Source organism: Argentina silus, assembly GCF_951799395.1.
Source record: "Argentina silus genome assembly, chromosome: 14".
Classification (NCBI taxonomy): domain Eukaryota; kingdom Metazoa; phylum Chordata; class Actinopteri; order Argentiniformes; family Argentinidae; genus Argentina; species Argentina silus.
The window spans coordinates 1,487,744-1,559,832 of NC_139668.1; the positions used below are offsets into that span (position 1 = coordinate 1,487,744).

The 72,089-nt window shown below is 40.4% G+C and overlaps 3 protein-coding genes across 4 annotated transcripts in view; 2 read left to right on the forward strand and 1 right to left on the reverse strand.

The window, feature by feature from the left end:
• The first annotated feature begins 332 nt into the window (after window positions 1-332).
• Window positions 333-17,757, forward strand: LOC310814967 (contactin-associated protein-like 2). 2 transcript variants are annotated; one of them, XM_083684546.1, is made up of 5 exons: window positions 333-408; window positions 3,773-3,978; window positions 11,239-11,289; window positions 14,355-14,396; window positions 15,864-17,757. In XM_083684546.1, the coding sequence occupies exons 2-5, from the start codon at window positions 3,825-3,827 to the stop codon at window positions 16,040-16,042; spliced, it is 426 nt and encodes a 141-aa protein (XP_083540672.1). In that variant the 5' UTR covers window positions 333-408; window positions 3,773-3,824; the 3' UTR covers window positions 16,043-17,757. The 2 variants fall into 2 exon arrangements, with proteins under 2 accessions (XP_083540672.1, XP_083540673.1); XM_083684547.1 differs by having other exon boundaries at window positions 11,248-11,289.
• Window positions 17,758-33,324: 15,567 nt separating this feature from the next.
• Window positions 33,325-40,326, reverse strand: LOC310815259 (uncharacterized protein). The gene is made up of 7 exons (XM_083684996.1): window positions 40,320-40,326; window positions 39,942-39,973; window positions 37,254-37,350; window positions 35,709-36,665; window positions 35,285-35,452; window positions 35,015-35,110; window positions 33,325-34,742 (listed from the first exon to the last, which is right to left on the reverse strand). The coding sequence occupies exons 4-7, from the start codon at window positions 36,660-36,662 to the stop codon at window positions 34,416-34,418; spliced, it is 1,545 nt and encodes a 514-aa protein (XP_083541122.1). The 5' UTR covers window positions 36,663-36,665; window positions 37,254-37,350; window positions 39,942-39,973; window positions 40,320-40,326; the 3' UTR covers window positions 33,325-34,415.
• Window positions 40,327-64,445: 24,119 nt separating this feature from the next.
• Window positions 64,446-72,089, forward strand: part of ahr2 (aryl hydrocarbon receptor 2) — a 65,170-nt gene continuing 57,526 nt past the window's right edge. Inside the window, exon 1 of the mRNA XM_083685201.1 lies at window positions 64,446-64,815. Within this exon, the coding sequence (XP_083541327.1) occupies window positions 64,757-64,815 (59 nt within the window). The 5' untranslated portion in view covers window positions 64,446-64,756. The remainder of the gene's footprint in view (window positions 64,816-72,089) is intronic.

Here is a 72,089-nt window from a genome sequence, read left to right on the forward strand (position 1 = left end):
TTCTCGGCAGGAAGAACTGACAGTTATTATTCACCCTTTAGTAATGTGACATGCTATCTGTCTTAACAGTTCATATAACTGACCAGGACTCGTTCCCACCATACTGCATGTCCCACATATCCTGTGTGTGCTCTCCATATCCCTTAACCAGCTTTTACTCTGTCCCAGGACTCATGTTAGGCACAGCCACCCAGCAGCTGTGGCCTATTTGCATTAAAAGGGAGGGGTCTGCTTAACTATTGGCTGCACAAGTTAAAATGTTTACCAAGGGAATTAGCAGATCAGGTCACAGGCAGCAGATGTGGTCCACGCCCATTCAGGGATAAAAAGATAAACATAGAGCTCATGGTATCTTACACACAACACCCTCAACTTAAAAACACTGTCGCTTCTCAGGTCTGGATATTGGTGAGTTCAGAGTTTTCTTTTTGCTGTTGTTTTGACAAAGGAGTCTTTTTTTTTACTTGTGATACAGTTGTCCCTTTTCAGAAGGACAGAGAGAAACTGAACCAACTTCCAAATGTTACTGACCTCACTCTGTCATAGCAGACATTTTCAAATTGAAATATAAATACTCCCTTGGCTTGTAGTTGTCGATTGTGTTTTTTCTTAGAAAAGGTTTGAAATAATGAGCCAATTTGTTAATTAACGCATTATCATGTACAGTGACATGCTGTGACTCTATGGGAATGTTAATAAATATTTTTTATTGACATTAAGGTCTTCTTTGTAAAGGGTTTATACATGGTTTATAATGAGTTAATAAATCACTTATAAACAATTTACAAATAGTTATAGCTCATTAGTTTAGAGTTCGATTCGATGCATTTGGTACTTGCCTAATAAGGAGCTTGCAATCAGGAGCCAGTTATTAATGATTTATACATGCACTTATAAATGCTTAGAAAACTAACCCTCAGGTGAAATCATGCAACAGTACTTGTTAAGGTTGCACAGTTAGTATTTGCTAGTTTTTATACCAGATTTGTGTAATTATGACTGTAATTACTCTTAATTGCTGTACTCTATCTATCTATGCCTCTATCCGCCAATTACCATCATGGCAGAAACTGAGACCTACCACTTATTGATTAATTCCTGGTATGGCAAGACCTCATTGAACAACTGCAATAGGAGGCTCAATAGGAGCACCACAAAGTTTTCCTAAATATGACAATAGGACAGTGCGGGCTCTCCAAGCCAAGTACACTTTTATAATAATTGAAAACATTTTGAATATGGATTAACAACAACAATCGTATTTCATGATAATTGTCTAATACTGTAATCATTGAAAAATATGTATTTTTAGTCCAAAGAGTGCCTTATGTTGTCCAAATGGTACAATGGTCAAATGAAAGAGACATACAGCAATGCACAGGAAACTCTGTGATAAGGATCATAGTCTGAAGCAAAGATGGTCAAGATCTGTATGTTGGATTTAATGGCTGCTACTAGGACACAATGTACAGGTTATTTGGGTACAGCTCAGCATGACTATTATTTAAACATTTATAGGGCAGTACTCTTATTTTGAAGGACTTGGGTTTGACAAGGACCAGAAGTGGTTTTGACAACTGAACTGTAGGTGCCAGCTTTCTCATGTTGCTATCTTTACTCTATTTGGTAAAAACTCTAAAATAATATACAGTGCCTTGCATAAGTAATGGTACAGTGAAGGATTTTCTTCTTCTTTTGGCTCTATACCCTGAAAGTTTGGATTTGAAATCAAACAATTACTATGAGGTTAAAGAAGAGATTGTCAGCTTTTATTTAAAAATGTATTTTTTATTTTTGTACATGTTGATTTCATCATTCAGAAATTACAACATGTTTTATACATAGTCCCCCTATTTCAGGGCACCAAAAGTAATGGAACAGATTCATATGATATCAATTGGAAGGGGACAGTTGTGGACATGTCAGCGTTTTAGGATTAAATGTGGTTATAACCTTATCGTTAAATGAGGAAAGATTTAGACCTATTCGATTAATATAGCTACTGTACATCTCACCTCAATTGTGTGGTTTGTAACACCCGTTCCACACCAAGGGGGAAGGACTGAGGATAGAGGGTTCCATGCGACAGTAATAGAGAACATTACAAAATATTCTGTAATCCATAGAATCAAATCAAAGTTTATTTATATTTATTTATTTAGGTTGCATTATCAAAGCCCACTGGAGCTTATTCATGTCAAATTTCCCCTCGCTTCTCTGCACTGTCGTGTGCTATGAGAGTAGATAACAATATTAGAAAAGAAAGATAACAATTTCCACTCTTCATATCCCTGTAATTTATGACCTGATCTGCTAATCAACTCTGGCCAAATATAGGAGATATTCTGTCATTTGTGCAAGATTTGAATCTTTCTAGCCAGCTGATTAAGCAACAAAACCATTCTCTCTCTCATTTTTATTTGAGTTACTATTTGGAGGCAACACAAATAATGTCAGCACTGTCAGTAATTTATAACAACAGAAGGATGTATCTTTCAAACATCAAAGCTCTTGTCACCAAAAGTTGCCTACCGCAGCAGTTGATGTAGCCTGTGTTGCGATGGCAGAATTAAGCTTTTAAACACTGGCCTACTGTATCATAATGAACATTAGATGATTAATTAGTTATCAGGCAGGTTGAACATCTACATACATGTTTAATGACAGTGTTAAAACATTTGAACAGTACTTCACTTTACCTACACTGGTGACAATGAGGTTATACACATAAACCACTATAAATATGATATCAGCAGCTGCAAAGCAGTTTAATGACTGTGTGGTGACCTACAGTGGTGAACATGAGGTTATAGATCACTTACAGAGTATGTTATATCAACATAGCTGTTTTATGATTGCACTATAACATCCAAACAGTCAATGTGATATAAGGCCTAATGAATATTATGCAAAATCAAAATCTGTATACCTGTTTGATAAATACTACTGGACAATATTTTGCTGTATAAGAAGCATCATGATGGTTTGCTTGATGGTTTGCTTGAAATATATGTTAGAACAAAAATATAGGTTTTTTTCAGTGGAGACCTGCTTATAAAAGTTGTTATGGACACATTAAAATCCTTTATAAATGACTATATAAACCATTAGGCCATTATGACTCATGCACATAAATAATTAATTCATGAATGCTTTTTGAAGCATTGTCACCACTTTAAGTGGTGATAACTATTGTTAACAAGAGTTATCTTTCATCCCCGTTAACAGCTGTCCTTGTCTGAACATTTAGTTACATGAGTTTTATAGCTCAAAAATCACCCTGCACACATTCGGTATCACATTTTAGGCTTATTAAAAAAGAAAACATTATTGGCGCAATTGTTGATGCCATGCAGGTATAGGCTACTTCAAATCATTTAATTTGCAGTTTAGTTGTTGAGGATTCAGGAATATAGCTTCCTGTTATGAAGTGTAGCTGAAATTATTTTCAGATAGCTTCTCTTTATGAAATTGTCTTCAGGTCGACGTTTGTGGCAGTGCATCTTGTCTCCCTCTTGGTGCAGCACAATACAAACGGTGTTAATGGAAGTATGACAGTATGCTCTTGTTTCAGTGTTGGTGTAGTTTTGGCGTGAGACATAGTTAGTATTAAAGCAGTATCCAGCTGCACTATTACAGTACACACAATATGTGCTGAGTGAGTCAAGTGCACAGGATGTTGGGGTGATATGTTCCCATTTCTCTGTCTGTCTGTCTGTCTGTCTGTCTGTCTGTCTGTTTCATTGATTGTTTGTTTGTTTGTTTGTTTTAGGGTTTATGATAAGGCTTGTCTGGAAAAGGGACACAAATATTGATTATTTGTAATGACAGCAATTAACATTGCACCTGAGACCACAACTTCCTGGAACCAGTCACCATGGGTCATAAAGGAGACTACAAGTGAGGCTCTGAGTGAGGCTTCAACTAAGGCACTCCTTGAAGTCTTTACCCACCGTTTCACACCGCACGTCATAGATGGTAAGTGAGTCACTGTGATTTTTTCAATGGCCACACATAGTTATATTCTGTCACAGGAATACTGTTTAGTGTTTTTGTTTGGCGCTGAGAAAGTCTTTCCATGTGTTTAGACAAGTTGGCTTCAACCAGCTATGAATGCTGCCCCTTGTGAAACAGATGTCAAGTTGTTGCAAACAGTAGGCCCGCAATTCGACTCGCTCTAACCGAGCCTCAAAATTGCGACCTCTGGCTTGCCAACACATACGTCTCTTCAAATGCCAGATGTAAACTAGCTATGCTATTGGAAAACTAGCAGTTCAACAGCGCATGTGGGGGTATTTGAACTTGAGGAGTGAGTTTACCATCTCAACTTGGTTACACTTGCATCCTGTTGGACAAAACTCCTTAAATATTTTCAGAAGAGAATGAAACATTGATTGGGTCAAGCCCAAGACAATGTGTATGATAACCAGTATACAGTATGTTCCTAGTATATGATCCTCCATAATCACCATCCCCTCATACATACCCCTACATTTCCACATTGTGCTTCTTGTTATCATTACTTCTGTTTCTCTACATGAGTCTTTGTCATGTTCGTATTCAAGCTCAACACAGACCATTGAACAGAGTATTGGAGACGTCACTGACAAACACAGAGTAAATACAGCTCCTTTTGTGTGGGCAGTCATTATGTTTGGAAAGGAATTAGATGTTTCTTGACATGCCTGTACTTCTCCTTTGACAAATTGACATCTCTCACAATGTCATCAAATCAAATGATAAGGAGCAGTGTTCAGCAAGTCAGGTTAGAGTCTGCTGTAGCAACAGCATGAGGATCTCAGGTAGCTTGGAGAGCGTACGGTACTGTAGCATTGAATTGAACACTAAGGCTCCCGTTCAAGGGAGACCTAGTCTGTGTCATTGAACACGCTCACAGTGTTTTTATCCATTTCCGAGTAATATGCTGGAATAAATGCTAGAGACACAAGGTCACACAAGGTCAAGGTCTCTCCATTTATTTATATGGGGATACTTTGTATCAAGTGACAAGGGTATGCACTTTAGCTAAGCCATGGGGAGAGAACTCCTCAAAGTCATTTTCTCTTCTTGTCACTTTGTCGTCTTTTTTTCACTAACAAAGACACATTCACAGATACTTAGAGTGGCCTGCAGTTCACTTGGCAGACAGCTATTATCTGAGTGTGTGAGCGGTAAAGTAAGTTAATGTAGAGAAACAGGGGGGTGAGAGCTCCAAGAGATTGGACAGGCGATGACTTAGTCACTAACTCACAGATCGATTTTCTCCTTGGGAAGGGAAAACTGTTTAGCTTGGGAATTAAGTAGTAAAGCCAAAGAGAAAGACAAAGAGAGCGAGAAAGAGACAGTGAAAGAGAGAGAGAGAGAGAGAGAGAGAGAGAGAGGCTGTGGCACAGGAGATGAGCAGGCTATCACACTGTGGAACTGCAGAGTTATGGACCTGTTTATCAGGCAGGCTCAGATAGGAGCACCACAGGGCCTTCTCCAATGATAAGGACAGGCTCATAGCTGCTGAATTTCACCCTCTCACTTTGCAGGGAGCACTCACACTCTCAAAATAAAACCATAATTTGAATATCACAGTCAGTTAAAACTTGACAATAACACTGGGAAGTTAGAGTATTGTTTGGGATGAGTTTGGGGTGTTCACTCTTTTATCTGTTTGAGAGTTTGTGTCTTTCAACCCAGCTGATCAACTGTGCAGTATGGATGATGTCAAGTATGTAACGTTCTAGCCGAAGTTGACGGCTACAGGCTTTTGTGTGTCTGACACTTGTCACTGCCTGGACTGCAGTTCCTCTCCCACCCCTATTACGTTTATTTGTGTTACTTTAGCAATCACACAAGCAGCAAGCCTGCCAGGTAGTAATTAAAAAGCTCAGACAAGACTGTTCAGATAAAAAAGTTGTAAAGCTGCAGGAGGTCAGAGAGGTAGGGTGGTGCTAGGTTATGGAGAGCTGGTAGGTTGTACAGTGCCCTGCATAAGTAATGGGACAGTGAAGCATTTGTTCTTCTTTGGTTCTATACTCCAAAAGTTAGGATTTGAAATCAAACAATTATTATGAGGTTAAAATATAGATGCTCATCTAAAGTATAGATACTTTTATTTGATCTACATGTTGACAACACATGGAAATGACAACACGTTTTATACATAGTGCCCCTATGGGACCGATTCATATAATGTCCAAATGAAGCACTCATATTTTAGTATTTGGTGGACAATCCTTTGCATGCAATAAGACCCATTGACCCCACCAGATGCTGGGTATTTTCTCTGGTGATGCTCTGCCAGACCCGTACTGCAGCCATCTTCAGTTGTTGTTTGTTTTGAGGTATTTTTGCCTAAAATCTTATCATTAGGAAATGAAATGCATGTTCAATTGGAATTAAATGTGAAGATTGACTTGGCCAGTGAATAACTTTCCACTTTTTGGCCCTGAAAAACGTTCTAGTTGCTTTGGCAGTATGTTTTGGGTCATTGTCTTACTGCGCCATTAAAACTGTCCCACAATACTTTTTTCCAGACATTGCAGGTCTCTATGCCTGCACAAATTATGTGACAGAACACACCTGACTTGCCAGAAACACCTGTCAAGCCAATTGTCCCATTACTTTTGGTGCCCTGAAATAGGGGGTCTACGTATAAAGGGTGTTGTTATTTCTAAATGTTGAAACCAATATGTACACAAACACCCTCAAATAAAGGTAGAGAATCTCTACTTCAACCTCATAGTAATTGTTTTTGATTTCAAATCCAATCCTGAGTAAAGAGCCAAAAGATGGAAAAAATGCTTCACTGTCCCATTACTTACACAGGGTACTGTATGTGAGCAGGAGGATTTTGTCAATGCAGTATTTTAATGGGCAGCCAGAATTTTGAATGAGTTGGATTCTATTGAGGAGTTTGGTTGGTTCCAGAGAGTAAAGCACTGCAGTAGTCATTTAAATTTACAATAGTCCAGCAAGGAGGCGACAAAAGCATTGATGAGGTTTTGGTGTTGGAGTGGGACAGATAGGTGCAGAATCTTGAGATGTTGCAAAGGTGATAGAATGCAGTCAGGGTTATGTTTTTGATTCTGAAATGAATAGAACTGCATGCTTACTCTACTGCATCACCACCATTGTGTGCGTTCATCTGTATCTGGTTGTGTGAATTTGTTGATGGGCCGATATGACAGGGCCAACTGAAGCCGCCTGTGTCGGAGAATGTTAAGGGAGAGAACAGGGCTGGGCTGTCCAACCAGCCTGAGAAGACAAAGATAGCATTCTAAAAGATGCACTCCCTTGTGACTTGGGAATTATAAAGGTTTAGTTCTTAATCAGATAAACAATAACTTTGTCCAATTTATATTATCTATTGTACCTATCTTGGACAGCTGGCAGACAGATGTGCTGGCAGACAGATATGTTGTTCTATCAGACTTTAAGCAAGCTCTTCAGTTTAAAGGTTATTTAGTAGCAGTTCCTTGGAACTCCATGTTTCACATCTGCGACTGCAACCATGTCCAAAAATCTGAAAATATTTTCCTCTGCACTGTAGAACTCTCCTCTTAGTGTTCTCATTCTGTCACTTGAATTAAATAAGGTCCACTGCCTTAAATTAGACTTTCTCTCTCTCTCTCTCTCTCTCTCTCTCTCTCTCCCTCACACCTCGACAGTTAATGAGAGACAGCATCTGTGAGTCATGTCAAGTGGCCTGCCCCAGTAGGCCAGCCCCAGTAAGGTGGTCTGACTGGCTCAAAGCAGCATCGTAGCAGTTTCTGTGAGGGCTGTAGAGACACCTCAAACTTCCGCTCTGACAGATGGGAAATCAGCCTAGAAATACATTCATAAATCCTGGCTAGATGAGAGAGAATTCCATCTTAATCAGAACATATGCTACTGTAATAGTTGAGATAGACTTTTAGGCTTTATGCCCATCCCATTATGTCCATTCAGTGTAGTCAAACGCAAATGATATATCCATTCAAAGATCATCTCAATGAACTGCTGAAATACATTTCAAACAATATTTCCCTCAAGCCTTTTTAAGATACGATCTGAATTGATTGAACTGAGGTTGAGCGGAGGCTAGATTTACTGAGCTGATCTATTCAGTATTCCAAAAGACATTAATTCCTGGCTGGTAACAAAATAAAAATGGCAAAGGAAATACATATACAGTACATAGTGTATCTGACCTAGGTGGGGCTGGAAATGAATGATCAATATGAAGCCTGCGGTGATGTCATTGTGGAGGAAGGGGCTCTGTGTCCTCTCCTCAACATCTGGCCAGAAGTGGAGTCATAGGGGAGTGGGTGTGGATGCAACTTGCAGTAGAATTGATTAAACGGTAATCTCTTATATTTTGTTGTTGTTAAGAATATGAACTATAATACACACATTGTCAGTATATGAACATTTGGAGTGTCTGTCAGTCTCTCACCGACCAAAACACACAAGAACACATGGATGCCTTGAATCTGTGGAACATCCTTATCCTCCAGGTGATAATTTACTACTACAACCCCTTAAGCCAGACGGGCCCATAATTGGTCCCAAATTCTGCATTAATTTGATTATTAATTTGATTATTGATTACTTTATCTCCTTGTCATCTGTAGTATGTTATTCTGAACTATGATCTGAGCATTTCAACATAAAATTTCAAGGTGTTACCTATCAAATGGCATCCTGCTTTTGCAACTGATCATCATATTTCTAATGTTATAAGCAGTTTAGTTTGGGTCTGGTTTTTAGGCGGAAATTAGTCAAATAGGGCTTTCAGCAGAAGAGGTTAAAGCAATAACTATAAGTGAGTGGCCTTACACTCACTCCTGCCTTCTTATGAGGCTCTGTCTGTACCTCATTAACTTCTGCACATTGGGCAGAGCCCCAAATGATCTCACTACAAAGCCATCTACCCCTTCTCTCTGTGGACCACAGCTTCAAAACAAAGAGAAGTACATTTTTACATTTATGGCATTTAGCAGACGCCTTTATCCAAAGCGACTTACAACAAATACATTTGTTTAAGTAAGTGAATCATCTATCCAACAGTCATCATAAGACAAAGTAATCAATGCTCACACCAGGGGCCATTGGCAGTCGTAATGCCAGCAGGTTTTTTATTTTTTATTTTATTATTTATTAACAGGAGAGAACTTGTACAGGGGGGGAGTGGGGGTGAAGAGGTCTCAAGGGTTAGGGTTAGTACAGGGGGGGTAGTGGGGGTGAAGAGGTCTTTAGGAAGGACTGTTGAGATGTAGCCTGAAGAGATGGGTTTTCAATCTACGGCGGAAGATCGGATTGAGGGCCCACCCCAAGAGACATAGTGTACCACCAATTGTGTGTGCTGTATCTTGGCACATAGCAGAAATGCAATTGGAACTGCCACTTTCAGCTCATAGGGTTACAATTACATTTGACATTTTAATAATTTAGCTTATCCAGAGTGACTTACAATAAGTACATTTGTCTAAAGTAAGTGAATCAACAATCATCACAGTCAAGTAAAACTTTCTATTACAATAAGTGCCACAGGCAGTCAGTGCAAGAGATAGGTTAAGAAAACAACTTCTTAGTGCTTTATTTTTTATTAAAAAATGTTAATGCAAAAGTTCAGGTACCGAACAAGTGGGTATGTTAGGAAGTGCTAGGAGGTGGGGAGGTCTGAGGAGGAGGAGCCCAGGTGTAAACTAAAGTGCTGGGTTTTTAGTCTATGGCAGAAGATGACAGTGGTGGAAAGCTCATTCCACCACTGAGGCACCTAGGCACAGAAGAGCTATGACAGAGCTGTGTGACCACTTGGTCCTCATAGAGATGGTTGTGCCAAGCGGCTAGCAGAGGTGGAAGAATGGAGTGATTGTTGGGGACTGACTGAATTTGGGGAGATTCAACACCATATGTCTTGCAGCATTCCAGATGAGCTGCAGAGGTCTGATGGCGGAGGCCAGAAGTGAATGGCCCAGCCAGAAGTGAGTTGCAGTAGTCCAGGCTGGGTACCTGGACCAGGAGTCTTTCTAATGTTGTAGCGGAACAATTTACAGGAGCGGACCAAGTTAGACTTACTTGTATCAAATATTCATGTTGCAAAAAATGATTTAGATTTAAATTTAGATTTTTAAAGTAATATAAGAATAAACATGAAACATAATATACAATAAACATTAAATAAAATAATACCACAAGGTCCCTACACAATCAGTCTGCTTGCAGCTAATAATATTCACAAATAAGACACATTATGTTGGAAGAACAGCTTGTGTTAACATGATTCTTTGAAAAGGAATACTTAGTACTGTATTTCTGGCATTTGGTCCTTCCCGGTCCGCAATGAATTTCTTCAAGCTAAATCGAAGTCATTGACAGTGGGCCTTTATGGATACATTAAAGCTATGCTACCATAGTATAGAATTGCTATACTATACTAGAGGCAACTATACTATCATATACTATAATATACTACTGAACCTCTAAACATGCAATTTTTGAAAAGCAATTTAGGATTGAAAATAGTTTCAAGAAAATGCATTCAAAACAGCACATTAAGGATAACCATTATGTTCAGGAAGGAGGGAAAAAGTATGATATCAATGTATTTCGACTATATCTGGTTTTCCACTGTTAAAATAAGTAGAAACAATAATACATTGTTTCATGAAGCTTTATCATCATGAGGCCAGCTTTTGGACTGCAGCCACAGGAGGTCTGGATTCACCCCTGGTGGATTGAGGTGTATTTACAGTCCTGTACAGCATGGTTCAATGCTGTGTAGCACTAAAACATTAATTCTCCTGGTGGGAACCCATGAAGAAAAGTGTATTCAGGAGTATTTAGTCATTATTTGCCCACAAATGTTTGCAATCAGGGAAGTCTGCTCTATGGCCATCATCCACCAGCTCAGTCCCCTAGTGCGGTCTCCATCATCTGGGGTCTAAATCCACACGTTCCCTCCCTGAGAAGACATGGATTGGGTTCAACTCTGTCAGAGGAAACAGATGTTTCAGCAAGGTGCAACAGCAGAGCCTTTGAGTCAAATACACACTTCCCTGTTTGTTCTACAAATCTGTCTTAGCTCTGAGTGCTAGTTTGCTCTGTGGCACTTGTTCAGATTCTGAGGAACAACTTGAAAATGTATGTCAAAGTACTGAAGAGCGCCAGTGATCGTTTTTTTGTTTCCATTAATTGACAACTTCATGTTTAACTTCCTTGTGTTTGTTTCAGTATCTTTATGTTTACTCTCTATCTGCTTTGCAGTTTCTACAGCTACCAAAGAAATGAGTGAAACTACCGGAGCCCAGTTAATTCGTAAGTATTCTAAAAATGGTCATTAGTCAGATCACACTTCAAGACGCAGACAGCGTGAGAGGGAAAGAGAGAGGTAGCATTATGTGGAATCTATTACATTAGGTGCATAATGTGAATTTCTTCAAGACTAACCTCAAAACATTTTGTCCATGCAATATGTCAAAAGACCACATATACTTTGACCATACATTTACATTTTACATTTACATTTGTGGCATTTAGCAGACGCCTTTATCCAAAGCAAATTGCAACAAATACATTTGTTTAAGGAAGTGAATCATCTATCCATCAGTCATCATAAGATAAAGTATGCTCAGACCAGCGACCATTGGCAGTCACAATGCTAGCATAAGCTTTTTTTTTTTTTTTTTTTATTAACAGGAGAGAAAGTTGTACAGGGGGGTAGTGGGGGTGAAGAGGTCTTTAGGAGGGACCGTTAAGATGTAGCCTGAAGAGATCTTCGTCTTCAATCTACGGTGGAAGATTGGTAGTGACTCTGCAGTCATGACAGCAGTGGGAAGCTCATTCCACCAGCGGGGCGCCAGGACAGTGAAAAGCCGTAACCGAGTAGTGCGGCTGCTGCATCCACGTAGAGGCGGTGGTGCCAGGTGGCCAGCCGAGGTGGAAGTGTGATCAGGCAGGGGTTTGGGGGCTGACCATTGCTTGCAAGTAGGGAGAGGCTGTTGCCTTTGGCACCCGGTAGGCGAGCACCAGGGTCTTGAATCTGATGTGAGCTGTTTCCGGGAGCCAGTGAAGGGTGCGGAGGAGGGGAGTGACATGGGAGAATTTGGGGAGATTGAACACCAGGCGGGTGGCAGCGTTCTGGATGAGCTGCAGAGGCCTGATGGTGGAGGCAGGGAGACCGGCCAAGAGTGCGTTGCAGTAGTCAAGGCGAGAGATCACAAGTGTTTGGACCAAAAGTTGTGTTGCTTCTCTGGTGAGGAATGGACGTATCCTTCTGATGTTGTAGAGGAAGAATCTACAGGAGCGTGCTGTCGCTGTGATGTTTGCCACACAGGATAAGTGGTTGTCAAGGACCATACAGTTTGTAAAACCATTGGTAATCTTGTAATGGCAGCATACCTGTATATCCATACCCAGGGTGCATGTGTGAAGATAGAATTGGTGTCTGTGTGTAAATCAGGCTGTATGACATGATTATGAGGACAGGCAGTGGATATAATGAGTCTGGCTATGTGAGCAGAGAGAGAGCCTTTAAACAAAGCCTGCTGCCTTGGTCATTACACTTGTGTCTCTGACCTCAAACAGAGGGAGTTAATAAGCCCTGCAAACTCTCCCTGCTCCATCGTCTCTCCTCTCAGTGATGGCTCTCACTCTCTCTCCCTCCAAGTAACCGCTTGAACTCCTAAAACAACAACTATTGGCTTTGGGCTCCTACCATCTCATCCATTGCAGTGTTTTCCACCTCAGAGAGGTTGCTTATTGACACATGTTTCTTAATGCCTTGGAGTGGGCTGCTCATTTTAACAATGGTGATAAATGAAGCATTAATGCTAGGCTAACACCTAAATTAAGCAGGTAATTAAGCATTAATGAGGTGTTCAGGAATTGCACACACTAGCTGCTGTATTGCCAATTTAAATGTTTCGTCTTGGCACATTTGAATTTGTCACTACCTGGAAGGAATCCTTGAAGGATTATGAGTCTGATGAACTGTAGGGAAGAAGAAACACATACAGCTGATTCGATTGGGTCAACTGGAATAGGCTTACTATACTGCACGTAGCACCTGGCTTAAAAGTGGGGTTCAATTTTAGTTTCTTTACATACCTGTGCAGTTATAGTTGCTATTCTACTACCTTTGGAGTTTCTGAAAGGAGCAGCCCCCATTCAATTCCACTCTCAGCAGTGAAGCTGGCCAGAAGGCTGCTGGAAGTAGCTACATAACCCTGATATGCTCCTAAAACCAGACTGGATCACTCTAACAGCACAGATGCATTTTTTTTATATGTGTTAAGAAAAAGTAAATCTCCCCTTTAAACTCACTAAAAGAGGGTGAGTGCAAGCAGGCGATCAAAGCAGCCAAACCAATTAAGGGTGAGAAAACTACCATGGATTACATCATGGCTAGGGATGTGCTGGTTAGCTGACAAGATATTACAGCTCTATGTGATCACGCTTGAATTTAAAACACAACTAAAGGATCATAAAGTAATTTCTAGGCTTAAGCTGGTCAGATATACTGCTTGCTTAGATTCTAGCAGATTACCCTAGCACAGCCTGAGACATCACAGGATAAATCAGGACAGCGTTGTATCAGTTTGAGAAGATTTATTTAGACAAGCAATACTATAAGCATTTCAGCTTATGAGTCATACAGTCAAAGTTTAAATACACAAAATATAAAACATACCATTTGAGGCAAAAGTTCCAGAAAACTATATGTGCTAACATCACATAAGAGATCGGATAAGCTGACTCTTTGAAGAAGAGTTCTGCACACACTTTATACCATCTATACCCATTAATTTCATAAAGTCTACAGAAAATGTCAAAGGACCTTTTATCAAATGGGGCAAATAATGATGTATCTGGCAAATAATAAAATAACAATAGTATATGAATCATAAACAGTGTTCTCCACAAACAATCAGTTGGATCCGAATATAGTGGTGTGATACCATTTGAAATCCAACAACCATTGTTATAAACTCATTAGCCATTTGGCTGAATTCCTGTGAGAATTATCAAAGATACATGGCAAACTACTGGAAAGATACAGTACATCACATAATAATGTGATCAAACATGAAACATGAAAATGTCAGAATGGAAACTCCTTGGAGAAAAGGGTGAGAAGAGGTCAAGAGGGTGCTGGCCAGGTGTACACCATGATCCACAGGCAAACATTCACATGTAAACACATTTAAATAGGATGCAGTGGTCATGAGTTTAGCCAACAGTTGTGTTTCCCACACTAACCAAACCAGTTTAATAATCAGCCTACATCCGCCTACAACTGTGTGTCTGTGTTGACGAGGTTTCTCATTGCTTATCCCATTTTATCCTGTATCTAATTGGTTTTTCTATTCTGTTCACCCAAGGTGCCAATGTGGATGATGGATCATTTGAAGCCATTATTGGAGGTGAGAAATACCTTGACTACATGTGTAGCCGGCCATGTGGTTATCAAGTCATAGCAGCATTCCCCTCTCTGATAGTAGAGTTAATCTTCTGGGTATTATGTAAATGGAGAGGTTCATGGTTGTCCTTCACTGATTGTGTCTGCTTTTACCTCAATATTTTTCTCTTTCCACTCCTCCCTCTGACGAAGATGAGAGAACAATAGAAGTCAAACAGTGTTTAGAAAATAAATGTCATCAACATCTTTACTTAAAGATGCACAATCAAGCTTTTGACCACTAGGTTAAAAAAAGGGGGCGCTAGTGAGCTAGACGTGGACCACTAAATTGTGTACAGGGTCATGCACACACTTTACGTGTAGAATATTGCAACCTCATTGGTCATCTCTGTGCATGTCTGGTACACAAGCTGTGTGATCATGGACTGTACCAAAAGCTCAGTTCTAATTTGGTGTTGCTTCTCTCCCCTTGAAACCGAAATTTAAATAAAATATTTGAGACTCATGGGTAATAAAGGTTGTGGAAACATGCCAAAATGTTCCTGATCAGATAGCAGTTAGTTTGGATATCTGCCAATGTAGCTGAAAATGCTATTTGATTTAATAAAGCTACCTTGAACTACACTTAGTAACCCCCTGTTGCCCTTATTAAACTCTCTGTCTCTGTTTGTTTGCTCAGTGAAAGCTTTGAAACAAAAAAACCTGACCCTAAGTTCTTCTAATAGACATTAAACATACAGTAAGAGAACATTTTACTCGGATAAACCAAGCAGTTCAAGTCCATTGGAGAGCTTTACATTTACATTTTTGACATTTACCAGATACTTTTTTACCCAGAGCGAGTTACAACAGCAAGTACAAAAAGTCAAAAGTAAGTGAATCATCTATATCAGTCATCATAAGAAGAAAAAAAATCAATGCTAGGACCAGGGGCCATTAGCAGTCGCAATGCTAAAAGAAGGGTTCGGTTTTTTTTACAGTAGAGGAACTGCAATAACTGGCAAGCAGCCACACCACCCTGCCTGATGCCTTGTCTGGGAAGTTAAGCAGGGTATGCCTTGGTTAATCCTTGGATGGGCTACCAAAACAGGCTGCTAGAAGTGGTGTTGGAGCACCAGTAGGTCGCATTCCACATTCCTGGGGCACTGCCTTGCAGAGGATGCCATGCTTCAGATGAGATGTTAAACTGAGGTCCTGACTGCTGAGTTATTAAAGATCCCATGGGACTTATAGTAAAATTAGATGTGTTAATGCTGGTGTCCTGGCTAAATTCTCAATCTGGCCTTCATGCTGTCATGCCTACCTAATCACCCCCTGCTTTCAATTGGCTTATTCATCCCCTCTCCTTTCCCCTGCAACTCTTCCCCAGGTCGTTGCTGCAAAAGAGAACATGTTCTTAGTCAACTTACCTGGTAAAATAAGGGATATATAATTAGAATCCTTGTGTAACATCTGCCTTCTCTTTTCCCAGGGTCCGTTGTAGCGATCATGTTGATGTTGCTGTGTCTGGCAGTGCTGGTACTGCGGTACATGTTCAAGCATAAGGGCACCTACCACACCAATGAGCCTGAGGATGACATGCCTGATGAGAACGCTGACGGCACACTTCCAATAGACCAGGCTCTACTAGAGACTGTGTATGAAGAATAGAATACTGCATTTGAAACAGGACATAGGCTTCAAACAGGGGCCAATGATTTACTTTTTATGAAGTTTCAGTCCACACAGCGGAAAGACAATGTGTTTTGTTGAATTCTATTTGTTCGAACATTGTTACATTGTGCGAAGGTACCCTTGTCAAGACTTGTTCAAACTTACTTACAGTAACTAGCCAAAATCAAGGACACTCCTCAAGAGTTCCTTGGACATAGAGATAAATAGCTATGTTGTTTGTCCAACTTCAAGGCATTGTTAGCCAGTACAGATACAACAGAGAGACATGACAGTTTTTGAATGCAGTTTTTCTGATCTGAACTACCCAGTTTTAGAATGTTTCCTGTTGGCTGTTGGTGTCATAATTCAACATGTCAAATCATAACTAAAGTCTTAAGATGAGACTGTCTGAATTCTGTTGGCAGTTACAGTAGCTTCCTAGCTAGTTGGATCACTTAGCTAATGCCAGAAAAGTGCTGTTGTTTCTGTGAGGGACATTTGCCGATCTAGCAAGATCATTCCAGTTAAATGAGTTTCTTCAGTTGTGATCAGGTGTCGCTGAGTTTTATCACAACATTCTAAAAGTGGAAAGTTTAGTCTCGTCTTCTCGCGGCTGTTGTATCTGTACCCAACTTTGATGCATGACAGATCACAAATACTCTTAGTTAATTGTTATATTCCACCAAATCAGTTTTCTTCCTGTGAAATAACACAAAAAACATATCAATACAAAAATGTGACACATTAAAGCGGGGGATGCTGAGGGATGGGGCTGGAGAAATGTAATCACTTTCAAATGAATAAACAGAGCTATGGATGCAAGGATTGACCATCCATTAAATCAAAATGATAGGCTATATATAAATGAATGACTATGTATGATTCATTTAAAAGTCCAAAAATGGATGTACCAATCCCAGATTGTCCCTTTAAGTGACAAATCACAGTTTTTCCTCTCAAACAGAAATAGATATGCATTCATGCATTGACAGGACTACATCAAGAACATCCAGCATCTCATCATCTATTTATCTCACATGTACTTGACCTGTATTTAACATTTTTGAGTTAATACTGCCTTTGTTTGGTAATATGATATCACTTTTTAATATTAATGTATTATACAGCAGCAACTTTAATCAAATGTGACTAATATCAAGGTCATAGTAGAGCACGTTTGAAATACATACAATACGAATAACAAAAGGTTGAAAGTTTTAGTAAAAGAAGACAGCTTATATAAAATGACTGTCATAAAAATGACTTCAAGATTGTGAAGATTATTTCACAAGCACTTTCCAATGGCCCATCATAACAAAATAGGATGATAAAAATGGTCAGCATCTCAATGCTGGAACTAACAAAATATACTATTCCTAATTTACTAATCACTTTGTATGTTTATACTAAGAAGTCTATATATAATATAGGAATATTGAAAGGACTATCGTAAGGGTTTCTTTGAGGTGCTTTCTACTATGTACTTCTCCAAAACCAAATGAGCCAACATAGAACACTTCAAATAAAGTATGTCATTTATGTTTGTTTGTTTTCATCAGAATTGTCATTCTTCCCTAAAAGTTGGAAAATAGGCTTGCATATAAACAATCGGGAAAAAGGCATCTTTGTTGTTGTTGTTGTTATTGTTGTTGCAGTTTAGCATGAAGAGACCACATGATTTAATCAATTAAATTCAATGTACCCTAAGAGCACATCAATAATCCTGTCTTATTTTACGGTTAGGCTTGACATTATCTCTGTCATGAGACATGAATGATGATTGTCAATGATCCATATCAAATAGTACAGCTTTGTAATTGTTTTTGATTTTTTCTAATTATTTATGTTATTCTTCTGTTCACAACAGGTGCATTAGGCACAGCCTTCAACACCATGCTTCCTCCTCCTCCTCCTCCTCCAACAGCCGTCAACACCATGCCTCCTCCTCCTAATCCTCCTTCAACACTCTTCGTAGCATCTTGCTCTGACTACCACCTCTCTATCAACAAAGTTTCAGACTACACAGTGGACAACACAAACCAGAACACATACAAGATGAGGCAGACAATATTGTTCAGGTCAATTAGATATTATTTTATCAAGGCATTTCCAAGCTGAAGTAACCATGGTACTTCAGTCAGGAACACTCACATCTTAGTTTAACAATTTATTGTCCCCCACCGATGAAATCACTTTTTCTCCACTGGGACAATTTTGATGAAACTATGGTGAAAAATGTGTCTAGCCATAGAGATTGTTTAGGAGTTGACAAGGTGATACGGATTTGTCATTAAAAATGTCATAATAATGTGCAATGTGGAGAGCTAGGAGTGTAGCTTAATACGAAATAATTAGCGAATAATATTTTGATTAATAATGATTCAGATAAGTACGACACGTTTTGGTAACTTTTCAGTCTGGCTACGAATACAGCTGTAGGAGTGTAGCCTAATGCAGTAGGCCTATAGCCTAACGAATTTGGGAATGTGTTCGCACCAAGAGAAAAGCCCTCTCTGTGTGCAACGGGGGCACAGCACTGTAAAACAGAGACAACCAGACTGTCTTAGTAAAACTTTTATGAATAAACGGGAACAAATAATAGCAATACTCTCATAGCTCAATAACGACCAACAGTACCAGCAACAATACTGTCGGCTACAGAGAGGTGTGTAGACTGACCACTTAAATAGGCCGCCATATCAACATGTAACATGTGATTGTGTCGGGTGTAAACAGTTGATCTGTCACCTGACAGACAGTTAGCACTGACACTCAGTCTTAGTTTAACCATTTATTTAAAATAAAATGGTTATAAAATCAGGCTTAGGCGTATTTGGATGGCTCCGCTCTTTTGAGAGCTCTCTGTCTGCAAGGTATAAATGACTACAACACATACATGTATATTACATGGCAGGGAGATCATACATCCATCAACCCCACTAAACAGCAGAACCAGCCATCAGCTAGTAAGACATATGTGTACAGCATATGTGTTCCTGAGATCACTCAGGACAACCCTCCCGATAGCCCACTGCACCTCAGCTGAGATGCAGAGACCATGCATTTCTGGATCAGAAAGTCATTCTAGCATTATGTGACATAATAGACTATGTCTAACTATTCACCTGACACTATGTAACACATCACCTGATGCCCTTCTCATCTGTATATGACAGCAGGGACTACCATCCTGCTACTGCAGGGACTACAATTCTGCTACGGCCCTCTAGAGGATAGGCACAGCCTCTCTCTAGGCTCGTCAGCACCCCATACAGATGTACACGAAGGCAAGATACAGAACTAGAGTATCTTGGACATGGGAAATATTTTAACCTATTGAACTATGTATTTGTACAGTAAAACAATCCCTGCCTACTGAACATGATCAGGATGAGTAAGAGATATCCTGAAACCATACCATAGGACTATTTACCATAGTTCCGTTACACACATACACATAAAGGAGATTATCAAGATCTGCATGTTCACTCTACTAACATTGCTATATGTGAATCAGTAACCCAATCACCTATTCATTGCAAGGCTATTCATTTGCAATGCACAATTATATATCACGTACCACAGTCTCCATCTCATACATCAGTCCACAACGTTGGCACGGGAGCCGGAGAGGTCAAGTGAGCCAGGATCTCATCATGGTTTTGCATGACGGACAGTGGTTCGGGCATCACTAGTGGTCAACATTGTGAATAGCAAGACATAGAGGGGACAAAAGTCAGTATTAGTTAAGAAATTATGATTGGAGTACCTTGCTAAATCTATCATACATGAGTGCTTAAGATTTATAGTGAACATTTGAGAGTGAGTGAGATCATAAGAAGGATCAAAGACATACCCAAGTAGAATATTCACTACACCGAAAGAAACCCATAGAAGCTGTTAAGGAAGTGATTCTAGCAAAACATCTATGTGACAACTAAACATCCACTTCTTAGAGGACACCAGCTTGTGCACTAGAGGAAGAGTCGGAGGAACACATTTGTCATTGCCTACAGAATGCTTTTCATAAGCCATTGAGGAAGACACTTAGAGAGGATTCCAGAGCAAGCTACATGGATTCATGCACCAAAGATGAAACTGAATGCCTAATATCAGCCTTGATAGAAGAGGGCTGTAAATTCCAAGATTAAAAAATGGAGAACATTGCTCGGAATGTAGGCAGCACGGAGCATTTACCCATTACACTATACAATGTCATCGTCTCATCTCATGAGCTGTTATGAAATGTTTGATATACAGTGGCTTCATTATCACAATACACTAGATTTGTTCTGTGGTTTACTGATTCTGATTCTGGCACTGATACGACTCAAAGAGCTATTGATTGAATGTCTTGAGCAGTGATGATAATCTGACAGCCCATGCTTCTGAGCCCACTGATTTTTATTGGCACTCGAAGCCCCAGGCCCTCATTACTAACCATGGAGACATCATTCTGGGTATATCATTTGTTGACGTTAGTGTAACAGTGTAATCATTGAATTAGATCAATACTGTGCAAAACATAATGATCAAGAATCAATGCAAGTTCTTCAGAAACAATTATTACAAATTCCAGATGATATCAAATCTAACAAGAGAAATCCATGCTGCTTACCAGTGAACTGGTTGTTAAAATGTTAATTCACACCAAGACAAAACTAGAAACTTGTGTGTGCACAATACTGTACAAATTAGCAGGATATTATATTATTTTCATAACAATCAAAGCCTTTTCAAATAAACATTTGAGAGAGGACTTACCAGTTGCTCAGTCTTTCTCTAACTACCTGACTCCCAGAATGTTCAGATACCCAAGACTCTATCCCGATAGCAACCCCTGTATGATGTCATTGTTTGTGACATCACATCATTGTGACATCACATTAAACTGTTCTTGTGCCTGTGAAGATGCAGTTTGGGCATTTTCTGTCCATTTACTGTAACTGTATTAATCCAAGGGCTGAGTTTGGTGGAGCTCACCATTTACACACAAGATCTTTTTCACATTTCCCAATCAAATCAAACAGTTCTTTGGAGTGCAGTAGAAACCTTTTACCACTGCCATTAGACTTCCCTCACAGGTTGATGATTCCAGTTCTCATAATTTGTGCAAGTGGTATAGACCAAGGAAATACAAGACTCAAATATACACCTGAATTGGTAAGGTAAAGAATGTTGGATAACACTTGTGTCGTTTTTGTTTTGTTTTGAAATTCCTAAAAACACATAGATACAAATCATCATCTCTAAGACACTTTTCTAAAATTATATTTATATCTCTCCATTTTATGACACTAACATCATCTGAGGTCATGTTGCATATCATTTTAATCAGTAGATACTAAATAATAATAATATATCATTTTATTCTTGTTACAATAAGTAAAATATTGAAACTACCAAGAAAGTATCGAACGTTCTTAATTATGGTCAGCATTCTTCGGTCACCCACTACCAGCCTGTTTGTGACTGCTAAACTCAGAGGTACTTTTTTATTTTATTATGTTCCAAACTGATGGTTTTGGGAACCCTAAGGTTTTGGCTAGGTTTCTGATAGTTTTCTTTCTAATTTGTCAGCCTAATAATGGCTTCCTTGACTTTCATTGACACCTCTTTGGTCCTCATGTTGACAGACATCAATAGCAGACTCCAAAGGCAAATCCAAAGCCTGGAATCAATACTAGACATTGACAGCTCTCTTATGCCTGGACAAATGATGTGACAGAACACACCTGACTAAGCAGAAACCACTGGCAAGCCAATTGTCACATTACTTTTGGTGGTCTGAAATAGGGGAACTATGTAAAAAAAAAAAGGTTGAAAGCTCTACAATTGGTTTGTGGTCATCCTAACTGCTGTCAGTTGAGGGACCATGTCCATTCTACTCATTCTATTTCTATCCGAGTGGTAATTGTTAGTGGTAGCATACTGGACTATCGAATCACTCTACCCACACTGTGTCCTCTTGTCGCAACCTGCGCACCCTCTCACTCACCACTCTTTCTTCCTCTGTCTTATCCGCCCTACCCTCTGTTGAATCCTACTGTCAGGACTGCAGAGTCACTTCCGATCTTCTGCCGTAGATTGAAAACCCATATCTACAGGATACATCTTAACAGTCCCTCCTAAAGACCACTTCACCCTCACTACCCCCCTATACTAACCCTGTTGTCAAGATAAAACAACACACAAACTCACTGTCACTGAATGTAACTGGATTATCAAAATCCAGTTGAGTTCAGGAGGAAAAGTACATCTCTTGAGGGAAATTACTGTATAAGAGACAAGGTACAGAATTTCATCTGTAAAGGTATAATACTCTCACTGCCTAGCTATTGCCTTGACCATTTCTCCTAAGCACGATGCAGGACCACAACATTGGACAAATAGATTATTCATTGACGTTTAGGGTAACAACACTTAATTCAAATATTCTAAATGAATGAAGATGGTGTTAAACTAATCAAGCCTGGCAGTCCATTTTATTTAATTTTTTTATTTATTATTTGTTTCAGATCCCACATTTCAACAAATTAAACCCCCACTTTATTACTGGGCGCATCTGCAGCATGAGTGTGACTAATTGAAAAGTGGCAGAACAAGGACAGCAATATACTCACCTTGAAATTACTTTTCGTCATGACAATAGCCTTTTTACAAATAATTAAAATCTCTGGAGCCTCCTCTTAGCCTTGTTCAGGAACATCATTGTGATATGCCCTGGCTGGGAGAGGCCTACTCACAGAGTGGACAGGCCTACTCATAAGAGTGGACAGTCGGACAGTAGTGTGGACAGTAGGACAGCAGAGTGGACAGTAGAGTGGACAGTAGAGAATGATTGTAGGATGACAGTGATCTACAGCAGTGTTACACAGATATAGAAACAAAGGAAGAAAGAAAAGGAGAAGAACAATTCTCATATAATGAAATAACCATGGAACCCAACTTGTACACAACACAAACATAATTTGTATACAGTACTACTTTGCTAGGAGTGTATTGAATGTATTATAATTGCTTCAATAGTGAGTCACTCCCCTCTTGTGGTGAAAAGGATATTTTTCCTGGTCTTGGTAAAATAATGAAGTCAAATGTTATGCTTGTGCCACCCTGTGGAAACGAAGAAGTAATGCAATCACAATAATGAAATTCTGCCAATAAACTTTTATTCAGTATTGTTCCTACTTATAAAAGCCATCGCATGAGTAATACATTCAACTATGTGTTTGTTATCCTTTCAGCAAGCATGGTTATAGCTAAATGTGTGTGTCTCTAGAGAATCTGGCCTGTTTTTCTGTTTGTCCTTGTAGCCAGAGGAGAACCACTCAGAACCAGGACCCAATGGAACACACAATGTACCAGCCCAGCTTTACACAGGTCATTAAATGAATACCCCTCCAATTGCTGTTTTTTTTCATTTTATTCCACTTTGTGTGATGGTAATTACCCTGGGGTTGTGTGTAGCTGGCCGTTGTGTTGGTAGTGAGCAGAGCAGAGGAGACAGGACAGTGTGTGTTCATTGAACTGTGAAGCGTGGTGCTTAATCAGCTTTAAGTGATAGTCTACTGTGTGCTCACCTCTCCTCTGCCTTTCTCCATCACTTGCTTTGTGTCGTCTGTTGCTGTCTGTTGCTGTCTGTTGCTGCCTCTCTTGCTGTTTCTTAGTATTCTATGTTGCTGTCTATTTTTGTCTACCCTCCTCTCATCCTGTCCTGGTTGAAACAGTTGTTTTGATAGTAATTTCACAGGCATTGTCACCTCACCTGCAAATTCTTTATAAACCATATTTTTTTTCACTATGTATATTTTACCTGTGATAATTTGTACAAATAAATAAAACAAATTAGAATCTAGAGAGCAGCTTGAAGTGATACAGTCTACAGTCTCTGTTGCTGTTTCTGTCTGTTCTTCTGGTCTCTCTCCATTATCTACTCTTCTGTTGCTTTTTGTGTCTAATTAATCTATTTTTTTTTGTTTTGGACTGGACCAAAAGTCTAGGCCTAATGATGCCACTGGTGTTGGATACTTCTCCCTGGCTAAACTGTTAAAGTGCCTGAGGAGGTTTATGATATAAATTCATTCTATTATACAGTAATAAAAGTGGTGGGAACACCTCTTTGATAGCTTTTAAAACATGAGAATGCCAATACAGCTAGCACATTATGAGGCATGACACTCATGAGACCCTATAAAAACCCTATATATAAAGACCCTATAAAAACAAAGGTATTAATTTCAAAATTGCATGAACTATTATCCTTGCATTAAGATGAACTCAATTCAACTTATTGAGTGATTTGTTGATGACATTTTAGTATTTTAGCTAATTTTAAAAGTGTCATCTGAATGCTTATGTACATGAGGCATTTCTGTATTTCAATTTTAATAAATTTACTGAAATTTCAGGGGGTTTTTACAACGGGTTTTCGCTTTGTCATTCTGGAGTATTGTGTGTGGATTGATGGCAAATTCTTTTAATTTAATCCATTTTAAATTGAGTCTATAACACAAAAAAAATTGGAAAAAGTGAAGGGGTCTGAATACTTTCCAAAGGCACTGTATACTGTATACACAGAGATATACTAGTACTTTAACACTTGAAGGCCTGGGCCCTCATTACTAACCAAAGTACCGAGTGTGAGGTCCAGATACTACCATTTGTTGATGTTAGTGTGACAGTGTAATCATTGAATTAGATCAATACCATGCAGAAAATAATGTACTGGTTGTGTTTTGTCAGGACTTAAGAATCATTAGAATACCACATTTTGTATATTAAAGAGATAAATATTGTGATGAGGTGAGGTCACAGGAGCAGAGATGAGGCAAGAAAAGGAAACAATGATGCAGATCAAAATAGGTCACTTTACTGGAAAAGTCTTAACAGTACGGTACAAAGGAAAACGTGGGAAAATAACATCCTTGACTAGGGATCTTACTTGGGAAAATAAGTCCTTGACTAGGGATCTTACACAGGAGACAAGAGCACACAGCAAGCAAATCAAGCTTCTGCAAAAATTCAACTGAAAATACACCTTTCTAAAGGAAAGTCTTAACGAGCCAGGTATAAAACACCTGAGTATCATTTAGTCTCATGGGCAGTCTCTGCCGTCCTCCGGTGGTTAGACGGAACCATGACACATATTGAATATAACATATTGTCATTACAGTGCGTTATAGATTGAGGGTCGCTTCACTCTTTATCACCCGCACTTCCCATGCTGTGAATTTTTGACAGAGGGTTGAAAACTCCCAGTTCTGCTTTTGCAATCAACTTGTTTGCCAACGAAATTGATGTGAAGTTGTCAATTTCAGTCTTTGCTGCCATGTTAACTATAACTGTAAGGTTACCAGACACACACACACGTGCACACACACACACACACACACACACACACACACCGGAGAGCAAATTGTTTGCCTCATCCTTATCCACATCATTACGCATTGACGACCCACTTTCGGTATTGTTATCAACATCACTAGCCATACACAGACACACATACTGTGGCCTACATACACAAACAGGAGGAGATATCATGCAAATTGAAAACAAGGTCTAAATAGACTGAGAGAAAGATTGCGTTTCGACATACTGGTGTGATGAGGGGTACGCTGCACGCTGGCTTCCATTCACATGTAATCACACTGTCATGCAAATAACTGTTACTGTCTATGTGTGCGACCCATTATGGTTGAAATGGGTAAGCAATTCACAACTGTAAGGTCAGTTTCAAATCACCAAGACCACCAAAGCTATGGTAAGGCTTGGGAGCAGGTGTTAATCACACCTCAGGACGTGACTTGGAGATGTTGGCTATCAAAAAAAGGTGTGGTAGTCATGAAAATGCTTCCATATTTTTTCCAGTGTGACTTTGAAATTGTAATAACACTGTTAAAAACAGACATTTAGGAAATGTCAGGAAAGTCAACAATGTTCAACAATGTTGAATCATGGAGGTACTATACAGTGTCATACAACCGCATTGCACAGACTTTCCCTTGGTAAACATATATTGCAATAGCACAATGAATCAGCAACATCACTGGACTTGCAGGACACACCAGACTTCAATCCAATCCTGGTTTATGCAGCATGTCTAGCCCAATCGAGATCCTGCCTGGAAAATGCTCTCCAAATAACTTGGTGGGCAATCTGAGTTTTTGTTTCTATAAATAAGGGTGTTTTAGACAGGCACATTCCTTTTGTTTTGATAAACAGGGGCTTCTGGCAGCTCATGTGGGGAGGGCCAGAGAGACAGCCAGGGCTTTGAGTTATCTCAAGCCCAGGCATTCGGACCGTTGGAAAGACACCAGTGAAATTCTCTGGCTTGCACAAGCAGAAGTGAACTGTTATGTGAGAAGGGTCCGCCAAGTGCCTTCCCATTAGAGTGGGAGGACCACACACTTAGTTCAATCCCATCAGCCACTAGAATATGGACACAAAGAGGAAGGGTGCAGATGTGCTGTGTAACAACTCATTGTGACATCCCTCTGTCTTACAATAGACATACTGTATCTCAGTCCTGCAGAGCCAAGACTCATCTCCTATCATGTGGCACCTGTTTGAAATGGAATCACACCATATCTCCAGCGGGTCTATGATAGAGAGCCCATATGGACATGGAGGTCCAGTTAGCACTCTTGGTCTGATCATTTGTACTGCCACCTCGTTCCTAGTAGTGTTGAACTTTAGGAACTGAAAATAGCTGCTTCTGATTAGCCTGGACAGAGGAAAGAGAGTGGTTCTCTCAGTCACTGTCAACACAAAGGCAGATTCAGGGGTCAAGGACAGATGGGACCCAACAATGGGAGGGCGGAGAGAGGGTGGAGGGGCAAGAGGTAGGTCAAGAATCACTTCACTCTGGACATCATTAAGTCATTAAAGTTAACTCAATACACTCACAGCAACATCACACCATTAGACGCCAGAATCTCCCAGCCTCTGAGGCAGAGTAAATCAGATGTGCTAAACTGAGAATAAAACACAGGATTAAAATCTGGCTAATTAAAACAACAAGTATAATGACCCCTCTAAAGCTCAGCTCTGAAAGAAAGAACTCCACGGGAGAAAAGTCAAGCCTTATACAGTAAATGCTTTCACACAAAAAAGCTAAGTAGCTTAGTATACAGAAATCCGTTTACTGGCTATTGTTATTTCTGAATACTGTGAGAAAAAGTGCCAAAGGAAATTAAGGACACTGGTTGTGTGTTCACTTGTTTTATTGACAGGTTTAAGTTGTACACAAGATGGCTGGTTTGACAGTCACAGAGCCAGCATGTCGTGAGTGAACCAGGAGTGATGACGAACTCCTGATAAGATATTCATTGCCCTGCTTAAGTAAGCATTTTTTCTTCTTTTGGCTCTATACTCCAAAAGTTTGGATTTGCTAACCCTAAATCAAACAATTACCATTAGGTTAAAGTAGAGATTCTCAGCTTTTATTTAAGGGTATTTATGTACACATTGGTTTCACCACTTAGAAATGACAATGCTTTTTATACATAGTCCCCCTATTTCAGGGCACTAAAAGTAATAAGACATTCATATAATGTCCAAATTAAGCATTCATGTTTAGTATTTCGTCTTTTTGTCATTAACTGCCTGAAGTCTGTCTAAAATCTGTCTTACATCTTATCATCAGGAAATTAAATGCATGTTCAATTGGATTTAAATCTGAAGATTGAATTGAAAGTCAAGAACTTTCCACTTTTTGGCCCTGAGTTGCTATGTTTGGGGTCACTGTCTTACTGTATGATGAAGCGCCATCAAATGAATTTGGGGGCATTTGCTTGTACTCAAGCAGACAAGATGTTTCTATACACTTCAGAATACATTCTGCTGCTGCAGTCAGCAGTTACACCATCAATTAAGACAAGTTAGCAAGTTCTATTGGCAGCTTTACATGCCCAAACCATAACACCTCCTCCACCATGTTTCACAGATGAGATGGTATGCTGTAAGTCTTTGGCAGATCCTTTTTACATTTTTACATTTACATTTCTTTTATCCAAAATGACTTACAACAAGTACATTTGTCTAAAGTAAGTGAATCATCTATACATCAGTCATCATAAGCAAACATCTATGCTAGGACTAGGTGCCATTGGCAGTCACAAAAAGGAAGATTGTTCCCTTTACTGCCCGATAGGCGAGCACCAGGGTCTTGAATCTGATGCAAGCTGCTTCCGGGAGCCAATGAAGGGTGCAGAGGAGGGGGGTGACTTGGGAGACTTTGGGGAGATTGAACACCAGACAGGCAGCAGCATTCTGGATGAGCTGCAGAGGACTGATGGCGGAGGCGTGGAGCCCAGCCAAGAATGCGTTGCAGTAGTCAAGGCGGGAGATCACAAGTGCCTGGACCAAAAGTTGTGCTGCTTCTCTTGTGAGGAATGGATGTATCCATTGGCTGTTGAGGAATAATCTACAGGCGCGCGCTGTTGCTGTGATATTCGCCGCACAGGACAAGTGGTTGTCAAGGATCACTCCAAGATTTTTGGCTGTCTGGGAGGAGGTCATAGTGGAGTTCTCGACTGTGATGGAGAAGTCTTGGAGAGGGCAGAAGAGCAGCTCAGTCTTGTTAAGGTTGAGCTTGAGGTGGTGGGCTGACATCCAAGCAGAAATGTCTGCAAGACATGCAGAGACAAGTGTCGCCACCTGTATGTCAGAAGGGGGGAAAAAGAGAAAGTGTTGAGTGTCATGGTAGGAGAAACCATGTGAGGAAATTACAGAGCCAAGAGATTTTACAACTTTCTTCTTGCAATCACTCTGGTACATAATATTCTATCCGTCCACAAGACCTTTACTTTTTTGCAAACTGTGACCTGGCCATCCTTTGAGGATAACTAGTGATTTGCACCTTGCAGTGAAGCCTCTGTAGTTCGCCTGGTGATGTATTCTGCAGATGGCAGTCTCTGCCACATGCACGCCCACCTCCTGGACAGTGTTCCTGATCAGTGGGACAGTTGTTTTTTCTTAATTATGATGACCATTCTTCAGTCATCCACTATAGAAGCCTTCCTTGGCATACCAGGCTGTTTGCGATTGCTGAGCTCACCAGTGCTTTCATTATTTTTAATGATGTTCTAAACTGTTTTTGGTAGGTCTAAGGTTTTAGCTACCTATATTTCTGATTGGTGACAGACACCAATAGCAAACTCCAACGGCAAACGCAAAGCCTAGAATCAATACTAGACATTGACAGCTCTCTTATGCCTGCACGAATGATGTGACAGATCACACCTGACTAACCACAAACACTTGCCAATTTTCCCATTACTTTTGTTGCCCTGAAATAGGGGGACTACGTATAAAAATGTTTAGTTTTTACTATGTAATTTCTAAATGGTGTAGATATTGGTACTAAATGGTGTACCAATATCTACATAAATACCATCAAATAAATATATACATTTTTTGTATATATGGTTCCAGCGAGACCCACAGCATTGCTCGTGTCATGCTCAACCAACAGCTCAACCACAGATGGCCTCATCTGAACCTCAGAATCCCCTCACTTCAAAAACTCACCAAGTCTGCCTGTACCTGTCCAAACAGCTCCTCATTTTTCCCACACCATCTTGTCCCAATTTTACTGAGCATTGCAATTTCACTTTGAGGTTGGACCTTGACTGGCACTGGAGTTGGTTTCTCTGGGCCAAATAAAACAACATCCTGATCTGCACTGTGTCAGATGTCACGCAATATGGGTTGCAAAATGAGTGTTTTCATGAATTCTCTGGTGGTGCAAGTGGTGTTTTCATTGCCAATTCTCTATGTTTACCAATAGTTAAAAGAACTAAACGTTTTGATGAATTCACAGTTTATTGTGTTAGTCCAATGGTTCTCAACCGGTGGGGCGCGAGTAGGCTACAGGATGGGAGGGAAAAAAAAAAAAAGAAAACACGAAAAATCACGGACTCACTGGCTATTATTAAACCTACAAAGGAGATGCAACAGATTCCCCCCCATGTCGAAATGAAAGTGGTTGGACTATTATAACAAACAAATCAACCACACAGTTTCATTTCAAATCTACCAATACAGGGGGTAGTATTTTGAGCCTGTGACGCGACGTCACGTAAGTGCTACTATATAAGCGTCCGCACACGCGTCGTAGCTCCATTCACTCTAGTCTAGTCTCTTGCCAAGTTCGCTTGTGCCAGCTCTCGCTAGTCTCTGTTATCAATCTCGATATCGATTTACTTAGGCCTATACTTCAAAACCCAAACAGTCTTTTTAAAGACTAGCCCCACAAACAGTCTTTTTAAAGATTATCCCCATCTCAGCCCTAGCCAGTAATTTTTTAACTGCTAGGCGTGCACTTAGCTGGGTTCGAGATCCATTTGTGTGCACAGCAAACGAGCTGTCAATTGATATGCAGGAACAGCTTATTGAGCTGAAGAGTGACAGTAGGCTGAAGGAACTCTTTACCTCCTGCCCTCTTTCGTCATTCTGGGCAGCATTGATGCAGGAATACCCTCAACTCTGTGACGTCGCCTTGAAGATTCTCCTCCCTTTCCCGTCGACATATTTGTGTGAGGCAGGATTCTCAAAAATTACTGCACTCAAAACGAAATACCGCAATCGTGCACAAATCGAGGATGATTTGAGGCTATGTTTATCAGACATTGCGCCAAGAATTGAGGATCTTTGCAAGGCAAAGCAGGCTCAGGTCTCACATTAACATTGCCTACCTGCAAGCTTCTGTAAAAAATGCAGATGATATGCCTACTATTAGGCCTAGTAATAATAACAATAATAAAGCATAAATTCATATCAGAGGTCTGGTGCCAATTCCTAATTATAGCAATAGCCTAGTAATGATAAAAGGCCTACTGATGATGATAATAATAATAATAATAATAATAATAATAATAATAATAACAACAACAATAAAGCATGTAACCTCATATAATTATATAGCAATAGCCTAGTAATGACAATAGGCCTACCACTACTCATAATAATAATAATAATAATAATAATGCCTGCAAGCTCACATTAGAAGTCTGGTGCTACTGCCAATTATAACAATAGCCTAGTAATGATAATAGGCCTACCTACCGCTACTGATGATGATAATAATAATAATAATAATAATAATAATAATAATAATAGTGTGGGCCTAACAATAATAGCCTAGCCTAGGGCTATCTATCTATCTATCTATCTATCTATGCAAGGTGGTGTAGTGGGGGTGGCGCCGGGAAGGGGGGGGGGGGCCCAACTGCAATGAACCAGCTTTGGGGGGGCCCAGCTTGCAAAAGGTTGAGAACCCCTGCTCTAACCAATATACTGATAAATCCCACTGATTCGTTACACATATTCAATAACAAGTCCATGTTGTAGATGTTGTAAATATAGGTGGTGTAGTACTGCAATCATACCAGGATCCCCACGGGTTGATCCGCCGCTCAACAACTGCACGGAAACCGAATTGGGGTGCACTCCACTACCTAGCTGGTGTGCCGTACGACGGAGTCAATAACCCCTCACGGCAATGAGAGAGGGAGACAAGATGCGAGGAGTCGTCCAGGTGTTGGTTCCCAGTGGATTGAAGTTGGGGTGGTGGTTAGGGATGGGCGTATCGATCCTGTGGTATCGATAGATCGATACTCACGCACTACTCATTTGGAATTTATTTCCCTAAAAAAATATCGATATAAACTAAAAAATAATAATTGGGGGTGTATGCATCACTTTCAGCTGTTTTGATTCCTTACTTAAATTACTATGTGCCGGGACACCCCTGTACTGGCGGCGTATTGAGCTGGCCCATGTCACGTGACAGGAGACGAGCGAATGAGCGTCAACGTGCGACACAGCCAGAGCCCGCTCAGCACGAATGCGGGAGCCGGAGGAAAAAACAGGAAGCGTAAGATATGGCAGACAAAAAACGAAGCGTGGTGTGGTGTTATTTTTCACCAGTCGATAAACTCACGGCAAGGTGCCAAGTGTGTGATAAAAAAAGTTTCCCACAGCAGCAACACAAGTAATTTATTCAAACATTTAAAGACGACGCACCCCGAGAGCCACAGTGAGCTTGAAAAAAGACAGGCTGCTGTGAAAGTCGAGTCTCCTTCGCCACCTGCAGTCCGGCAGAAGACCCTGCACGAGAGTCTGCAAAAAAGCCAACTGTATCCAGGTACAGACAGTTACCTTTGACAGTGGAGTGATAAGGTCTATAAATATTCCGATCACAGTCTAATTTTAACAGACACTTTAGGTGAAGGGGATAATTATATCCAGTATTGTCCAGTTGTTGATTAGCCTACTTAAAACAGGCCTTTGTTTTTAGTCATGTTTACTGAATATTTTGTTTAAGTAATTATCCGAAATCCAAATTATTTCCACACCTTAAAGGGGAATTTACTGAAGTTGAAAATTGCTGGCTCAGAGTAGGCTATTGAAACAAGATAAGAAAATGAGATACAATTTTGGGGATTTTTTCATCTTTGCATGACAGTTTTATTTTTTCCATTGAAAATATTAAAAACTATGATGTTTGGATATTGGTTTTAATCTGTAACATGATTTCTTACATTTGGAAAACATAATTTCATATTTCATTAATTATATCACAAACTTTAAAAAAAAATAACTGCAGCTTCTTGCGATTCAGAATTGGAAAGTGACGTGAAAACTTTATCCTTTTCAGATGAGTCTCAAAGAGCACGTGAGATCACAGTGAGCCTGGCCACAATGATTGTGAAGGACTTGCAACCCATTTCAATCGTAGAGGATCAAGGTTTCCGGCATTTTATGAAGGTGGTGGATCCCCGATACCAGATCCCTACACTGTAAAACCCGATAAGTTAATTCAACTCAAAAAGATTGTTGTAACTGATTACATAAAACATTTTAAGTGACACTTACTCAATTTTGTAGGTTAAATAAACATATTTGGTTAAGTACTTTTTACTAGGTAATTTTGAGTGAAACTTACTAAATTTTTCAAGTTAAGAAACTCTTCTTAATTTTGTTATTTCTACTCAGTATTTTTGTTTTCAGAGTACTAATTAAAATTAAGTAGAACTAACTAAAACATATTTGTTACGTTTAACAGAAAACATTTAATTTCTTAGCAAGACAATGTTCACTTTAAATTAACTTAACTTATTTAAGTTCAATATACTTAAATATTTCACTTAGTTGTAACTTAAAATTCCATGAACGTGATATTTAATAATACAATAAATTGTATTAAGTACCTTTGACTACAAAATACAAACATACTTTGAGTAAACATTAAAAACAGACTTACATAATTTAAATACAAGTTAGTCTTTTATTAAGTAACAGCAAGTAACAGCAAAGTGACAGTGCAAGTACCTTTGGAAAATGGCAAGAGGATTATCACTTCTAGAAGTGGACAATGAACTCCTTTCATGGTACAGGTAAGTTTTATCATGATACTGATATACATCGTGAACATTTTTAAACAAAAATCTTGTGGTTTTAAATACCCGACAAGTCAAGGCATTTCATCACACTGATGCCAAAATTATAGTAATCCAATATTGCCATAACCATTATGTATATAAAAATAAAAGGAATTAGATGCTTATGAACATGGCAATATATCTGATCGTTAACTGTCACCATATATAGGATATCTCCAACCCTATTCACTTCCATACAGTACAAACACTCCAACATTAACATCAAAAATACAGTACTGGTAGTACTTATAAAACAGTGCAAAGGCCTAAGGAAATGGCCGGAGGAAAGAACCACCACATTTATGAGTGGACAAACACATATGTGATATGTGAATACACAATTTTTCTGGGGGGAGAAAAAGAAAAATCATCCCTACTTCAACACCAAAACCGGGCCAGAACTCTGCTCACAGGACGCAGTGGGGGAAAAGTCACTGTTGATGCACGACACTGATGGTGAGGATGTCATACAACTTCCTGTAAAAAAAACCGAACTATCCCTTTAAAATCCAATATTATCATAAACAGTTCTGTTCATTGATCATCACCCATACATTAACGATATCACAGAAATGGCTACAGCAGTACAAACAGTATAGCAAAAATTAACGCACTACTAAGAAGCTACTTGTTTTACATTACTCCAAAACATAAACTGTTTTCCAAAAAAATATATTTGTACTGCTGTAGCCATTTCTGTTATACACAGAAATAACAGAAATGGCTATACATGTTATACAGTACAAACACTACATCAAAAATCACTTTTGAACAGTAACACATTCAAAATTCACTGAGAATACTGTCGAAACATATCTCTAAGAGGTTTTTGAAAAAAGAAAAAAAAGGTCTATCAAGTGCATCCTGTGCAAGTGTATCAAGTAAAGGAGCAACCTTGTTTTTGTTTGTCCATACACTTGAAATTACTCCACTGCCAAAATGGCATTTTTAAGGCTCAACACCCTAGGCTTCAGCTTCCCATCCTCCAGGGAGTCCAGGCCCATCAAGACTTTCTGGGTAAAGTCAAATGTATTGGCCAAGGCTTTTGGGTAACTTAGATGCAGCGCATAAATCAGTGCAAAAAGCATGACAAATGCGTCAGCGATTGTGGGGAGATCAATAACCATGTTACCCTCAAGCACGACTGCAATCCTCTCTGGGCAGAAGAATGTGGCATCTGTTGAATTGGCACTGATCAAGAGGAGCCCAACTGGTATGTCGTCGATGTTTGGTTCATCAGACTGCGACATCTGCAGACAAGAACAGAGATGTTACCTGTGACCCCAAACTGCCTCAGCTATTTCCCAAAGATACTTAACAGCCACTATGTATGTATGTATGTATGTATGTGTGTATGTGTGTATATAAGCTCTTATCTTGAGTAACCAGGTCATGCTTTCTGGAAAGAAACATATCCTTTGAGTTTTTCAAATTTACTCACTAGATTTTCTAGATTCGAGTAACAGAAAAAATGTAACTCTTTGACCAAAAATAATATACTGACATCCCATAATATACTTACATCCCATTGCTTCAGAAATCCGGAGTCATTCTCCTGCAAATATGCAGGGAGAGCACGGAGGACAGCAGCACGTCTGACATAGACGTCAACTTGTTCCTTGGGTGTGAAAACATATTCTTGCTTTACTATGGCTGGTAGACAGCATAGCCACACAACACTGTAATATAACAATGAGCCCTCCTATGTCTTTAGAGGTCAGAGTCCTACCAAATATAAAGAAAACTCTACTGTAGCGTCATTATCAAGCACCAAGAAGCTTACACAACGTACCTGGAGGTCATAAATCCTGAAGATCTCACTGAGGACTTCTGCTACTTTCCCTGTGCGTGCAGCTTTCTTCCTGAACAAGCTCAGAAAACGGGGGGGGTGTTGATCCAACTCAGCATAGAAGCAGTTCTTCAGGTTGATGTTTGAGATTCTGTGAAACTCTGCACAGATCTGTAAAAAAAATAAAATGACTGTTTAAATCAGAGTATTGTATATGTGTCCTTTCCGAGAAGGAAAAATAAGACACATGGCAATGGAAACTGCCACACTAATGCCTGTACACTGACATACTATGGCCACTTGTTAGCTTTTGGAGAAAAATTAATCTATATTAGAGTAAGACTGTTTAAGTTCTCACCGACACAGCCACACAAAATAATTATATTTAATACATCTACTCAAATGTGTGTTGTAAGAAACATATTACCTGTGACTCAATTTTGAGGGCAGGCCAGCGTTCCAGGATCTCACCGACAAGTGGCTCATCACCGATGACCTCTTTGCGCCGCAGGGCAAAGGTGGTCTGCATCAACTTTCCAATCAGGAGAAGGTTCTTGTCACTCATCTTCACTTCATCCACGATTTGGAGTCTCATTTGTTCAAGGCTTGCAGCATCTTCACCTCTTGGGAAATTAGGGAGGAAATTCACCTCTGCCCTCTTTGCTCTTTTGATGTTAGCATGGGGAGCTTGTCTGTCTGGGTTGTTTCTGCTCCTCTTCCCAGAATTTACAACTACCTCAAAAATCCCTGCACGACTCAACTTACTGCGGTAGTTTCCCATTTTAAACTTCAGACTATTTTTCCAACCATACCATCCTGTCTGAGATCCTGGCTCTTTAAGACAGGGATGCTTGGTAACAAGTGCTTCTGCTACCACTGACAAGTGCTTATCCTCAGGGTATGCTGTGAAGCTATGCATTTTGTTAGCAAGGCTCTCAAGAATATCATGCTTTTGTCCCTTAGATAATCTAAGAGTTCTCCCTGTTCTCTCATATGTAGCATTTCCTTCACCAAGTAAGAATTCTACGTCATGAGAAAAAGTTGGCACTGGAAAAACATCAGGCCATCTTTCAGCCCTGGCTGGAGTCATAGCATGAGGCAATATTATTGTGTCATCTGATGCTACTGAACTGGCATCACTCTCGGACCTGATCACTTTCAGTACAGCCTTCTGTGGAAGTTCTTCAATGTCTACAAGTGAACATAACTGCCCATCAAAATCTGGATCTTGGTATGCTAGGCTAAAGTCTTCGTCTAGCCTAAACTTTTCTTTCATCATAATTTTTAGCTCATCCACAGATTCTGGACGTGAACTTAAAGTCATCTTTCTAACAATGTCTGGGGAGGTATGGACATGAAGAAGGAAGTTTTGAGCTGCCATTTCCTATCATTAAGAAGGAAAAGAGAGACAGAATTAATTAATGAGAACCATTTGGCTGAAAAGAATTGCCAACAATTTCCTTCATGTTTCAGTTTTCAACGAAAATCATTGTTTATGATTGGTGCAAGTCATTATTTCAAGCAGAGGGCACTGTTTCAAGGGACTGTATAATAGAGCTGGGCAATGTAAGGATATCATGATATGAGACCAGATATGGTCATATGGTGATATGGCATAAGTTTTGTCATTTCCTGGTTTAAAGGCTGCATTACAATCTGATCTAGCTGTTCTATTATTTCCCTGTACCCACTTAGTCATTATATCCTAATTACTGATAATTATTTATCAAAACTCATTGTGTAAATATTTTGTGAAAGCACAAACAATCATCCCTACAATATTGTTGAAATATTAATAGGGGTATTTTGTCAAAATATCTTGATATTTGATTTTGTCCATATTGCCCAGCACTATGGTACAGTACAGGTGCCTGCTTCTAAATACATTTTAATGCTGCAAGTCTCTGATCAAAATAAATCTTTTTTGCGTCAACATCAAATGCCCATCAATAATGTATGCTGTGTGGCTTACTGTGTCATTTAAGTCTGACAGCTGATGCACAAAGAAGTTGCCTGTAGATGTCAGCTCAAATGATCTTAAATGCTCAATGTACCAGCACTCGAAGTCCCTGCAAAGAAAAGACACAGAGTTGTTCACAAGCAGTACATGTTCAATTCTGCTGAATTTTGGAAGTCCTCCAGTCTGGCCTGCAGAAACAAACATTCCTTTTGCAAACTCTGTGCCATTTATGGAGACCTTTGATGTACTGTATATGTTTTGGCTGTCTGTCTTTGTCTGTATGAAGTCTTTGGCCACTTGTGGCACTGTTTGGACTTGGACCGAGGTGACACTTGAGGCTTGTGTGTGGGGTCTGAAAAAAGATGGCGCATTGAGGTGATATGCCATCATATGCTGATGCCTGGTTGCAAGAGTTTTCAAGACATTCTTGAAATTCTGTGTGTCTCTTGAAAAACTGATGTTTCCCCTCAAACCTCATGGTCCACAGGTTAACAAGTGGCCCAAAACGCTTTGTCAGTTCTGGGTAATGCTCAATGTAATGATGTTTGGGTCGGAGCTTAAAGTCTGGAAACACTGCTTGAAGACCCTGTCTGTGATCACTTATTTTAGCCTGCATGTACTGGATGGATTCCTCTGTGAAAGATGGGGACAACACCAGCTGCACAATGTCTTTCAGGTCCATCAATATGGCCCATGTTTCATCTCCTTCAGGAACTTTACTTCCTACCATAAGAGGCAATAACCTCAGCAGAGTGGAATTTTCATGCCCATTCCCACCAATGCTTAATTTGGCAGCAAAAGTTTTTGGGATTGGATGTGGTTTGTCAAGCCTATCAGAGTGCTGATATGGAAATGTGCGAATCTTTGTGTTTAGATATTCAAGTGTGAAGTACTTCAGACGAATCATCTCACGGATGCACAAGGCCAACTCCACTGGCACAATACCCTCAAAAAGGTCGTGAAGTATATCAGGCGGGAAACCAGAAATCGGATGAAAATGCTGCAATGTCTTACTGAGAGCGCACTCACCCTTAACGCCAAAATGAGACACATTTTCTCCTTGCACAACATTCTGCACATGAAGATCATGGCAGGTCCCTGTTCTCATGGAAAACTCTCCTTCAGAAACTTCTTTGGACTGTATCTGAGCTGCAGTACAGACACAAAATCTGCAGGTGTAATCTCCTCTGAAGCACTGTACAAAGCCTGCAAGACCATGAGCAGCCAAATTATCAGCTGCAACACACATGACAGTGCCTTTTACACATTGGCCGACAGGTTCAATAAAGATGCCATCCTGCTCGAGTTCTCAAATCTTTCAACAAAGGTGAAAGGACACTTTCATAACCGCAACTCTGCAAATCAGGTACTTTGCACAGCAGAGCTAGCTGTATGACATGAAGGCTGGACCGATACATACTGGGTACATTGGCTAGCAACCAGTATACTGCACAAAGCTTGTGGATCTTCCTAGCTGTGCCTAAAGGATTAGCTAGCTCAATGTCATCCACATACAAAATCAGTGACAACTTCAACTCTCCTGTTGCTGACAACAATGGATTTTCTTTGAAATATGTTCCATCTTCATGAGACATGTACATTCCAGGTGGTGATGGTTTAGCTTCTTGAATCTTGTCAAGAAGATCTGTATTTTTAAACATTATTTGAAGCATCTGTAGTACTGGAACATACACTGCTGTGTGCCCAGTGGAATCCACAGCATACTGTACTGGCATTACCAGAGGGTAGTTACTCCTTACAAATGCTTTCCTCCGCTTAGCAGTGGACAACTCTGCACCCTCAGCAGTAGTGCTGACAAAAACATTACTTTTCATGACAGCTTCCACAATTTCATTAAGAAGAGCATCATTTATAGACTGACTATGCTCTCCTAAAACCTCGATGATTGAGTCTCTCACAAGGGGTTTGGACAATGTGAATATTAGTGCCAAATTTTCAATTATGTTTTGTATCGCCATCTCTGATACATGCAGAACACTGTGCATTTTCAAGAACAAAGAAGCCAAGTTGTTTCTCAGTTGAGCTTGCAATTCACCACTGTCAAATCCAGACTCAGGAGGATTACACTCTGGAGCATCCAGCTCAAGAAAAGAGGGACCAGCTTCATCAGATTCATCTTGGCTCTGAACTGGTTGGCAGTCAGTTTCTGTCAAGATAATCTCGGTCTTAAAAGCTGAGACTTCACAGTCTGGATGAGTCCTACTTTTGTGAGCATTGAAGGAGGAATACACATTAGTACGGTAGTGACAATTTGTGAATGGACAATCCACCATCTCATTCTGTTTTAAATGTGTCCTTAAATGACTAAGAAGAGTTTTGTCATTAAAAGGTTGTTTGATTTTACACACAGCACAGACAAATGACACACATCCCACCAGATTGTCACTTTGCACTACTGTCTGAGTATGTAACCGGGTTAAGTGAGTTTTCAATGCATTTAATGAATGAAATGTGCAGACACAGTCATCATAGAGACAAGGCAATGGACTGACTGAGGAGAAATTGCTATGATGCAAACGATAGTGTTCAAGCAACTGTGTCCTTTTATCAAAGACAGTAGCACAAAGTTTGCACCTCCAAGCCATTGCAAAACCAAAATTATCCCAAAGATTTACGACTCTAACATATAGAATGAAAACGGGGCGAAGTTTTACATGACATTATGTTCAGTAGACATACCAGATTGAAGGCCCTGTTGCTTCAGTTTCAGCCTGCAGAGAGAGAGAGACAGACAGACAGACAGAAAGAGAGAATTAAAAGTTAGACAGGCTGCAACCTTTATTACTGAAACAGGCATGCTAAGTAAAAATGTTGTCACATGCCGCTGTTTAATGGTGGAAAAAGTTTAAAGTATGCACAATTAATGAAAGATAACGTTAATACTGTCCACTTCAGTGGAGGAACAAATTAAAATACTGGTTTCAACTTTTGAATTTTTTTCCACTTTTACTGAGGCAGATATGCTAACCGCTGGCTAGGTTTGAACTGAGACATATGCATTTAATGAACAAAGTAATTCAACGCAAATTATGAAATGCAAACCAAGATATAACTCACCAGAGCAGGACGACCAAGGAAAATCTAAGATGATAGATGTTCCGCAAGCGCGTGTGGCAGTAATGGCGGACAAACTTCCAGTTTGGCCGGAGAGACACGTCGAAGCACGTAAGGACGTATGTGACGTCATCACGTGGATTAAGAGTTGCTGTCAGATGATTTGAGTACAATACATCATAATCATCAAAGAAGTAAATGACTGTAAACTTAAAACTGGAAATTTGTTAAAATGACTCAGCCCGTTTGTGTTGAAACAGTTCGTTTTTAAATTATGAGTTAATACATCTCATCTTTTTTAACCAGCTTGTACTGTTCGGTTTTACAGTGTAGTCGGAAATCCATGATGACAGGTGAAATTCCCAAACTGTACGAGCAAGCACAAAAAACAGTAAAGGACTCCATACAATCAGCAAGCAGTCTGGTTTTAACAACCGACATGTGGACTGCAAGAACCACTGAAGCTTATTTGACTCTGTCAGGACTGGCAGATGCAGTCTTGCAATCTTGCAACAATCCATGTAGCTGTGCAGCACACAGCAGACAATATATCTGAACTCCTCACAAAAATAACTGATGAATGGGGCATCACCAGTAAGGTTCATGCAGTTGTTACAGACAATGGAGCCAATATGGTCTCTGCTGTGCGTAAAACTTGTTGGAAACATATTCCTTGTTTCTCTCACACGCTCAACCTCATTGTGAAGGACTCCATTAAGGCTGACACAAGTCTTGAGTCCAGCTAGGAGCTTTGGAATTGTTCAAAACAGCGCCCGCTCTAACACGATCAAAGAGAATACGCACCTACCAACTTGTTGGCAGGAAGTGGCGGGAGAGGTCCACTGTTTGAGGCGAAAAAAGACAGGGTTCCCAGCGGAAAAATAAATAAAAATGAGTTCCTCACAAAACAAGAAACCCAAAACCATTTCAATGGAAACCATCGGAGTTTGCCTTAGAATGTATCGACGGATAATGCGCGGAATTAGATGTTAAACACAGCTCCCGCTCCAATACTATAGCAGTGAATACGTGTCGGAAGAAAGGGTGCGGGGGTCCAATGTTTAAGGCAAAAAAAGACAGGCTTCTATGCAAAATGAAAATAAAATAAAAATTAAATATCCCCGTGTTCCTCTCAAGGAACCCAAAACCATTTCAATGGAAACGATCGGAATTTCCCTTCTAATGTAGCAGACGCATGAGCGCGGTTTGGCAAATATTCATCAAAGCGCCAGCTCTAATACTATCGAAGTGAATACGCACCGACCAACGCGGACGGATGATCACGGCGAGGGAAATCATCAGTGGATGAAATGTTTTCGCTGACTGGCGGCGCAAGGGTGTGAGTTGGGTGGAGCTCCGCTGTTTGGACAAGGAACCCAAAACCATTTCAATGGAAACGATCGGACTTTACCTTGGAACGTAGCGGACGTATGAGCGCGGCTTTGGAATTATTCAAAACATCGCCCGCTCTAACACATCAAAGAGAATACGCGGGAGAGGTCCACTGTTTGCGACAAAAAAGACAACGTTCCCAGAGGAATAAAAACTAAATAAAAATGAAATATCCCAGTGTTCCTAACAAAACAAAGAACCCAAAACCATTTCAATGGAAACATCGGACTTTACCTTGGAACGTAGCGGACGCATGAGCGCGGCTTTGGAATTATTCATAACAGCGCACGCTCTAACACGATCAAAGAGAATACGCGGGAGAGGTCCACTGTTTGAGGCGAAAAAAGACATGGTTCCCAGCGGAAAAATAAATAAAAATGAGTTCCTCACAAAACAAGGAACCCAAAACCATTTCAATGGAAACGATCGGACTTTACCTTGGAACGTAGCGGACGTATGAGCGCGGCTTTGGAATTATTCAAAACATCGCCCGCTCTAACACGATCAAAGAGAATACGCGGGAGAGGTCCACTGTTTGAGGCGAAAAAATACAACGTTCCCAAAGGAATAAAAACTAAATAAAAATGAAATATCCCAGTGTTCCTAACAAAACAAAGAACCCAAAACCATTTCAATGGAAACATCGGACTTTACCTTGGAACGTAGCGGACGCATGAGCGCGGCTTTGGAATTATTCATAACAGCGCACGCTCTAACACGATCAAAGAGAATACGCGGGAGAGGTCCACTGTTTGAGGCGAAAAAAGACATGGTTCCCAGCGGAAAAATAAATAAAAATGAGTTCCTCACAAAACAAGGAACCCAAAACCATTTCAATGGAAACGATCGGACTTTACCTTGGAACGTAGCGGACGTATGAGCGCGGCTTTGGAATTATTCATAACATCGCCCGCTCTAACACGATCAAAGAGAATACGCGGGAGAGGTCCACTGTTTGAGGCGAAAAAATACAACGTTCCCAAAGGAATAAAAACTAAATAAAAATGAAATATCCCAGTGTTCCTAACAAAACAAAGAACCCAAAACCATTTCAATGGAAACATCGGACTTTACCTTGGAACGTAGCGGACGCATGAGCGCGGCTTTGGAATTATTCAAAACAGCGCACGCTGGAACACGATCAAAGAGAATACGCGGGAGAGGTTCACTGTTTGAGGCGAAAAAATACAACGTTCCCAAAGGAATAAAAACTAAATAAAAATGAAATATCCCAGTGTTCCTAACAAAACAAAGAACCCAAAACCATTTCAATGGAAACATCGGACTTTACCTTGGAACGTAGCGGACGCATGAGCGCGGCTTTGGAATTATTCAAAACAGCGCACGCTGGAACACGATCAAAGAGAATACGCGGGAGAGGTTCACTGTTTGAGGCGAAAAAATACAACGTTCCCAAAGGAATAAAAACTAAATAAAAATGAAATATCCCAGTGTTCCTAACAAAACAAAGAACCCAAAACCATTTCAATGGAAACATCGGACTTTACCGTGGAACATAGCGGACGCATGAGCGCGGCTTTGGAATTATTCAAAACAGCGCATACTCTAACACGATCAAAGAGAATACGCGGGAGAGGTCCACTGTTTGAGGCGAAAAAAGACAGGGTTCCCTGCGGAAAAATGAATAAAAATTTGTTCCTCACAAATCAAAGAACCCAAAACCATTTCAATGGAAACGATCGGACTTTACCTTGGAACGTAGCGGACGTATGATCGCGGCTTTGGAATTATTCAAAACAGCGCCTACTCTAACACGATCAAAGAGAATACGCGGGAGAGGTCCACTGTTTGGTTCCCAGAGGGATAAAAACGAAATAAAAATTAAATATCCCAGTGTTCCTAACAAAACAAAGAACCCAACACCATTTCAATGGAAACATCGGACTTTACCTTGGAACGTAGCGGACGCATGATCGCGGCTTTGGAATTATTCAAAACAGCGCACGCTGGAACACGATCAAAGAGAATACGCGGGAGAGGTTCACTGTTTGAGGCGAAAAAATACAACGTTCCCAAAGGAATAAAAACTAAATAAAAATGAAATATCCCAGTGTTCCTAACAAAACAAAGAACCCAAAACCATTTCAATGGAAACATCGGACTTTACCTTGGAACGTAGCGGACGCATGAGCGCGGCTTTGGAATTATTCATAACAGCGCACGCTCTAACACGATCAAAGAGAATACGCGGGAGAGGTCCACTGTTTGAGGCGAAAAAAGACATGGTTCCCAGCGGAAAAATAAATAAAAATGAGTTCCTCACAAAACAAGGAACCCAAAACCATTTCAATGGAAACGATCGGACTTTACCTTGGAACGTAGCGGACGTATGAGCGCGGCTTTGGAATTATTCAAAACATCGCCCGCTCTAACACGATCAAAGAGAATACGCGGGAGAGGTCCACTGTTTGAGGCGAAAAAATACAACGTTCCCAAAGGAATAAAAACTAAATAAAAATGAAATATCCCAGTGTTCCTAACAAAACAAAGAACCCAAAACCATTTCAATGGAAACATCGGACTTTACCTTGGAACGTAGCCGACGCATGAGCGCGGCTTTGGAATTATTCAAAACAGCGCACGCTCTAACACGATCAAAGAGAATACGCGGGAGAGGTCCACTGTTTGAGGCGAAAAAAGACAGGGTTCCCTGCGGAAAAATGAATAAAAATTAGTTCCTCACAAAACAAGGAACCCAAAACCATTTCAATGGAAACGATCGGACTTTACCTTGGAACGTAGCGGACGCATGAGCGCGGCTTTGGAATTATTCATAACAGCGTCCGCTCTAACACGATCAAAGAGAGTACGCGGGAGAGGTCCACTGTTTGAGGCGAAAAAATACAACGTTCCCAGAGGAATAAAAACGAAATAAAAATGAAATATCCCAGTGTTCCTAACAAAACAAAGAACCCAAAACCATTTCAATGGAAACATCGGACTTTACCGTGGAACGTAGCGGACGTATGAGCGCGGCTTTGGAATTATTCAAAACATGCCCGCTCTAACACGATCAAAGAGAATACGCGGGAGAGGTCCACTGTTTGAGGCGAAAAAATACAACGTTCCCAGAGGAATAAAAACGAAATAAAAATGAAATATCCCAGTGTTCCTAACAAAACAAAGAACCCAAAACCATTTCAATGGAAACATCGGACTTTACCTTGGAACATAGCGGACGCATGAGCGTGGCTTTGGAATTATTCAAAACATGCTCGCTCTTACACGATCAAAGAGAATATACGGGAGAGGTCCACTGTTTGAGGCGAAAAAAGACATGGTTCCCAGCGGAAAAATAAATAAAAATGAGTTCCTCACAAAACAAGGAACCCAAAACCATTTCAATGGAAACGATCGGACTTTACCTTGGAACGTAGCGGACGTATGAGCGCGGCTTTGGAATTATTCAAAACATCGCCCGCTCTAACACGATCAAAGAGAATACGCGGGAGAGGTCCACTGTTTGAGGCGAAAAAATACAACGTTCCCAAAGGAATAAAAACGAAATAAAAATGAAATATCCCAGTGTTCCTAACAAAACAAAGAACCCAAAACCATTTCAATGGAAACATCGGACTTTACCTTGGAACGTAGCGGACGCATGAGCGCGGCTTTGGAATTATTCAAAACAGCGCACGCTGGAACACGATCAAAGAGAATACGCGGGAGAGGTTCACTGTTTGAGGCGAAAAAATACAACGTTCCCAAAGGAATAAAAACTAAATAAAAATGAAATATCCCAGTGTTCCTAACAAAACAAAGAACCCAAAACCATTTCAATGGAAACATCGGACTTTACCTTGGAACGTAGCGGACGCATGAGCGCGGCTTTGGAATTATTCATAACAGCGCACGCTCTAACACGATCAAAGAGAATACGCGGGAGAGGTCCACTGTTTGAGGCGAAAAAAGACATGGTTCCCAGCGGAAAAATAAATAAAAATTAGTTCCTCACAAAACAAGGAACCCAAAACCATTTCAATGGAAACGATCGGACTTTACCTTGGAACGTAGCGGACGTATGAGTGCGGCTTTGGAATTATTCAAAACATCGCCCGCTCTAACACGATCAAAGAGAATACGCGGGAGAGGTCCACTGTTTGAGGCGAAAAAATACAACGTTCCCAAAGGAATAAAAACTAAATAAAAATGAAATATCCCAGTGTTCCTAACAAAACAAAGAACCCAAAACCATTTCAATGGAAACATCGGTCTTTACCTTGGAACGTAGCGGACGCATGAGCGCGGCTTTGGAATTATTCAAAACAGCGCACGCTGTAACACGATCAAAGAGAATACGCGGGAGAGGTCCACTGTTTGAGGCGAAAAAATACAACGTTCCCAGAGGAATAAAAACGAAATAAAAATGAAATATCCCAGTGTTCCTAACAAAACAAAGAACCCAAAACCATTTCAATGGAAACATCGGACTTTACCTTGGAACGTAGCCGACGCATGAGCGCGGCTTTGGAATTATTCAAAACAGCGCACGCTCTAACACGATCAAAGAGAATACGCGGGAGAGGTCCACTGTTTGAGGCGAAAAAAGACAGGGTTCCCTGCGGAAAAATGAATAAAAATTAGTTCCTCACAAAACAAGGAACCCAAAACCATTTCAATGGAAACGATCGGACTTTACCTTGGAACGTAGCGGACGCATGAGCGCGGCTTTGGAATTATTCATAACAGCGTCCGCTCTAACACGATCAAAGAGAGTACGCGGGAGAGGTCCACTGTTTGAGGCGAAAAAATACAACGTTCCCAGAGGAATAAAAACGAAATAAAAATGAAATATCCCAGTGTTCCTAACAAAACAAAGAACCCAAAACCATTTCAATGGAAACATCGGACTTTACCTTGGAACGTAGCCGACGCATGAGCGCGGCTTTGGAATTATTCAAAACAGCGCCCGCTCTAACACGATCAAAGAGAATACGCGGGAGAGGTCCACTGTTTGAGGCGAAAAAAGACATGGTTCCCAGCGGAAAAATAAATAAAAATGAGTTCCTCACAAAACAAGGAACCCAAAACCATTTCAATGGAAACGATCGGACTTTACCTTGGAACGTAGCGGACGTATGAGCGCGGCTTTGGAATTATTCAAAACATCGCCCGCTCTAACACATCAAAGAGAATACGCGGGAGAGGTCCACTGTTTGCGACAAAAAAAGACAACGTTCCCAGAGGAATAAAAACGAAATAAAAATGAAATATCCCAGTGTTCCTAACAAAACAAAGAACCCAAAACCATTTCAATGGAAACGATCGGACTTTACCGTGGAACGTAGCGGACGTATGAGCGCGGCTTTGGAATTATTCAAAACATGCCCGCTCTAACACGATCAAAGAGAATACGCGGGAGAGGTCCACTGTTTGAGGCGAAAAAATACAACGTTCCCAGAGGAATAAAAACGAAATAAAAATGAAATATCCCAGTGTTCCTAACAAAACAAAGAACCCAAAACCATTTCAATGGAAACATCGGACTTTACCTTGGAACATAGCGGACGCATGAGCGTGGCTTTGGAATTATTCAAAACATGCCCGCTCTTACACGATCAAAGAGAATATACGGGAGAGGTCCACTGTTTGAGGCGAAAAAAGACATGGTTCCCAGCGGAAAAATAAATAAAAATGAGTTCCTCACAAAACAAGGAACCCAAAACCATTTCAATGGAAACGATCGGACTTTACCTTGGAACGTAGCGGACGTATGAGCGCGGCTTTGGAATTATTCAAAACATCGCCCGCTCTAACACGATCAAAGAGAATACGCGGGAGAGGTCCACTGTTTGAGGCGAAAAAATACAACGTTCCCAAAGGAATAAAAACTAAATAAAAATGAAATATCCCAGTGTTCCTAACAAAACAAAGAACCCAAAACCATTTCAATGGAAACATCGGACTTTACCTTGGAACGTAGCGGACGCATGAGCGCGGCTTTGGAATTATTCAAAACAGCGCACGCTGGAACACGATCAAAGAGAATACGCGGGAGAGGTTCACTGTTTGAGGCGAAAAAATACAACGTTCCCAAAGGAATAAAAACTAAATAAAAATGAAATATCCCAGTGTTCCTAACAAAACAAAGAACCCAAAACCATTTCAATGGAAACATCGGACTTTACCTTGGAACGTAGCGGACGCATGAGCGCGGCTTTGGAATTATTCAAAACAGCGCACGCTCTAACACGATCAAAGAGAATACGCGGGAGAGGTCCACTGTTTGAGGCGAAAAAATACAACGTTCCCAGAGGAATAAGAACGAAATAAAAATGAAATATCCCAGTGTTCCTAACAAAACAAAGAACCCAAAACCATTTCAATGGAAACATCGGACTTTACCTTGGAACGTAGCCGACGCATGAGCGCGGCTTTGGAATTATTCAAAACAGCGCCCGCTCTAACACGATCAAAGAGAATACGCGGGAGAGGTCCACTGTTTGAGGCGAAAAAAGACATGGTTCCCAGCGGAAAAATAAATAAAAATGAGTTCCTCACAAAACAAGGAACCCAAAACCATTTCAATGGAAACGATCGGACTTTACCTTGGAACGTAGCGGACGTATGAGCGCGGCTTTGGAATTATTCAAAACATCGCCCGCTCTAACACATCAAAGAGAATACGCGGGAGAGGTCCACTGTTTGCGACAAAAAAAGACAACGTTCCCAGAGGAATAAAAACGAAATAAAAATGAAATATCCCAGTGTTCCTAACAAAACAAAGAACCCAAAACCATTTCAATGGAAACGATCGGACTTTACCGTGGAACGTAGCGGACTTATGAGCGCGGCTTTGGAATTATTCAAAACATGCCCGCTCTAACACGATCAAAGAGAATACGCGGGAGAGGTCCACTGTTTGAGGCGAAAAAATACAACGTTCCCAGAGGAATAAAAACGAAATAAAAATGAAATATCCCAGTGTTCCTAACAAAACAAAGAACCCAAAACCATTTCAATGGAAACATCGGACTTTACCTTGGAACATAGCGGACGCATGAGCGTGGCTTTGGAATTATTCAAAACATGCCCGCTCTTACACGATCAAAGAGAATATACGGGAGAGGTCCACTATTTGAGGCGAAAAAAGACAGGGTTCCCTGCGGAAAAATGAATAAAAATTAGTTCCTCACAAAACAAGGAACCCAAAACCATTTCAATGGAAACGATCGGACTTTACCTTGGAACGTAGCGGACGTATGAGCGCGGCTTTGGAATTATTCAAATCAGCGCCCGCTCTAACACATCAAAGAGAATATGCGGGAGAGGTCCACTGTTTGGTTCCCAGAGGGATAAAAACGAAATAAAAATGAAATATCCCAGTGTTCCTAACAAAACAAAGAACCCAAAACAATTTCAATGGAAACGATCGGACTTTACCGTGGAACGTAGCGGACGTATACAGAGAGCGCCTGAGAGCTGTGGACCAGGAGCTACGTGTGTGTCTGTCATCCATTCCTGCGAGAATAGTGTGTGTGTGTGTGTGTGTGTGTGTGTGTGTGTGTGTGTGTGTGTGTGTGTATGCGTGCGTGTAAGAATAGTAGGCTACATGCGTCATGCATTTGTTGTTCGTCAGAGACAGTGTGTGTATTCTAATGATAATCAACATTAAAAAAAAAATATATATATATATATATATTGGGGTGCCTTGACATTTTTCATTCATGCAAAGGGTGCCGCGACTGAAAAAAGGTTGAGAAACACTGCTCTAAGGGGCTGATCACTTAACCAAACCAGGTATTTCACTAATTAATTTTTAATAATTGTCCAGAATTTTTACATTTTTTATTTTCACTTTGATGAAATGAGGAATTATAATGTGTACATACAGTTCAAAAAAGTTAGGTTTGATTTATTTCAATTTCCAGGGTGTAATGTGACAAAAGGTAAAGATTTCACATGGGTATGATGACTTTCTATAGGCACTGTAGAATGCAGTATGAACAGTATAAGCAGTATATGAGCTGTATAAGTAGTGCAGTATACGCAGTATATGTAACAGTAACATTATAAGCAGAGTAAATAAGCAGAATAAATATGGAATGCAGTATGAACAGTATAAGCAGTATATGAGCTGTATAAGTAGTGCAGTATACGCAGTATATGTAACAGTAACATTATAAGCAGAGTAAATAAGCAGAATAAATATGGAATGCAGTATGAACAGTATAAACAGTTATGTACAGTATGTACAAATATGTGCAGTGTATTAACAGTAGCATTATAAGATTAGTAAAAAATAAGGGTATGTGCATTATGAACAGTATAGACAGATATGTACAGAAGAGCAGTAGTATGTAGTATAAGAGCAGTGTGTATAAGTGAAGATACAGTGTACAGTTTATAGGAATGCTATAGGGTAAGAGTAGTACAATTGTCTTGGGGGGAGGGGGGGGGGTGTAGGGGTTAGTTGGTAGGTTGTCACCTAGGTGCAGAGTTGGAGTTCAGTAGGGTGACAGCCGCAGGGAAGAAGCTTCCTCTGAACCTGCTGGTTCGGGTACAGAGAGACCTCTAGCGCCTCCCGGAGGGGAGTGGGGTGAACAATCTGTGGTTGGGGTGAGAACTGTCCTTGATGATGCTGCGTGCCTTACGCAAGCATCTCTTGCCCTGGACAGCCTCAATGGAGGGGAGTGAGGAACCGGTGATGCGTTGGGCAGTTTTCACCACCCTCTGCAGTGCTTTCCGGTCAGAGGCAGAGCAGTTGCCATACCATACTGTGACACAGTTGGTGAGGATGCTCTCGATGGTGCAGCGGTAGAAGTTCACCAGGATCTGAGGAGACAGTTGGACCTTCTTTAGTCTCCTCAGGAAGAAGAGACGCTGGTGAGCCTTCTTAATCAGGGTAGAGGTGTTGAGGGTCCAGGAGAGATCCTCAGAGATGTGGAGACCCAGAAACTTGAAGCTGGTGACTCGCTCCACCTCAGTCCCATTGATGAGGATGGGGGTGTGTGTGCCAGCTTTTGACTTCCTGAAGTCCACAATGAGCTCTTTGGTCTTCCTGGTGTTGAGAGCCAGGTTGTTGTCGGTGCACCACAAAGTTAGGTGTTGGACCTCCTCCATGTAGGCCGTCTCATCGTTGTTGCTGATGAGACCAATCACCGTTGTGTCGTCTGCAAACTTAACAATGGTGTTTGAGCCATGTACAGGTGTGCAGTCGTAGGTGAAGAGGGAGTAAAGGAGGGGGCTCAGCACACAGCCTTGTGGAACGCCGGTGTTCAGGGTAAGGGTTGAGGAGGTGTGGTTATCTAGCCTAACAGACTGCGGCCTGTTGGTTAGGAAGTCCAGAATCCAGTTGCAGAGGGAGGTATTGATGCCCAGTTCACTGAGTTTGGTGATCAGTTTGGAGGGGATGATGGTGTTGAATGCTGAACTGAAGTCAATGAACAGCATTCTCACATAGGTGTTGCTATTGTCAAGGTGGGACAGGGCGGAGTGAAGTGCCGTTGAGATGGCATCCTCTGTACTCCTGTTCTGACGGTAGGCGAATTGGAAGGGGTCCAGTGTGGGTGGTAAGCAGGTCTTGAGTTGAGCTAGGACCAGCCTCTCGAAGCACTTCATGATGATGGGGTGAGTGCAACTGGACTGAAGTCATTAAGGCTCGTTGCAGTGGAGTGTTTTGGCACCGGCATGATGGAGGTGGTTTTAAAGCACGCGGGGACAGCTGCTTTGGCTAGGGACAGGTTGAATATGTCAGTCCATACCTCAGTCAGCTGCACAGCACAGGCCCTGAGGACACGTCCGGGGATGCCATCAGGACCAGCAGCCTTACGTACATTAGTACTGCTCAGTGCCGCACACACATCGGTGGGGGAGAGTGTGAGGGGCTGGTGATCTGCAGAGAGCACAGCCTTGATGGCCACCTCCTTGTTGTCCCTGTCAAAGCGGCCATAGAAGTGGTTCAGCTCATCAGGGAAGGAGGCGTCGATGGAGGGGGGGGAGGTGTTAGTAGGTTTATAAGTCAGTTAGTTACATTAGTTACGCAGGGCACTGTAGTTTTATAGTAATTTCAATAGTGTGGACCCTTGGCTGATCCCAGTACAACCCTTATTTATTATATCAAGTGGCTCATTAACCTTTTAAACTCTTTGAACATATGGATTTACTGATATCGAATTGAGAAAAATGTTCCAGGTCGATTAAGAGTAGTGATACAGTACAATGAGCGAAATTAGGGCCTCAGAATTTGAAATGTATACAGTTGACCATTGAGGATTACACTAAGCCTCCATACACTAACCTAGATTTTCTGCCTCTGTAAGGCATCAAAGAGAAAAGAGAGAAAAGGTTGCCAAGAAAAGCATCAAGCATGCTCTTACCATCATTCAGACTCCTTCCCTTGGCCAATGTGATGGTTCATTAACATTTACTGTACCTTAACAAGTCTGTATGTTGAACAAGAGCTCCGTTTGTGCGAGATTATCAGCAATTGGACATGAGCAGGTGTGCAGAGCCACAAAAGGGAATGGGGAGCGTGAAAAGGAACTTGTAATGTTTCCAGGAATAATATTTCCTAATCATGGACCATAATGACATCCATTGAAATGTGGGGTTGGATCCAATCCCAGATACGAGTGCAGAGGCCTGCAGTGGGGAGAACCCAGTGTGAATTTGCACTTTAACTCGCACGTCTTGTCAAATCAATTTAAGCAACTAATGCAACAATGATGTCATCTGGCTTCAATTACGAGAGAGCAGCTTAGCATTTGCCAGCAATGAAAACCAAGACAGGACACCTTCAAAGGAAAAAATAGGCGACAACACAAATCGTTTTAAGGAAAGGGGACAGAAGAAAAAAAATCCCACTGCAGAATATATTTAAGATATTTTTCACAAGAATGCTGTCATTGCAATAGGAAGTGACATCTTGTTCCATGTTGAATGCTACAGGTACTCAGGGACACTTTACTATGAAACACTGTAGTGCACCATGAATACAACCTCACAGGAGTCACATCTTCAACAATATCAACAATGTCAACAATGAGTACAACATCGAATGAGACAGCGTAGTCTACACCATTAACATTCCCCTCAGTGATGGTTGAAGTAAATTGACTATAGGTGATCTAGTTGTAGGGATGTTCACTACTGTGTGGAGCTGGGCTCAGCATACCCATAGCTCATGTCAGCACAGGGGAACCAGGGAACCAGGGAACCAGGGAACCAGGAAACCAGGGCCCTAATCAGCTACAGATGACTGGGGATGACGCCGGCCAAGAGCAGAGGAGGGCCCTCTTCAATAACACTAGAAATAACAGTCTGTGCTGGACGGCCCATCCCAAGGGCCCGAGAGGCCAGGCCCAGTATGAGCTCCAGCATACAGATTCTCCTGAAGTCACCACCTGAGAATGCTGAGACAGGGGCCCCACAGAACCTCGCGTGCGAACCCAGTTTTCTGAGGGAGGGGCCTTCTGCCCACGTAGATAGCCCCATTCCCTCAACACCAGTCCCTACGGTCAACTCCTTACAGTCCCCAGGCCTGGCTGGGCCACCAGTGAGACAAGCACAGCTATAGCACATTCCTACAGTACTGTACAGTAGGGGGAAAGAGAAATCCTGCCGCAACATTTAGACTCAATGAGAAAATGGACATTATGCTCACATAAGTACCACAGTACCACAGTGTTCTCTCATAACAGGTATCGTTGACATGAAACAAGGACCATTAGAAATAAGTAGAACTACTGCCCCACAGATTGCAGATTGCAGGCAACATGAAACACATAAACAAGTACAGACATCCAGTGCCACAGTAAATAAATGTTATTCATAGAGGGTCTTGATCCCAGAGCAATGCTTTGGTGTGTTTATGTGCCACAACATTTTCCAAATAAAAGGTCAATGTTAATAGACTCCAAAGTACTTTAGGGGAACCGTGGAGAAAGCACTCAACTGTTCCCTTTGCATCTGTTGGTGAGGCATAGATAGAGCAAATTCCTTCACGCAATATTTGCACATGCCTTTCCAGCTTCTGATTAGCTGTACTGACTACTAGACTTGCTGTATGAGAGTAAATAAAAAGCTAGGCACTGCTTACTACAACTCTACTAACAGTGCTTCACTCCACAATGCTACAGTGGGACAGAGCAGGAAAATAGAACAAGCATCTGAAGTAAAATCTGCTGAACATGCTTTGAATTTTAATATCGTCTTCATTATAAACATCGACTGGACTGTTAAAGGTAGTGCCAATCACTCCCATTGTGTTGCACGTATGCCATGCACTGCAGTCTAGTCATAATGGCATAAAACATCCTCTTAGTCAATTAACTAATTCCATCATCACCTGACCATCAGCAGCTTCCATTTCTAGTTTCCTTTGTTTACCTCAGTGATCAGAAACTCAGTGTTCAGGCATGGAATATATTGCATGATTGTACACAGTGAGATAACAGTTTCCCAGCACGCTGAATACTAATATTCCATTTCAGATATTGAAAACACTCTCAGATAAACACAGGAGAACATTCCTCTTTTCATGTTAATAAATCATTTCACCTCCATGTTGTGCCAGGTAGAGGTGATTTTCAATATAATTATACATTCCACAGCATCGCCTGGCACTGGGATCAAAAGACAGAGCAGGGTGGGAGTTTGTTATTTTAGGAATGGGGTAAAGAGGAGATACGATTCCCTGAAATGGCGATAGGGATGAAAACTATGCATGTCTTCCTCATAATTCATACAGTGTTTCTGTTAGTTCTCTTTTCTAATCCACTAGGATTTTTATAGAGTTGGCTGGAGAGAGGGGACTTACCAGTCTTCAAACAGTGGTAGAGGCGTCTGCATCCTACCCAACTCTACCCTCAGGCCAGCACAGGTGATTAGATTAGATTAGATTAGATTCAACTTTATTGTCATTGTGCAGAGTACAAGTACAGAGACAATGAAATGCAGTTAGCGTCTAACCAGAAGTGCAAAAAAGCAGAAAGTGCAATGAACAGTATATACAGGTCTCTGACCCAGCCAGAGACCTTGGTCTTCATGAAGGCATCATTCATGTCCTAAAAGGACACATCTAGGTCATAGAGCACAAACTTACTTTTGACAAATTTCGTAATATACAAAGTCATAGTTTATATTAAATCAAACTGTATTTGTCACGTGCATCGCATACAACCGTAATTGATATAGTGAAATACTTTGGAATCTTGCTTTATCAACAACAGTCAACAATAATCAACAAATCAACAGTGCAATATAGTATAGTATAACAAAACAGCGATATGACAATATAATAGTATATGACAATATAGATATGTTTACTGTTACTTTCATTCGTCGTTCAAAATAGTTGTTGCTCATGAGGGCCTGGGCCTAAAGCACAGTACAGTATTACAGCAGTGACCAAGAGGGCTTTGTAAAACCTGAGCCCGCAATCCTCTCTGAACTCAAACCACATGTGGAGCAGGTGTGGCCTCTTTCAGTGCTCCGCTTCTCATTAATGTGTTTATTTTCACACACTTGCAGAAAATTGGGCATTAAGAGTGGGGCGGGCCCTCAAGGAGATGGTGGCTGCGGTGGGAAAACACCCCTCTGTGTTTTCACTCCAACAGTCAGCCCAAACAACCTGCCCTCATACCTATTGGCTGGGCTAGGGTCTGGGCTAGGGTCAGGGTCTGGGCTAGGGTCTGGGCTAAAGTGAGGGCTATGGTCTGGGCTAGGGTCTGGTCTGGACTAGGGTCTGGTCTGGACTAGGGTCTGGGTTAGGATCTGGGTTAGGGTCAGGGCTAGGGTCTGGGCTAGGCTAGAGTCAGGGGTCTGGACTAGGGTCTGGCCTAGGGTCTGGTCTGGGCTAGGGTCTGGGCAAGGGTCTGGAGTAGGGTCTGGCTAGAGTTAGGGTTAGGGGCTTTCAGGGAACAGTGGTTAGACAGCACAGAGATGCTGCTCTCCCTACAGGAGACCCAGCACAGTCATAATCACACACGACTGATCAACATCTACCGAGGACAAATAACACACCGTACCTGTTCCAAACATGTCAGGTCAATATTGTTAGCTTCAGACAATCCATTTGAAAAATCTGGGTCTTCAGTTTCAGTTGAAAGTACAGGCACGGGTGAAGTGTAGGCTGACTTCAGTGGAATACAAACAGTTTCCTGAGTAGGAACATTCTGGCAAAACTACAGTCTAAAGCCCACTTAGTCTGACAGAGAGCATACTGTAAGTCACTCCCCTCGCCTCCTTGAAAAATGCACAGCTCATAATCTCTCATCATAAAAACAAGATGAGAAATGGGACCAATTTGTCTTCCAAAGGCTAGCCTAATGCCTACAAGGGCTAACTCCTTCCAACAGCAGAGTGTGATTCATCAGCTGGAGAGAACACCACTCTCAGAAGCCATGGAAAAAGCCATGACCAGACGGTAAGGTAAAGTTTATACAATGACCCCACTCTCCCCACCCCATTTGCACACAAACTCACTTCAACGTCCTTGCCAACATCTGCCACCAATTACTGGAACAAGTTGGCCTGCTCTCAGAAGTAAATCAAATTCAGGATGACTATTAGTACCATAGTGTGGTGTGTCTCTCCAGACCTTTCTCCAGTGACAGATGGGGCCATTTATGATAAACAGAGGTTGAAAGATGAGCCTTGTGGTTTGGCACTTTAGGCTGGTGATACTGTCCTTCATTTCCATATTGTTTTATACATGTACAGTACAATACTTTTTCTGTCCAGAGAAAATCTTGTAAATCACTGATTGTGGAGACAGTCCACTTGCCCTTAGTGCAACAATGTAATCATTTACAAGAACAGAATTATGACTGATATTTTCTTAAACACCTCTATGGTTCTCATGTTTTTTTATGCAGCAAATATGAAAAAATGTTTGGTGGACACATGACCACAATCTGTTATATTGATCATTCCTAGCTTTAATAATTTACAGTAGATCACTTGATTGATTTAGTTTCCTATGAACCAGACAACCCTAACGACATTCCCATTTTCTGCTTCAAAAAGAAGTAAACATAAACAACTTTTAAATCACTAACTGCCAAAGAATTCTGGAACACTCACCACCTAAAGAGCCAAGTGTTTTATATGGTATTTACCTAGCAACAACACTTTGAATGGCTATAAAGTGAAGCATCACAATGTATGCATTTTTGGTGAATAAAGTCACCCTTGCCACTCCAGAATGTTTACAATTTGGACGACTTTATTATTCACCCTGGGCACTAAATGAGTTAAAAGCTGCCCACCTCATCAACTTGGTGTGGCCAATCTGATTGAGGGACAGCACCTCCAGTCACTGCTCCCAGGTAACTGTGCTATGAGATTGAGGTTGTTTTGTTGTCCTTCCACTACTGCACTTGTAAAAGTAGAGCACATCATCACTGGAAAAGCTGTCTAACTGCTTGGGTTTTAATGTATGAGCAATGTCAACCTTGATTATCTCTCCGATATCATACAATATAACATAAAAGGGGATAGGAGAAATAAAAATGTAGCTCTAAGCATAAAATCTGTCCATCAACTGGTCAGACAAGACTCTTAACATTGTCAAAAGGCGTCAGGATGAAACAGTAATGCAGAAATATGAAACAGCAATGCAGAGCATAACAATAGTCAGTGATTTTCAAATACTGTAATAACTGATTGGATAGTACAGTCCAATCAGTAACTCAGTGGATCAGTACAGTCCTTTGTCTATGATCATTGTAAGTTGCTTCTCCACTCATACAACAACGCTTGTCCATAATTCCTAGCCTTATAGCTGGCCACTTTATTAGGTACACCTTGCTAGTACTGGGTTGGACCCCATTTTGTAGCCCATCTGCTTCAAGGTTCGACGTGTTGTGCATTCAGAGATGGTCTTCTGCATACCTTGGTTGTAACAAGTGGTTATTTGAGTTACTGTTGCCTTTCTGTCATCTCAAACCAGTCTGGCCATTCTCCTCTGACCTCTGGCATCTACAAGGCATTTTCGCCCAGAGAACTGCCGCTCACTGGATATTTTCTCTTTTTCGGACCATTCTCTGTAAACCCTAGAGATGGTTGTGCATGAAAATCCCAGTAGATCAGCAGTTTCTGAAATACTCAGACCAGCCCGTCTGGCATCAACAACCATGCCACGTTCAAAGTCATTTAAATCACTTTTCTTCCCCATTCTGATGCTCGGTTTGAACTTCAGCAGGTCGTCTTGACCATGTCTACATGCCTAAATGCATTGAGTTGCTGCCATGTGATTGGCTGATTAGATATTTGCATTACCGAGCAGTTGAACAGGTGTACCTAATAAAGTGGCCGGTGAGTGTATATTCTCGCTAGTATGACAACAAAATGGGGACTATTCTGATTTCCTTGCACTCAGCGCCTCTTAAGCACATCTGGCTCCGCACTTTCCAAGATTTGGTATTCCTATTTTGAAAAGGTGCGCACATGTCTTGCCAAATAGGCATTCTAGACTTTACGCACTTGGAAAATCACCCCCTCGTTCAAAATTAGAATCAATACTAGACATTGAGAGCTCTCTCTTGCCATGTGAAGTTTATTACTGTTACTCTGGAAGTGTAGTCTCCCTGGCCAATCAAATGTGAGAGGAGCTAAACTCAGGATTAAGTCCCTTTCTTTGTGTATTGTCTAACTTGCTGTGCACATTTTAGTTATGGGGAAGAATGTGTCAAATTGTATTGCCAATCAGTGGTGAATGAGAAGAGTTGAGTGAATACACAAAATCAAAACATGTACAGTAGATATTTCCCAGAGAGGAGTTATCCAAATTTGCTCTTATACAGTGTTTGAATGTTATGGTATGTAGCCAGTCTAGGATTATGCCACAAATAGGCCTATCCTTCTGTAATAACTGCCGTGTTAGGCTCAATCATGATGCAAAATATTTGTATTATTTTCTTTTAAATGCAATAATAGCCGGCTTAGCTAAATGTCAACACAGCTGTGTGGGTGGAGGGTGGAGTCCAGGCAGGGCTACATCAGTCAGAGGGTGTCTCCCTCTAGGACGTCCTGGTCCTCTTGCAGCGGGGTCCGTCTCTATCCGCCTCTGCCTCTGTCTCCCTCCTCACGGCTCCCCTCCAGCTCCTCTTCCGGGACGGACCCTGCTGCTGCTGGACCAGGGTGTGGTTGGAGGAGCTCAGCCTGGCCCTCTCAGCTCCAAGGCTCAGGCCCTGGCTATGCTCCCACACGAGTGAGGGGCTCAGTCTGCCAGGGGTAGGAGGCAGGAAACGGGACACCTCTGAGGGCACTCCCTCGCCTGAGGATGGGAAACCTTTGTTTTCCTTATTTTGCAGCTCAGCCCACCATCATCATCGTCTGTGTCCCCTTCATCATGGCAGCATTTGGACACAGAGGGCAGCGTTCTACACCATGGAGCAGCATGGCATGCTGCATGCTCCAAGCCTTCTTCATCTCCCTCGGCTTCTGGAGGAGGGTTGGGCGTAGGGGGTCTGTAGACGTAGGGGTTGACGTAGGACACAGGCAGGAGTGAGGAGGAGAGGTCGTACGTGGGGGAGGGAGAGTGAGAGATGGACCTCAACTTCTTGCAGCTGGGCTTATTCGACCTCCTCCAAGTGCTGGAGAGAAGGCTCCTTCGCCATCTCAAAGACCTGTCTGAACATGGGTGTTTCCGTCTCAGACCAGGGCTCTGGAACCTGCCCTGTTGCAGTCCTGTATTCTGCAAACGTACAAAACAGTAATGAATTGTGAGTAGAGTAGAGTAGAATTGTATTTTAAATTCACTTTCAGCAGCAGTTTTCAATGAAAACATGTTATAGTATTAGATTCATAATAGCAAGGCAAAACAGCTTTAGTATTAGGCAATAATAGGCATTCCAAAGTGAAAAGATTCTGTGGCTGTACTCACTTGGGCCAGCCACCCGGTGATGCCGAATGACGGGAATCATTCTTGAACAGTTGGGTCCTTTCATCTTTAGACTTCTTACTTTTAGTTTAAACAACTAAAAGCATGACAGTCTTGTAAATAGCCAAAAAGTGAAGTGATGATATTCTTGGTCAAAGTAGAGGTTTAATATGCCATAACCTCACAATGTTACCCTGATTATTATCATCCACACACCAGCCTCCTGCTGTCAGTGCTGCATTTGATGTCGACCTGGCCCTGATAATGAAGTTATACAGTAAATAGTTGATATCAAATCCAACCTGTGATGATATGGGACATTTAGAGCACAATGTCATGGCATATTGTGTAGGTTTCAACCCAAATAGCAGAGTTGAAGCATTTGATTGAAATAAATGTCAATTTAAAATAAAAGTCATATGTTCAAGGTAATTTGTCATTCATGAACCATTTCTAAGATATCTTAAAGAGCTCATATTACTTATATTTGATTATAACCTGTTTCATCATTTCATGACTTCACTTATTCAGATATTTTTTTATTAATTCTTAATTTTTTGTAAAACCTAAGATAATGTATCATCACATTTTGATATTTGTGGTATCTTGACCCAATATTGCTTGTTGAAGACATCACTGTTTAATGCTAATATGGTTTTAGACATTATTGTTTGTATTTAAAGGGAACGTAGATTATTTATAATTACTTTTCAGCCTCACAGTTTCACCCATTCTGTTTTGCTCCAAAATATTAGCCTACCTGGGAATCGAATGGTTGGCGTAGGCCTCTATATCCAGTAGCAATTTTAGCATGGCATTTCTGAAGGGGCAGTTTTGTATGGCGTCACCATCACAAATAATAATGGTAGTCTAAGGTAGGCATGTGCTATGGGCTGCGCTGTGAGTGCCAGGGAGCAGAAAGATTTCAAAACTGAATACACTTCATACCCTTCAGTGCGACAATTTTTTACATTTATTTTAAACACTATTCTTTTCAGTATGGTACTATATATTGAGTACTCAAAAACTGTTGAACTGAGATGGCCCTTCCCACAGAGTTTGATGCAAGTCATCTGCTCTGCTCTGCGTCCCATCTGAATTGTGCCATGAAGTTGGGTTGATTGGAGAAGCTCAACATCTTGGGAGTTGTAGAAATTGACCCAAATGGGCAATTTGGACTGATCAGGGCATTAATTGTAAAATATATTCACTTAAAATGACTAATGAAAACAACAAATCCACTGAATTATAGGGTCAAATTTAAACCTTTGCTGAGTATTGGAGCTCTTCCCTCTGTTTACTATTTAATTTTTACCAGTAGGTGGTGATATTCCATTTTGGGTTGTTAGATTGTTGTACCTTAGCTGCCCTTAATTGGCCATGCCAAGGTACATGTATTACTTTACATTAGGTTGCTTTTACAGGAGCAATACACTAATGACCCTGTAATTACTCTTAACATTGCTAACATTGTCATAACATTGCTCTACCAAGGGCCTTATTCCTAAATTCTGATGTAGGTAGGACTTTAGAAATGAATGATGATATACTGTACAGCTACAGTATGATGGCTTTGTAGATTGATAAAGCTTGGATGCAGGTGTATGAACATTTGAGAAGTATTGCATTAATTGAGGGTAACATTCTTATTACAGTTCATGAGTTTGCTACTGGAACTAAGTACTACTCAGAAACAACGTACAAAGTTGACCTGACTTTTAAATTATGTCTTCTATACATGTATATTCTATTTGCAAAGTGTATAACAATGTATAACATGAGGAAGAATAGAAGTTCCATAAAGTGTTGTTACTGTAAGTAACATGCATTTCTAAAGACATTTACTAGTGTATAAAAGTCACCTCTGTGTGTCTTATTAAACGTGGTGGCAATATGTGATTTGCCTCCTCAAAGTGGAAACAAACCACAGTTTCACCCTGTCCTAGCCAAGCTTATAAACTTCTTGGATTTTTAACATCCTAAATGCAGTGTAATTCTTTAATTACCTTATTTTAAGAGTGCTGTTTTGTTACTGTGCGTGCTTGTTTCCTAGGCTGTTCTTCCCTGTAAAATCACTCAAACATCAAATCAATAAATGTGCTGTATGTGAAAATGAGAATGACTGCTTTTCAGATTTGTTGTCTACTGTAAATATATTGGTCTTATTCATCCAAATAACACTTTCACTATACTCTCCATACAACCAGGGCTGAGTTTGCAGACAGCATTGTATCAGATATTAGTATAGTATATATTAGTATAGATATAGTATTGATAATCTTATTGCTATGAGACATTCCATAGACTTACCCCACATTAAAGAAGGACACAACTACTAAAGACCTGTCTGTCCTGTATAAAGACTTTCCAAAGTTATCCTGCCAGATTATCTTTATTTCAAGCCAAACCTTATTTCCACAGGGTGTTTTTTTTCAACAGTCATTTAAAGGGGCCAGAAGGTGGCATATAAAATAGTTGTTAACTTGTAACTGGTTTGTTTGTAATTAAACATAGTGCATCTATGGCAACAAAATAAGTTTAATGTCAAAGATTTTCCCCCCAGGTGGCTATGAGGCTGATTTCCATCAGTGGCTTGGGAAGATGACATAGTTTGATTGTCTATGATGAATGGATTCTGGTAAACTGGTATTCCACAGCTAGTTCTGGGATTCTGGTTGCAGTCGGTTACTGTATGTAACTGAGTCCTGTCTTTTTGTGTCTTTTTTTATCACAGTGATGTTTCCCTCCACACATTTATTGTTATGACTGTCATTTACTCACGCTGTACTGCAGGACTGTTATTCAAATGAGAATGCATAAGATCATGTTCCATTATACTGTAAACAACAATATATTGAGGCAATTAGGCACATTCATTGCTCAATAAAACATATGGTTACAACTCCCTTCAATATACCAAGCAAATGTAGGTCACCTCCAGTACACATCTCTGTGCTTGGTTCATAACGAAGCAGAGGAGTGGTCTCCTGTTACACTGAGGGTGGGTCTTTTGCTGACCTTTGGAGTAGTGGACACTAAGGGTCATGTTTGATGTGCATGTTTTACTCTGACACATCCCACTCATGAACTCTGGGTAATTTACGATTGATAACCTTCACCCTTCACCCACCTATGAGAAAATGGCGCCGCTGATGCCGCTCGCCGTTGTGAGAGCTCCGCAGATACTGTCCATACAATTTATATTTTTTATTACTTCTATTTTATTTTATTTTATTCTATTTTAAAACATATTGTTGCACTACTCTGTGGCACTGTCACTTTTGCATTTCACTGTATACATGTATGCACGTGACAAATAAAGAATCTTGAATCTTGAATCTTGAGAAACAGTGGTGATGAAGCACCAGGCATGCTCTGTCATGGCAATGAACTGTCCCCAAAGCTAACATGTGTTGTGATTGATCTGTCAACTTTAGGGAGAATTTTCAACCCCATTTTCAACCCCAATCCCCTCTTGGCTCTAGTCTCTGACAGTGAGTGGGAGTGAATGATGGTGAATGGAACAGTCATGAAGGTCACACATTGTATTCCTTCCAAAAGGTTCATTTGTAACCATGATTGTTGGTACCTATGTTAGTTGTGTTTATATCAGTTCCCTCTGCTGCCCTGGAGTCATCTATTATGTGGTGTGTTGGCTGTTCTTTCTGTAGTTGTTTGTTCACTGACACTGTTTCAACATATGAATAGTTCATGCTTAGTGATCTGGTCAGAGGTTATGTGTGTTTTTCCACACCCTGGCAGGCATGGTGACCGAATCACAGCTAGAGTGTCAACACTGGAGCCTGAATACAGATCAATGTCTCAGCAAACATTGGCTCTCCACATGAGTTTTAGTAACAGAGTCTTGCAGTCTATAGTCTTCTCTATCACTGATAAGATAGCAATCATGGTCAAACCAATTTATGCATGTTAACTTGGGCGGGATAAACCATCACTTGATGATATTCATATAAATAATCATATGCAGTAAAGTGTGTTTGTTAATGGATACCATTTAATTTAAATTCGCTCAAACGTTGTGTCAATATAAAATCTAATTCATCTCATCAATTAAATTGATTTGATCAAATGAATGTAAGTTAAATGAAAAAGGTGAAAAGGTGGAGGTATTCCTAGTTTACAATGGCTCAATCAATCAATCAATCAATCAATCAAATTACACAGTATGGTGAAGTATAAAGTCTTAAAGACATACAAATACTACATTTGGACTGAGAAATGTGGACTGATAGTTAGACACATTATAATGTGACATCTTTCCCTAATGATAATCATTAGACATAATCTGTACCAGATTATTTTGTAGAGATCTCTCTTTTTACGTTTAAATAGAGCATTGATGAGACTTATTATTATTGAATTATTTTTCATCATTCTGAATCCATACCAATATGGCAAAAAAAAAAAAAGATAGTCCAGAGGAACATGTAATGCATAAACTGAACATCCCTTTAAAAGTTTCAAACTTTACACCTACTGTAGCCTACACAACGTTTCTTAATCAATGGAAGTCATGTATGAAACATTGTAAAACTGAAAAACTGAAAAATCAATAAATTAATAAAGATTATAAAAATAAAAAAAGACAATACTAATCAGTGTCCCATCAAAGAGTGAACTGAAAACTTTGGAGGGTATTACAGTATTATACTAATTAGATAATGTGTTGCGGAATGTCTAGTAATAAACCTAGTGAATATGTAAAATATTGAAATGTTAAAGGCAGAGTACAGTATGTGGTCATATCAGTCCACCTTAAATGTTGCTCTTTTTCTGATTCCCTCAGAACGCTTCGCACCAATAGAAAGGAGGCCACTGTACCTGCTGTCTACAATCAGACAAAGTCAGGATTGGTTTGACTAGCAACCCAAACAGCCATTCAGTTCGCAACTGGAGTGTGTTTAGAGTCACTAAAGTACTGTGACAGCTAATTTCGGTCTAACCAGTGATTACCACATCTACCGTGGAGTATGAAAAGTTTCTGAAACTTTTATCAGAAGGGATTCTTCCGGAGCAGAGTTAAGACTGGCCGTATGAAGATAAATTGTCGGTGGTCTCGTCGTGGATTTTTTTGACTCTTGAGATTTTTGTCATCGTGTTTCTTCGAAAATTGTCTGCAAGAATAATCGAAGTCTAAGGATAGCTGCGTTCATAAGACTTTGGTAGTGAGAGGTCCATCATGTTGGGGAATGTATCGCTCTACGCGGCGAAGAAACGGAAGAAGCCTGTTCAGAAAATGTAAGCAATATATCACTATCAAGTTCAAGTTCAAGGATACTTTGTGGAAAAATAACAACGATATGAGTCTTTTTATGAGTAGGTACAGTATAAGTAAAAACTAATTTCAATAGGAACCTTTGTAATAACACTATAAGTCAAGTTATGAAATAGAAAAGATACAACAAAAACAGTACCCATATTCAGTTGTAGCAGTTTTTTTTCTCCAAAATATACATTTGGAAAGTTAGCTGTTATTGTAGGTGCACATACTGTAATGAATCTTAAACTAATTTGCCGATCGATGTTTATGAAACAATTCAAATGTGTTATAAAGTTTTTCATGTACACTCTAAATAGACATGGAATGAAAATGCTTTTGGTTTTGCGCCATGCGTTATGGGACATTTTCAATAATGTAGGCTATTGTTTTTATAGTAGACGCAGGCCGGTTTATGTACAGTATATCTAATTATGTTATATTTATTAGACTAGTCTATATATGCCGCAGTTACCAATAGTTGTTTTAATGCCTCAAGTTCGAGGTTTACGTTAAGAGTGTGTAGTATGGTCTGACTGGACATAGTAGGTACTCTTGTATTAATCGTATTCAAGTTGAGAGTTGAGTGTGCTCTCACGCAATGCTTACAGGAGGGAGGGGGAGAGGGGGAGCTGGCCCAAAGTTTGGTAATCTGATACACTTTTTTTCTAATAATGAGAACACATTTTTGTTTAAAAAATATTTCCGCAAATTAACATATTTTTAAGCCACGCAAACAGCAGTGAGTTACGCTACTGCGGTCAAGGGCAGACGTGCTAGTATACTGTAGATGCAGGCTATTATGTTACTGCATGCTGTAGAATTACGAATAATGCATACATCACACGTGTGAATGCCTATCACTGTTACTGTAATATATAGACGTGGACGAGCACTTAAATATTATTTTATATGTGCACGAGATGAATTGCATCGTGTGTGTGTGTGTGTGTGTGTGTGTGTGTGTGTGTGTGTGTGTGTGTGTGTGTGTGATTGAGTGTGTGAAAGTCTCTTGTCATAAGCTATTATGATTGTGCCTGACATGTGTAGTGTTATGCTACATCAGTTAGAAGACATACAAAGCCATACTATATACAAAGCCAGAAAGGGCTGTTTGAGGAGTATACCGTAGACTATTGATGTTTTTGCGTGTCAAGCCAACCCTACATGCATATGTGAAAACACCCCTCTCACTTGGATGGTTGGAACAATGTACATGTGTACATTGTGCACTGTGGCCTTTAGAGGTTGTCTTTATGGAAGATTGATGACAACCCAGAGGAGGGGCAATATCGAGTATAGCCTTGTATCTATAGTAAGCTTATTCTCACTCCACAATGATATCATTGTCTGCAGACCTCAGCTCAGTATTTTAGGAGACATTCCTCAAAAAAACATGTCTTGTCACTTCTCTTACTTCATAGTTTGTGGGTTTTCACCTAGGAAAGAATGCCTACTGTATTTGTTGTGGGAAAAATGATTCACAATCCTTTGTAAATGGGAACCATTCAGAACCCAGTGTTTTGTTGGAAACATTCTATTGTCTTAAGAGACATGCGGTCGAACCCACATGCAATTCTGGGTACCATATGATTTTTCATGTTGATACTAATCATCCTATATCAAGGAATTTTCCCTGTGTGACTTAAAATGGTGCCACCAAGTACCCTGTTCAGTAACCAGCACGCTTAGAGAAGACAGAGGGCCAAGCCCTAGCTCCACACAGACTCCTCTACCCCTGTCACTTGTTGGCAGTAATGTAACATGGCTGCATTCACAAACTTCACCAAAAGCTAATTATGAGAACGCTTACCACAGTGAGCTGGTGAGTGGATTATTCTTGGCAGCAAGGTCAATGGATTAATATGGCTTTGATGGCCATGAGAGAGGGCATGCTACCTTTGTACAGCTTAAAGGAACACTTCAGACCTATTCACAGGTAAAGGGAAAGAATGTTAAAGAGTTTTTTCCCCTTGAAACTTAAAGCTGTCTTTTGTTCAGGGGCTGTTGTCACACCGACACAGACAAGGCGCCTTTGTAAGGCAAAGGAGTCTTTTGCAAGGAGATCTCTATGCTTTGCCAAAATACATTGAACAGATAAAAAACACTACACCTTTATTGTTTTAAGCTGACTGTGAGGTGGCTGTGATTGTGAGAGATGGGAAAGAATGCTGCGGATAGCCTCAGTTTTAATTTCAGATGTGTTTTGTTCTGGTGTATCAGAAACAGATGTTCATGAGTTCTCTAAGAGGTTATCGGGAGACAGTGACCTTAGCAACCCCCACTGTCTTCAGTTGTGCACAGTCATAGTAATAATACAACATTTCAATATGGCATGTTTGGGAAGGATTGAAACCATCGATAGTAATCTCTCTTAACACTTAGAATTGGATTTGTGAAGCAACTTTTTTTATTTTTTATTTGTGAAGCAATGTGATAATAATAAGAAGAGCAGTATTAGATAAACTAGTGGCACAATCAGAGTTAGGAATTTGATAGAGGACTGGACTAACTGTAGAGAGAGAGGAGAGGGGAGGACTAGAGTGGTGCTAAGATTGTGGCGTAATGTAGAAATGTGCATTTGAAGAGGCATACGTTTGTCTGCCCTGCATGGGCCAGCTTGACAAGCGTCTTAGCTTCTCATGACAAAAATGACAAAATGACAATCAAGGAAGCTCCAGGAAATATGTGTGCTAGCGGTGCAGCCAATGGTACAGCCATGAAGATGTCGATCGACTCACTCCTAACAACCTGCTCGGCCTAAAAGTGACTGCAGCCCTCAACCTTCTGCAGAATCCTCACTGTGATCTGTAAGAGATGAATCTGCAGAGACACAGAGCAGCAACAATAACAATCAATAATCCAACACTTAAGATACATGAAATGATGATTTGATGTATTTGAATACCTCAGGCAGCATCAGGTCAAACATAAAGCCAACAGACATCTGGACCTGTGCAGTACATTTATGGGTTGGCCCTCTTAATCCTATCCATGAGGTTTTCTGCGTGGGGTTCTTGCAGAGTTGTATGAAATCACTTTGACTTATGCGCCTCTCTCTGTGAGTGCCTGGACAAAGGATTTTGCCACTGTAGCATACTCTTCTCTCTGACTGTGCCCTGAACAATCTCCTGTCGTACACTGTAATAGGCAAGGGTACGCCCTATTAGTAAATTCAAGGGTTATATTGTCAGTTTAGCCATTTTGTCTGTAATTTTTCTTATTACCTTAATCTCATCATCTCTGATGATAAGTGCCATGAAGGGCTAGAAATACATTTGTTATGAAAAAAATACAAAATCAATTGTGTCCTACATGTGTTTATTGTAATAAACAAATTATAATGTTGTTTTGAAGAGTGGGCTTCTACTCATACCTGTCGTATGACGTGTGCTTCACAGCATATGCTGCAAATTATGAGGCAGATTCCACCGTAGGTACTGTAACACAGCTCATTCTGATACAGGGTCTGTGTTTTGGGCAGGAGATCACAAGTCTCAAGGTCTGATAAACATGAGTACAATAAATAATAGTTTGGTGGCATTCACTCCAAACTATTGGCAACTATTGGTGGACTGCAGCTATAAACTATAACATTATACAACCCCAAAATCCCCCCAAAAATGTTATTTTCTTTTTTAAAAGACATATGCTAATTTACGATCTATAAAGCTAGCTCGATATAAACGCATAATAGCTTAATTAAACCCCTAAACACCCCATTTCATACACTGCTTTTTGTCTTTCACGTTGTAACATTTGGGTGATGCATACTTTTTTTTTTTTTTTTTTTTTAACTAGGTCTGTAACCCAATACTCTACTTTTTCACCCAGGGCTTACCCAACGGCCTTTCAGCTGTAACTCAAACCAGAAGTTTGGACCTAAATTAGACTTTCCCAGAAAATAAGTGAAACTGACGGCATCTAAAAGGGCCTAGGGGACAAAAGACTGCATTCATCCCATTTCTGTGTGCCTTGAGATTGACTCCATGTTGGAAAACTCACATACTGTAGAGGAGCCGGTGTCTGACAATTGTAGACTTGGGGTCGAGGATGACTCAGGTCCTGCTTCCAGTCGCTTTGCATTGTGATGCATTGTTGATATTTTACAATAACCTTACCTCTGAACCAGAAACTGACACATTATCTTATCATGAACTATGTTGGAATTGTTTGAAATGCTCCTCTCATGCTAGCTACTAAGCAATGGATAATCATGATAATACAGTACAATTGAACTTGTTATATACCTAGTTTTTGAAGTGACTTGAAGTTTGCAATGAATTGACTATAGTAATTGACAGTTATTGTGTTAATTTGCAAAAAGAATGCAATATACAGTGCCCACCATTAGTATTTAGCTCTATACTCCAACAGTTTGGATTTGAAATCAAACAATTACTATGAGGTTAAAGTAGAGATTCTCAGCTTTAATTCAATGTTTTCTTTTTTCAGATTGGTTTGGATTTAGAAATTACAACCCTTTTTATACATAGTCCCCCTATTTCTAAGCACCAAAAGTATTGGAAAATTGGCTTGACAGGAGTTTCTGGTTAGTCAGGTGTGTTTCATCACATCATTTGTGCAGGCATAAGAGAGATGTCAATGTCTAGTATTGATTCTAGCCTTTGTTTTCCTTCAGCATGAGGACCAAAGGGAAGTCATTGAAAGTCAAGGAAGCCATTATGAGGCTGAAATGTCAACCAGTAAATCAGTCAGAAACATAGCCAAAACCTTAGACTCACCAAAATCAACAGTTTGTAACATCATTAAGAAAGAAAGAAAGCACTTGTGAGCTTAGCAATTGTAAATGGGCTGGTAGGCCAAGAAAAACTTTTACAGTGGATGAGTGGATGAACAATAATTAAGAAAAAATAATAATAATTGTCCCACAAATCAGGAACACTCTCCAGGAGGTAGGTGTGAATGTGTCAGAGACTACCATCCACAGAAAATGTCACCAGCCGAACTACAGAGGCTTCACTGCAAGGTGCAAACCACTAGCTATCCTCAAAAAGGATGGTCAGGTTACAGTTTGATAATAAGTACCTAAAAAGCCTGCAGCAGTCTGGAAAACGGTCTTGTGGACAGATAAGATGAATATTATCATGTACCAGAGTGATTGCAAGGCTAAAAAAAGGATCTGCCCAAGATTTACAGCATACCACCTCATCTGTGAAACATGTTGGAAGGGGTGAATGGTTTGAGCATGTATAGCTGCCATGAGAACTGGCTAACTTGTCTGGCTAACTTGCTGTTAGCAGTAACATCATCAAATTACAGCAGCAGCAGAATGTATTCTGAAGTGTACAAAAACATCTTGTCTGCACAAGTACATGCCAATGCCTCCAAATTCATTGGATAGCGCTTCATCATGCAATAAGACAATGAACCCAACACACTGCCATAGCAACTAGGGAGTTTTTCAGGGCCAAAAAGTGGAAAGTTATTGACTAGCCAAGTCAATATTCAGATTTAAATCTAATTGAACATGCATTTCATTTTCTGGTGATAAGATTTTAGGCAAAAAGACCTAAAAACAAACAACAACTGAAGATGGCTGCAGTACAGGCCTGGCAGAGCAGCACCAAAAAATATACCCAGTGTCTGGTGAGGGCAATGGGTCGCAGGCATCAGGCAGTTATTGCATGCAAAGTATTGTTGACCAAATACTAAACATGAGTACTTTATTTGGACAATATATGATTTTTTCAATATATTTGAAGCCCTGAAATAGAGGGAGTATGTTTAAAAAATGTTGTACTTTCTAAATGGTGAAATCTGAAAGAAAAGAAACATTGAGTTAAAGCTTTGACCCCATAGTAGTTGTTCAAATCCAAACTGTTGGTGTATGGAGCTAAAACAAGACATAATGCTTCCTCTTTCCAATATTTATGGAGGGCACTGTATTTTCAAGGGAATATACCAGGGAGTGAAATGTCTGCATGGATTTGGTTCTATGGTTACAGGTAGATACCCAAGCATGATGATGCTGCTGCAAAAGCTACTTCATGGTTACAGACATACAGGTTGATTTTCAAAGCGTATGTTCGCATTTTCCTGCGCTTATGTATTGAGAAGCTGTTTTCAAAGATAGCAAAAAGAGGTGGGCACGCCTTATTTAAATTTTCACTCATTTCACTCATATAATTTTACAATAGGGTATAACTTGGAATGGGGGGAAATCCATGTCAGAAGATGTAACCTTAAATGAAATCACCATTTGCTAGACATAAAACAAAGATTTACTTCAAAGTGGGAAAATTAGTGCATAATCAAAAGAAAAAATCTAAAACAAATAAAAAAGAAAGGTTGCTGATTTCAAACAAAGAGTGAAGATAAACATTCAATACGCTCCCATGAAAGCGGCACCGGTGGGGGACTGGCAGGTGAGTGAAACCCTGAATAATAAGAGCCACCTTTAATATGTTTTTTTTTCACTTCATATAATATGGTTTGGACCCTTTAGTTGATTATAGCCTTAATATGTTGTTTTGTTTTTAAGATGAACCATCATCATCTACTAATCACACCAGTGATGAGTCCGATCCATCCCTCCTGTGCTCCATTGAAGATTGTCTCAAAACCAAAAGCAAATTTTACTGAATAGTGATGTCTATTTTCAGATTACTTGATCATCGGTAGCATCTAAAGCATCTACAAAACTGTAACGAGTCCTATATATTGTATTTTCTTGTTAATGTCTTTGTCTGGCCATAAAGCAATTGAAATACCATTTTCCACAAGGATGGTGCGCCATATCCTGCCCTGATGCAACTTTTCCAAAGGCGTATGTGCATATATCTTTTGAAAATCAAGGCGTGAGGTGCAAATATTGTATGAACATATTTTGTAAAGATGACACACCCATATCTATCTGCGAGCCAGGCGCAGGTGGAGTGCAGAGGTGTTTGCACATCATATCATCACTTTTGAGTGCAAGTCAGGTTCAAACCTCAGATGACACTTGCGTATCTGCTTGCTGCTTTAGAGTTTTGGTGGCCTAGGCAGAGATCAGTCTGATTGGTGGAGGCTGTGGTCAGGATGACTTCATTGTTAAATGAATTCCACTGACCTCTGTTGTGTAACAATGGTCTTCTATCTTGTAGGCTATCTGGGTTCGGTCAGATAGTTTCAGACATTGACAACATAGCAGGTGTGAAAGCCCCCTTGATGCTGAGAAAGGCAAGCAGAAATAATTATATAATAATAATAATATTATATAATAATAATAAGAAATATTAGGCTACTGTTT

Excerpts from the sequence above, each read along its gene's own strand:
- LOC310815259 (XM_083684996.1), bottom strand. The coding sequence starts at position 36,662 with ATGGCAGCTCAAAACTTCCTTCTTCATGTCCATACCTCCCCAGACATT. Across the intron at positions 35,453-35,708 it reads CCCTCAAAATTGAGTCACAG|ATCTGTGCAGAGTTTCACAG; the intron begins GTAATATGTTTC and ends TTTTTTTTACAG. Across the intron at positions 35,111-35,284 it reads TCAGGATTTATGACCTCCAG|GAACAAGTTGACGTCTATGT; the intron begins GTACGTTGTGTA and ends TTCACACCCAAG.
- LOC310814967 (XM_083684546.1), top strand. The coding sequence starts at position 3,825 with ATGACAGCAATTAACATTGCACCTGAGACCACAACTTCCTGGAACCAG. Across the intron at positions 3,979-11,238 it reads CACACCGCACGTCATAGATG|TTTCTACAGCTACCAAAGAA; the intron begins GTAAGTGAGTCA and ends TCTGCTTTGCAG. Across the intron at positions 14,397-15,863 it reads ATTTGAAGCCATTATTGGAG|GGTCCGTTGTAGCGATCATG; the intron begins GTGAGAAATACC and ends CTCTTTTCCCAG.